Source organism: Corapipo altera, unplaced genomic scaffold (assembly GCF_003945725.1).
Source record: "Corapipo altera isolate COAL_440 unplaced genomic scaffold, ASM394572v1 75, whole genome shotgun sequence".
NCBI lineage: Eukaryota > Metazoa > Chordata > Aves > Passeriformes > Pipridae > Corapipo > Corapipo altera.
The window spans coordinates 13846052-13908706 of NW_020884887.1; the positions used below are offsets into that span (position 1 = coordinate 13846052).

At 44.0% G+C, this 62655-nt stretch overlaps 3 protein-coding genes across 5 annotated transcripts in view; 2 read left to right on the top strand and 1 right to left on the bottom strand.

The window, feature by feature from the left end:
* Positions 1-24323: 24323 nt before the first annotated feature.
* Positions 24324-42063, top strand: PPP2CA (protein phosphatase 2 catalytic subunit alpha). The gene is made up of 8 exons (XM_027643328.1): positions 24324-24659; positions 35135-35344; positions 35835-36008; positions 36188-36277; positions 36572-36733; positions 37465-37583; positions 38323-38391; positions 41911-42063. The coding sequence occupies exons 1-8, from the start codon at positions 24558-24560 to the stop codon at positions 41948-41950; spliced, it is 966 nt and encodes a 321-aa protein (XP_027499129.1). The 5' UTR covers positions 24324-24557; the 3' UTR covers positions 41951-42063.
* Positions 42064-47773: 5710 nt separating this feature from the next.
* On the top strand, positions 47774-57107 carry SKP1 (S-phase kinase associated protein 1). Of its 2 annotated transcripts, XM_027643251.1 has the most exons (7): positions 47824-47904; positions 49915-49962; positions 50362-50458; positions 52834-52907; positions 54130-54273; positions 54941-55081; positions 55832-57107. In XM_027643251.1, exons 3-7 carry the CDS (start codon positions 50362-50364, stop codon positions 55865-55867), a joined length of 492 nt encoding a protein of 163 aa, XP_027499052.1. In that variant the 5' UTR covers positions 47824-47904; positions 49915-49962; the 3' UTR covers positions 55868-57107. The 2 variants fall into 2 exon arrangements, with proteins under 2 accessions (XP_027499051.1, XP_027499052.1); XM_027643250.1 differs by lacking the exon at positions 49915-49962 and having other exon boundaries at positions 47774-47904.
* Positions 57108-62219: 5112 nt separating this feature from the next.
* The window catches only part of TCF7 (transcription factor 7), a 68510-nt gene continuing 68074 nt past the window's right edge, over positions 62220-62655 (bottom strand). For both annotated transcript variants that reach the window (XM_027643253.1, XM_027643252.1), the window contains one exon: positions 62220-62413. In XM_027643253.1, coding sequence (XP_027499054.1) covers positions 62334-62413 — 80 coding nt within the window. In that variant the 3' untranslated portion in view covers positions 62220-62333. The remainder of the gene's footprint in view (positions 62414-62655) is intronic.

Consider the following 62655-nt stretch of genomic DNA (forward strand, 5'->3'; position numbering starts at 1 on the left):
GGGGGGGGGGGGGGGGGGGGGGGGGGGGGGCGCGTGCGCAGCTCCGCGCCGGGAGGAGTTCGGGAAGAGCGACCGGGAAAAGGGTCCGGGAAACGAGCCCAAGGTGTGCGGCCGGGCTGTGCTGCGCTGAAAACATCCCCGGCTGGGCGTTGGTCGGGTTGCGGTTTCTCCGCGCCACGCACGCTCGCCCAGCCTGGTTTAACGGCGCCTCTGCAAAGCACAGCAGCCGTAACCTGCGGTCAGGTTACGGGGTTGTAAAGTTCGGTTCTTCTGTGCTGCGTGCTCAGCCCACTTCCACCCCTTGCAGTAACAGGGTGGTTTAAAAATTCAAGTTTTTATCAATTTTTAATTAGGGGTAATGGCGCACTTTGCCATATGGGTCCCCCAGCTTCTCTCCAGGTCCCCTCTAAAGGCAGACTGGTGTCCTGGCTCCCAGAGCCCTTCTTTTAATCCCATTACTCCAGCAGACGGAGCAGGTCTCTTTGGATTCGTGACCCAGTTCTTCCGTGGAGCCTTGGAAGTTATCCCTGAACTGGGGTCAGTGTGGTTCATGTGCCTCTGCTTTGCTTCCAGACGATTTTTAGGAGGTCAAATCATCATGGGACTCATAAGGAAGTGACAGGAAAAAACACTGCATCCTCTGCCCATTCCCTTCGCCTCCAGCCATCCAGGTGCTTGAGCAGCATCAATCCAGGGTTTAACAGAGCACAAAGCTCAGTTCTGATTGTTGAGAAAGCTTCTGCCAGGCCCACACTGCAGCACCCACTGACTGGGGGATTTAGGAGAGGCTGATCAGACGCTGCTTGGAGTTGGTACCTCATACAGGGTGGGATTTAACTCTGCAAGGCTTTACCTCTGGACACTTCAACCCAACACCCACCCCAGTGGAAACATTCAGCTGCCAGCAGTGAGACAGAAGTGTAGGGATTCGTGTAAAGCCTGGTACTGCAGGGAGAAAGCTTTCCCAAGAGGTTTGGTAATAGGAAACTACCATTCCCCAGGCACTAAAACATTACTCTCCACACTAGTGAAGAATGGTCCCTGCCAAGCAATCCCCCCCTCTGGACTTTTCCTCCTCCTCCCATCACACAGACATTTTCACTTCACATTCCACTGCTGCTCCTCTGCCTTTCTACAGCTTATATTTAGCTCCTGCTAAAGCAGACTGTAAAAAAACAAGTGCAAGCTTGGACCTGTACACATAATTAGTGTCATTTAAGAACATTAATTAATTCGTCATTAACAGGCACAGCTGCAGTGCCCAGACAGGGCATCCCCTGCCCCAAGGGCAGCTCTCTGTCCTTTGAAGCTCAAGTCACCCTCAACCTGCCCAGCAAAATAAACAAAACCCAAACACCAGCAACAAACTGGAGTTAAACCTGAAATCCCTTGTTGTTGCCACCTGGCTTGGGAACCTTGTCAGCCATATTTCATCAGTGACAATATTTCTTCTTCTCTGGCACCACTGGGGAACAGTGTGTTGACATTATCTAATGGAACATTTTCTTTTTAATCCCACCTGGCAGTAACATGTGTAGCTTGCAGTTTTGTTAATAAATTGAAAGCTTTTTCTTTTTAACTCTGAAGAACCACCTGCAATTTCTGCTCTGTTGATTGCATGGCACATGTATGTTTTAAAATTAATATATATTGTCAGTCCCAGCTAACAATTAGAGAGAGGCTCTGGCCTTGCAGAGGTGGTTTAAAATGCCTCAACATGAAATCTGCACTAAATAAGCACTTTAGATTTAAAGCTGCTGATAATTATTTCCAGTACTACCTTGCTTAATGACTTTAAATGCATCACTGCAATTATAATGTCACTGAATCTCAGTTCAAATCCTTTCTGGGGGGTGTGTGGGCTGTGTGGAGTTGCTGGTTATCCTGCCTGGGTGTTGCTGTGGCTGTTTCCATATCAGCTCTCCCCTGTCCTCAGCTCCATCAGGCCGTGGCAGAGGGAAAGCAGAGCTGGCTGAGAGGCTTCTCCTGGTTCTGCAGTTCCAAGGTCGGGGCTGGAGCTCACACTGCCCTGCCCCAGCCTCCCCAGGTGCCCTTTTTGTCAGCTGGGGATTACATCACTGTGCTCTGGCTCCCTTCCCAGCATCCCCAGTGCACATTGGCCACCCGAGGGCTGGTGTATTTGTTACACCAGTTCTGTGCCATCCCCCAACACAACAAGGATCATCGACAAGTATTTCCTTGCAAAGATATTTCAGCATTGTGGTTTACTTTTTTCCCTTCCTTTGTTATAGGCCACGATCTCATCCGAGAATATTTTGTTAACACAAAGTGGAATTACTAAACTTTCTGATTTAGGTTTTGCTTGAACATGAGCTACCCCTGGTGATGTTTATACAGATGATGTGGTTACATGATGGTACAGGGCTCCTGAACTGGTTTCAAAAGACGTGGCAGTGGGGAAATCTCCTCTAAGAGTTTGGTTTGAGTTCAGACCTCTGTCCATGAAAGGTCTGCAGGAATTTTAATCTGGACATAAGGGAGGTTGGATTTTTCTCCTTGCCAGACACAGCAGCTCACTCTGATTTAACTGAACTTCTGCAAAGTACAGGAACAATAACTTGCAGTCAGATTATAAAGGTATAAATTTGGGCTCTTGCTTTTTGCTGTATGTTCAGCCCACTTGCACTCTTTGCAGTAACTGGATGTTTTAAAAATTTAGTTCTTATCAATTTTTAATTAGGCATAATGGCACATTTTGCCATATGGGTCCCTCAGCTTCTCTCGAGGTTCCCTCTAAATGCAGACTGATGTCCTGGCTCTTGGTGGCATGAAGGAGACGTGGCACCATGGAGAGTGGAGCCCTCAATTAAAATAATAAAAAAAGGGTAATTAAAATGGCAGATACTTTTATATTGGGTTAAAACTAGCTTTGGTTTTAACCTAAAGCTGCTTCAAAATATCAACAGAAAGTAATGTAAAAATGAAGCGGTAAATGGGCCTCAATCTGAAAAAGTACATTTTTACTGTGATTCTTTTAGTGCAGGAGTTCCTATCTATGATTTATTAGTGTAAATAAAACACAGTCAAGAGAGCATTTTAAGCTAATGAAAGGAGCTGCTCCCTTCTTTGCTCTATTCCTGGCATAGCTGTGTTAGTTCAGAGACTGGAGATGCACTGTGAAAAATAATGTGGTAAATGTGTGTGAATATTGGAGGAAGGCTGAGGGAGCAGAGACAAAGACTTTTAGCATGTTTTCAAATTAACAACAATCTTTAATTAAGCAAATTATAGTTCCTGTTATCAGCCTTTTAAAGAGGAAGTCCCTATGAATTGAAATACAAAGCCATGGTAAAACTGTTTTTCTTCTTTTTACCAACAAGGATTTCATCATAAGAATATTGTCACCCTGATTCGAGTATTTAGGCAGGAAAAAAAGACTTCACTTAGTGTTGGAATTTATCCATCATACAATTCCAGAGGAACTTCAACATTATTTCCATGGATTGGATAACAAAGGGCTTAAAAATACCTTTTCCAGTCGGAAAAAGCATTTGAGTACCTTCACAACAATAAAGTAAGAACTCAGGGAAAGACGGATCATAAATAAAATGTTATTGCTTCTAGATCACACCTTTTCTTTATTGTAGTGATTTGTCATACAGATATCAAAAGTGATAATTCTTTATTAAGAACAAGGGTTTGTTTCACAGTTTAAGGCTTCCAACTGGTGTGAAATGACCTGCAGAATTGGAACAACCCAGTAAAGAGACCTTGGATGGATGATGGGAGGAGGACTTGGGGTAGCAGTGGTGCCACTGCAGAGAATTTGGACCCTCCTCTGAAATTTGGAAGAGTTAAAAGTGTTCAGTACTTTACCTCCCCATCTTGTCCTTCTCCTTGGTGCTGTCTCATCTCTTCTAATCACTTCTGGTTTGTCCTGTTGGTAGGTTGGGTACTGTGCCAAAGCCCTGCTCTCTTTTGCTCATCACCTACATTAGCAGTTGCTAATTGCAGCAGGATCAGGACAGTGATGACTTTGGGAAATGAGGGCACTGTGTGCCTCAGAGCCAGTTCTGATGGAGCAGGAGGGTTTTTTTCAGCCCATACTTTCATGCCTTGAGAACTTTTAAAACAAACAGAAGCTGATTCTTATTAAACTGTTTTGGGGTTATTTTAGTGGTTTATTTTTTTTTCCTTCCTTTGTTATACGCCACGATCTCATCCAAGAATATTTTGTTAACACGAAGTGGAATTACTGAACTTTCTGATTTAGGTTTTGCTTAAACATGAGCTACCCCTGGTGATGTTTATACAGATGATGTGGTTACATGATGGTACAGGGCTCCTGAACTGGTTTCAAAAGACATGGAAAATATATATGAGGGGTTTTTTTGGAGGGGGAGGGCACCTCTAATTCAGCTGGTACAGAAGAAGCTGTCTCCTGCACATGAACTTCTGGATACAATGGCAGATTAGCAAAAGGAAAATAATCATCTAAAAGCTAAATTAAAATGGTGACATACAATATGCCTACATATGAGGTCAGAGCTACCATTATGCTTTCGTTCCAAATTCAGAGCAGTGCAAGGTTTATCTCTAAATACAGCACTGTTATTGCACCAACCAAACAGCAGAGTTGTTTTATGAATATCTAGAAGATGATAATCTGTGTTATTCCCAGGTACCCTGGGCCTGTTTGCCCTGCAGATGATTTTCCATATTGTCCATATCAAAAACATCCAGCAGTGCTGGCACTGAGCCCCTCTGATGATCAGTGACAAGAGCCCTGTGGAGCAATGCCAGAGAAAATGCTGGAAAAGTGAGGGAACAGCAGTGGGGAACTTTGGAGACACAGCACACATGGGTAACAACATGGTAGCTTGGAAGTTTTTCCAAGTGTGTACATAATTCCCACTGAAGATTTTATTCTGCATTTTATAAAATTCTGTTATTGCTCTCCTATTCTTATGGGATTCTGTAGAGGTTTGGAATTGTGGAGAGGAGTGATAACTCCTGTTATAAGCCATGCTCTCATCCATGCTGTTAGATATTGATTACTATTATTCTTAGTAATAATCATAACAACAACAACAGTGCCCTGCTGTAGTTATTCTGGCAGTGCTGAACTATAAATATTGAGGTAAATAGCTCCTTAACAAGCCAGGATAATTCCCTTAGTCTCAAACCTTGGATAGGGTTTATGGAGCAGAGTGAGTCAGCGGGAAGGATCTGCTCTTACACATCCCTCTTCTCCAAGGGGAAGCACAGGCAGGAACACAGCAGGGCAGTTGGATTCATCTCAGTTTGGAAGACAGCAAGCTTTTTGGGGAGAGGTTTGGAATGTGTTTTACCAATCCCCACGTGGGTACAAGAAGAAAATGGTATTCAATCTTTATATCTCTTTTAACCAGCCAATTTATTATCTGATCACAATGTCCTGTTTGTCAAGCAACTGAACACTTCTGCAGAGATTTTTTTTATAGAGCGCAGGATTTTCAGGGATGTTACTTCCTGGAGCCCAGCATCCTAAAAATGCAGGGAAAAGGTTTTCCCAGCTCACTGCCTTACTGGAGATGCTATTTCTTATCAGAAACCCCATTTCCTGTTAGAAACCCTGTTCAGTTCCAGTCTGTTGCCCTAACTCATATGGGGAGTTCAGGGGGTTTAATTGGGGTGTCCACACAGGAGGAATGTGGCACATCAGAAACTTTTAATTGGAGAAGTTGGGATTTTCAGAAATGCCAAGGAGACTCAGAAGTGTAAGTGCCATCCACGGTTTTCTAAGCATTTCATTTAATTTAAATTCACTGATGTTATAATTACTATATTCACTGAGATGCAGTTGCAGACACTAATGGTTTTAAAAAAATGTGTTCTGTTCAGACATTGAATCTCGTTTCCCCTGATGTCAGTGGGAATGGGAATGGATTTAAGTTTTGCCATTTCCATTAGGCAAAATCAAAAATCCAATAGGCAATTTCCTGCCATAAAAAGATCTGAGAGAGCAGATGGAGGAAGAATAATCTAATTGAGATGCATTTTCTTTTTTACTAGCTTGCTCTATTTCATTTTTAAGAGCATACCTAAAATGTCTCCTTCCCCAAAGAGAGCTTGTTCATTAAGTCTTAAAATAAATGGCAAGCGAAAAAAGCTCTTTTACAAATTCAGGATGCTCGTGGCGATACCAGGCATTTCTCATAACTGATTAACACCACGAAAACTCAAACAAAAAAATGATGAAGCACTCTCCTGATGACAGACCAGCAAAGCTTTCACCAGCAGCAGGCTCTTCTGACTCATTCTTTGTGTTGCAATCGAAAATGCAGTCGCTGCAGAGGAATGAAGGATCTCATTCATCCGTGGGGGGACGGGGAAAAGGAAGGACCAGAGGCTGAGTTTTCCTCCCGTGGCTGAATTACAGCTTTGAGAGGGGCTACTCCTTCCTCCTCTGCTTCTGTTCTGCCCCTCCAGACCTCTGATAGTTGTAGAGGGAAATCTCTACAAGGGAAATCGTTGAAACCTCCAGAGCCACTGAATTTGTTGGTGGTGGGTTGACTCTGTGTTACAGATGTATTTTCAGAAGGTTTCGAATTGTAACAGCTAAGTTTAACACTTAAAATGAAAAAGAGCTTTGAAGTGCATGAAAAGGGAAAGCAATTTATCCATTAGGCTTCTCGGGTTCCTCAGAGGGCTTTGTAACCCTTCAAAATCCTTCCACGTTTTGAGAAACATCTCTCAAACGTTTTGAGAGATTCCAGGAGGATTTGTTTTATTTTGTCTTAGTATGTTTATTTGGGTTTTCTTTTAGGTTTTCCACATAATTGAATCCCACAGAGACAGCATAAAGGGACAATATAAAGTGCCCCACTTTGGAAATGGCCACAACCACCCAGCTGTGGTAGCTGGAAGATAAATGGAAGTGGAGGGATTGAGGATGTTTTTTCAGAATGAGGACATGATACAGGAAGTTGGTCTTTTCCTCTGCATTTAGAGGGGTATCAGTCCGTCCATTTCAGACATCTGATTTATTTGTTTAGGTTGGAAGCATCTGTTTTTCATCCCAACAGCCAAGGAAGAGAAGCAGAAATCCTCAGAAAATGCTTCATATGACCCCAGTTAGGCAATAATTAAACTATTAAATCAGATGTTCCAAACTGTTTATGGAAGAATACCTCTGTTTATTGGAATAGGGATCCCACCTCTCTTACCTGGGCCCTTCAGTTTAGGAAGCTCCAGGCTGGCAGTCGTAAAGTTGGGTAGTATCCCTGAGACATGCAGAAGAGGATGTGGATGAGCTCTGGAAACTGCTGGCAGGAGCCTGAACCCTCCTGGGCTGGGCTGCAAACCTGCTGCATCTTCTGACACATTCAGAGATGCTGCTGCACACTGGGGGAAGACTCTGCAGGCAGAGCTGCTGCATGTCCTGGCTGCCCAGAAGATCCACGTTGATGATCTTATGGTGCCTGCCTCATTTCCTATTCTGTGCTCAAAAACTGCATGACTGTAAGGACTTCAGGCTCTGTTCATGCTGTGAATTGTGTCCACAGAAACATAAAGGGTAGGGCAGTACATGTAAATGCCATTTGGGAATAAAGATACAGGGACAGATCCTTGTTTATAGAGAGAAAGAGAGGTGAGATGGCTTTCAGTCGATGTACAGTTGCCACAGCCACCCTGACAGTCCATTCATAACCCCTAGCTAACAAATTAGAGGAGTATTTTGGGACACTCCTCAGCCAGAAGAGTGCCCTGGAGGGAACATTTTCTCCAGTATAATTTAGATAAAACTCTGGGGCCCTTACCTACCCTAGAACTGGGAGCTAAAATAATAACTCACCTTCCACCCACCCGCTGTACCAATTCAGAATGATGAGCCAAAAACCATGAACTAGGTTACACAGCAGCAGAACAAGGCCCAGACACCCCAGATGTTACTGAAGGAGCTGCAATGACAAAAAAATTATGGGATAATTTAAGTAGAGAAGAGACACTGAATAGCACCAGATGAGAAGATTCTTAATAGCCTAATGATATGAATTTATGGATTATCTAATTATATGAGCAGTTATCAGTTCATAGCTATGTACACAATGGTAAACTGCTCCTGTAGAACAAATTATCCTTGGTTTGTGTGTGTGTGTGCAGCAGAGATGATCAGAGGAGCCCAGGAATGTCCCAAAGGGTCCCCAAAAGCCTGAAGTATTTCCCTAAAGTTCTATAGGGTCTTCCACAAATCATTAATTATATGTTCTCCTACACAAGAGTAGACTCAGAGACACTGGCCACATCTTCAGTGTGCTGAGCCTGCTCCTTCAAAGGCATAACTGTATCCTGGAAAAGTGTCAGATCCATCCCTTTGCAGAGTGAAGAGAAATCACACAGTGAAACAAAGAAAAACCATTTTGTTGCCACCCAGACAGAGGGTGAGTAAAGGAAACCCCCCACCTGAAATAGCAGATACCTTTTCACATGTAAAGAAAGGCCAACGAGTTGTGGGAGCTCAGGAAACATGATTTCTGCTTTTTACCTTGTCGTGGCTCGGCTTGGCCACAAAGAGAAGTTTTTACGGGACACTTCTTTAAAACGCTGACCCTTTTTCTTTGTGGCACACCGGGGGCACCACACCCCGCTGTGACACGGCCTGAAGCATCGTTTTGAAGTGATTTCTCCCCAAATCTCCCAGCACAGCCCGTGCTGTGCCGAGCTCTCCAGCCAGCAGGTGTGGCTGTGGAGCCTTTCGAAATCCAGGGATTCCTCCCGTCCGTCCGGAGCCTGCGGGGAGGTGGCATCACCCTGCCCACTTCCATCGAGGGTATCCCTTCACCCTGGGAAATCCCAGGGGAACAGCAAACACGCGTCTTTTGCACTGATGTAGCCCCGGGATTTGTCGCTGCAAAGGAAAACTGTCTGTTGTGTCCTTTGCTGACAAACTCCATTTTTAGTGTACAAAATTGCCTTTATCCTTGGAGCTACTTGTGAGGGATTTGGCTCTCCAAGTTGTTAAATAGCAGGTTTAGTTTTAAGAGAAAATATTCTTTAATATAACTTAAGAGATCATTTCACCCTTTGCTGTCAGATTCTTACCAGAGCTGAAAGCCAAGTTCTTACAAGAAACAAAATTAAATTCTCCTTCAAAGCAAAGAGGGAACTACAAAGATGTAGAACTACTAGAAGGTGAGAAATGCTGGTTTTAGAGCCTGTCAGAATGGTCAAGGATTTGGGAAGGTGAGAACTGCCCTTCTTCAAATATTTATTGCTGCATAAAATCCTTATTGTAATTACAACCCGCTGGTGATTTTAAACACCAGCATCAGAAACGTCCTCACTTGTTAAAGCATCTTCCAGGCAGGGATTTGAGACATCCTTTAGGGTTACATTGCATTGTTACAGAGTGTTTCTCTTGCAGATGATCATCTGCTGTGTTATTCCAGGTGAGTTAAGAAAACACTGGACTGAGTGTTCCAGCTGATGTCTTGTCATAGTTTCCAAAAATAAAAGAAAGTAAATGAAGATTGTACAAAAGCAGTTGTGATTGTGGAGTCAGCAATCGCTGAGCTGACTTAACTTGGAATAACAGCCAGGGAAAAAAACAACAAAACTTGGCTCATAGAAATTTCCTGAACTGGAACAGTCAACAGGATTATTTTTAGTTCAGGTTTTAATGTTTTATCATTTAAAGGGAAAACAGTTGTCAGATGAAAAACATTACATATAGACTGAACAAAAGGTATTTTCTTACACGCTAAATAACACATTTTTACAGGTATGGTTTCTCAACTACAGCTGTTTCTTAAGTTTTCCAGCCTCAGCATCATTAACAAAAATAAAGCTGATGTGAAAAAGTGAGAAGGGACATTTTAGCCAAAAGCTGTTTTTTGTATACTTTTACAGTGATGTGAGGAAATGCTTGAGTGAGGGGTCCAGCATTGCCCAGGAACCTCCTTTACTCCTAAACACTGATTAGAGGCTCTAGTTTGGGGAGGAGGATGACAAGCATGGGGGATTTAAAATATTAATTTTTTTTTGTTGTTAAATAGCCAGTATTTAAATATGCACAGCGAAATTACCTATTTAGGCTCCACAGTCCAATTTTGTATCTGTTTATTCTGTATAATCAGGAGCCAGATTTAGCTTTGGCTGTAGCCTTTTATCCCAGCTAAACACACTTCATCTACAAGTGTTCTGAAACTATATTTCTAAATTGTTTCAAAACAAATATTTGGTACAGCTTGATCAGTGTTTCTTTTGGCAGCAGCTCTGGCTGATGGAGCCCAAAAAGTCGTGCTGTTTGTTTGCAGTCCCAACTCTTTCCCTAAGCTCTTCTGGCCTGATTGCACGGGGGGTTGTGCAGTGAACCCGGTCAAGGGGCTGATCTGGACTAAAATACCCTGACCAAAGATGGGTATTTTGAACTTGGATCCTTTTCCTGCAAAAGAGCCTCCCAGAGATGCTGTGGCACCGCTCAGGCAGTGGCCTGGGGAGGGACACAGGGAAAAGAGGGGCAGCTTCACCCAGGACATGGAGCCACAGGCTTGGCTTCACAGACTGAAACCCCTACAGTGACTTTGACCCCTTCAATATCTGAAGAAAAGAAGAAAACAAAAAGAAATTGTGTAGCTCTGGCACTGCAGTCTTCTTTTAATTATGTTTCTCCAATATCCACGCCTAAAACAACTGAGTGTACTGTGAATTAATGGCATGTTACAGGGATTAATACACACAGATAACACATGAGGAATCTGCACAGTAATGTAAGATGAGGGAAAACATGCATTTCTGGGAGGAAGATCGACTTACAGAACATAAATTGCAAACAAACAAACAAAAAACCTAACAGAATTAATAGGTATTTTATAGTTATCTTTGTGTTTTCTGTTAGCAGCCTCAATTGATGGTGGGTCTGAGCAAGATGAGCAGTTACCCATCAACAGCCAAGTAACCAGAGCGTGATTCAGGGTTGTAACTGAGGATAATTTACCTGCAGAGGCGGCAAAAGAAGATGGGACTAAAAAAAATACTTAGTGGAGGTGAGTTAAACTGCTGTTCCCACATGTTGAACTGAAGTTGGAAGGAGTTTGGGTGACACAGAAGATGTGTTATTGGGGCTGCATGGGAAGCATTGTTGGGGCTCTCTTGTCCATCCTGGATTTTTTGGGAGAAGCAATTTCTGCTCCATCAAGACATAATCTGGTGTCAGGAGGTGTCTGTGAAATATTTAAAGAATGTTGCTGAGCAGCAAAGCTTGTGCAATAAGGAAACTGGAAGAGTTAATGAGTTGTGAAGTCTACAAGCCCTTGTTGATCACAGCAATTAGGATGCAAATTCCAATTCTTATTGAAATCACGTTTCCTATTTATTGTCACATATTTAAAATTTTTCATTAGCTTTCCCCCCTGCATTTTCCAGGTGGTCACTGATGTTGCTAGGGAAAAAAAGCACAAACACCCTCATAGCAGGACACAGCAAAAAGCCTGGAATGTGACAAAAATAAACAATGTGAAAAAATAAAGAGCCCTATTATTATGTTTAAAATAAATATTTCCTTTATTTGGGGGTTTTATAGTACTTAAATTCAGCAATTACAATATAAAATCTTGAAATGTGAACAGTTTTGTACAACGTCTCATGGCAACTAAAAGTCACACTATCACAATTAGGACAATTTGGGCACATCCTAATTTCTTCCTCTTTATCCTTGCACTGTTGATTAAACTTAAGCACTAGGATTGTGCTGCCCTTTCCTTTTTGCTCTCTGGCCTGTGGTTTGCTGCCAGCTGTTACTATTTGTGAAGTGTATGTCCTGCACATGGCTCAAATTTACCAACACCAGGCTAGTCCAGCCCCATGCCCTGTGCTCAGATACTGGGGGAATTAGAGGAGATTACACCCACATTTAGCTGCTAGGCTATTTTTAAAACCTCTTCCTCTCTTAATGCGTTTTCCCACATAATCCTATCTAAAAGTTTATTTTGAGGGCTTGGGGTAAGTAGGGAACTGGGGGCTTAAAGTCACCAAATCCAGAAAAAGCTTGCGTGGGCTCGGGGTGAGAGCTCAGAAAAGCAGATTTCATCCACTGCATCCCAGCTGAGGAGAAGGAAGAGCACACCTTGAAGGTCTCAGAAAGAATAAGAGTAGCTGTGATGTTTAAAAAAAAAAAAGGTGTGAAAGGGAGGCTGAGCTGGCAAATCCTCCCAGAATAAATAATGAAATATTTTCCATTTTAAATGGCCAGCTGGATCTGACACTATCCTGGCTGTCTGGATCATGTTCCTTCCTTGTTGTGCTGCTGGCTGAGATGGTTTGGGGTGAATAAACTCATTGCTGAACAGGGCAGATTCCCCATCTGTGAATTGGTACTGACTTTGCAAAGCCCACTGAGAGCTACTGATGGAAAATGCTATTCTGGAGTTGGTAATAACATGTGGCACTTTCACTATAAAAGATCAGTATTTAAATTATTGTAGAAATGTGCTCAGTGTGTTCAGGTAAAAGCAATTGTCAGGTTTAAAAGGGTGGTCAAAGGAGACTAGATAATCAGTTCCTCTCTGCTGTTAAATGCTTTGGCCCTGGGAAATCAGTAATTCTCTGCCTATGTGCTGTGTGCCTCCAGCCACTCTGCTGAGGTAGCAAGGAGAACACCATGGAAAGAGGAAATCCTAACACAAGCAGGAGCCTTCTTGCTGGAAGAAAACTGGGGGGGAAAAGGTGGAAATAACTACTCAGTGCAGGGACATCTGTTTTACTCAGTGATTCTGTGAAGGCACTGCCAGGTCCCAGCATGGCCCACCACGGGCTGTGCAAGAGGCTTTACACAGTCACACCAACCCAGCAGCTCTGGGACTTCTGCTCTTTGCCACCACCTTCTATCTGTTTGGGATTAATTATTTTCTGCGGAGGAACTAATATCAAAATTGTTAAGTATTTTCTTGCGCCTGTGGATAAATGTTTAAGAACCACGTCGCAGTTGCTTGACTGCAGAAGGGCATTTTCCAAGGGAAAAGCCTGATTTTCAGGGAGTGTGTCAGACAGAGTACCTTATTTACACTTTGAAGGGCTTCAAACAGATTTCCTTTCTAGCTGGTTGTGGGGTGTTACTGATGGTAAGAGCTGTACTTCTTACACCTCTGATGAACAGCACTCTTTAGATCTAATGGAGGAACAGTTGCTCCAGCTGTTGGAAAGAAAATAGTCATTTTCCTAGTGTATTTTGGACTCGTTGGATAATTCTTTCCTTTGTTCTGTTGCAGAGGGAGCTTACACAGGCTGTGATGAGACAAAATTACCTCAGATATACAGACATCCTCTCAAAATTCAGCACTCTGAATCTTCCCTGGAGTCCCCTGAATACAGCTGCTAATTACCTCATGGAACGTGTTCTGCTGCAGTGTGAATCCACAGGAGAGGCTGCTCAGTAAAACCAGAGGCTTTACTTCAATGGCGTGAACGTTTCTCCAAACCAGAAGTCCTCTGCCTTTTGAAGGGAAGGAAGGACAAGCTAATAGTTAAAGTAGAAAAGTGAGAAACGGGCAGTGCAGGAGCCATTCCTCAGCTGAGAGCTACAGGGGAAGTACAGGGAAGACAAAGGAAAACAGGGAAAAGGGAGTGACACATCTCATGCAGGGGTGGGCGAAGACTTGAGCACCACATATCAGGTTCCCTGGCAAAACCTGCTGCCATTACAGCAATGTTCTGCCTTGCTCTGAGGGAGGTGGGATGTGTTATGCTCTGAAACCATTAACCATCTTGTTTTTCATTTCCTTACCCCAGGTAGAGAAACTTCAGTGTGTTCAGTAGTTGAACATTTGAAAACCTGAGATCTCTGTGACAGATAAATATGTGCAGTTAATAAATGTATTGTTCTTTCAAGGTCTAGAAGCAAATGCAGCATTACTGAAGACGGAAACAATTTGGTTGATATCACTTAAGCCAGAATGAAACATAAATGCTCACATAATCCCCTGTGACCTCTCAATTATTCCCACGCAGTGTGACAATGATTTCACACTGAGGGGAAGTGCAATTTAAACTTTCTGTGCTGTGTGTGCTCGTCCCTTTAACTTTCTTGCTCAATAGTCACCGAGGCAAGTTAATCTGCAGTGTATTTTAGCTGGGATAAGGGTTGCAGCAGAGACACTTGGGCCCATTGTGAGCCTTTGTGTTCTTTCTAGTACTATTTTCCCTGATGATTTCATCCCTGTCCCAGTGTCTAATTATCAGAGGAATAGCCTTTGTATGCAGGAGACAATGTATTGATTGCAGGCCATGGTGGAGCTGTGTGGGAGACGGGTATTATGTATCTACAGCTGGAGCTTGCTGAGTAAAGAATCACTAATACAAGACATTTGCTGTAGCTTTTCATAGATAAAAACATTTCAGTAATAAAACAGAGGATTTCCCAAGTGTAGCTTAGACAGATCTCGCTCAAATATTTACAGTTAAGTATAAATATTTTCTGAGATTTAAGAAAATCTAGCAGTGTCCACTGCTGTTTATAAAAATTCATTCATCTACTTTTGGATTTTATTTTTCTGTCTTAGCTCTAGCAGTTAAAAACCCTGTCTCAACAGAAGTAAGACAGTTTGCTCTCTGAACTTCTGAAATCTCGAGAGTAGCATCTTGATTCCTGGGATTAGCAAAACACTCACTGATTTTTACCAGTATCAACGTTTGGTTTGGATTGTCTGCCTTAAACCTACCTCTGAAAACCATGTCAAACCCAACCCCTCTTGTTACACCAGTCTTCATACTGGACAGGCAAGCTTGTGCTTCTGAATATCTACTCCTTTTTTAAACACAGGCAGAATACATTGTCCCCCTTTCATGTCACATAAAATCCACAGGTGAACAGTCAAAAAAAGATTCACTGTCGGGTGGCATGTGAACCATACTGGCATGAAGAAACACCCTTTTCTAGCTGGGTTGGTCATATGATTGGTATTTGGCAGAGAGTCATAGCATGACTCAGTGAAATCTTTTCAACAGTGAAGCTTCTCATATAGTAAACATTCCCAAGCACTAGACTGGAGTTTTATTTCGCTCAAGTAAAATCCCATTATATTAAATTATAATGTGGGGACATTCTCTACATTACTTTAATGGATGCAGCTCTTCAGGTTCTCACCATCTGTTCTACCCTTTAATTACAACCCCAAAAAAAGCACAATTCACAATTCCATGATAAAAAAAGGGAAGTAGAAGTGATTTGGATGCACTACTAGCATCTGCTGCATGCTTGACAATAAGATGTACTTTGCTGGTAACACCTCTGCTTTAAAAATACATATTAGTAGTTTCAAGTGGATAAATTTAGTCATTCCCTCACCTGGAAATCTTATTGTCCAGTGCTGTGGTTCTGACTTTACCTTAGACAGAGCTGCTTTTCAGGACAAGTGAAAATACCTTTGTGTCTGCAAGCCATTGAACACTGCAGAATCTTTTGGGGCAAGTGAAAAGCAACACATACCCTCTGTCAGTATTTTTTTAGAGAGGTTGCCCTCTCTAAAAGGGATGTATGTATTTATATATATGTATTCCTTCTGGATGATATGTAGAGAGCATTAACATTTAAAACAGATGAACAAAATGCAAGTATTTGCACTCAGTGACACTGCCCAGAAGCTTTCTCACAGGTATAATAATGAGTTTGTTCTCCTAATAGTTATGACTTTTCTGCTAAAGACACCTCATACTTTGAAGAAAGTGTATTTCAGTTTAAAAAAATCTGCTCATATAAGTAGCAAAAGTAATAGTAGCTGTAACATTTCACAGAAGGGGAAGTGGGAGTTGGAATGGCCCTGAAGATTTTAAACAGATATAAGAGACATCTCCTGTCTCCTGATCTGTTCACCAGCCCGTGGTACCTCCTGCTATACTGGTTTCATAGTACAGAGTGAGAACAGGAGTTATTTTCTTCAACACAGAAGTGCATTAAATAGTCACATAAAACCAGAAGAACTTGTTTTGGAAGAAGTCAGCCCTATCTCAAGGCTACTGCAACGTACACACCTTTATTATGGAAATTCTTTCACTTGGTGTATTATCTACACATGAGTAATTCTTGACAGATTTTGGTGCATTTCCTGACTCTCCAGTTGGACACTGTCAAAAAAATGGAGCTGTAGTAGCGATACCAGTGAAGGTTTTTCTGACTACTAAAAGAATAAATATGAATGATTTTCTGGTGTAAGAGAGAAAATTTGTTAAGGGAAATGTAAATATAGAGAGGGAAATTTATGAAAAGGTGCATTGAAGGACTTCATGTAGGAAACAGCTGCATCACAAGAATGGTTGGTTTAACACTTATGCTGTTGAGAATAAATTGTGTTATAGCTCTGATGCCTGGAAGGTGATGTTTCTGAAATAAACATTCTTCTGAGGAAGTTCAAATAGATTTTTTAAAGATTTTTTTTGGTAGTAAAGTGTGAATCAAAATTAAACTTGTTGGGCAGTGCCCCCCAGCATGAGACCAGTGATTCTGTTCCCTTGTGAAGCTGGAACTCCTCCCTCTCATTCTGCATGGCTGAGATCAAGCACTGCTGTGATAGACCCTGTGCTGCCTCTCACTCACTCGGTCCTGATAAGTATGCATTCATTATGGAATTGAAAAATTCTGATTGCTCAAGTTAATGACAGTTTTCTGAAACCAGTTCTTCTCCCTGATAATATACCTGATAACAATATTTGACTATGGAGGAATTATTCACCCAATGAAAACAACAGTCCTAATTTCACTGATCTTTTCAGTTTCTAATCTGAGGGCGAAAACCACACTGCTGAACTGTACAAATCAACATCATGCTTGTGCTGGATATGTGCACCTGGGAGTAAATCTCTGTGTACCTGGGCAGCAAGGTCAGTACGAGCTCCTGCCTTTGAGCAGAGGGACTGAGCTTTTGGATGCCCTCAGTGCCTGTGAGTGACACTCAGGGGGTTACTCAGCTCAGGGTCAGTGTGCACTTGTGCAGCCCAGCACAAACCCAGCTTTTCACCTGCAAACCTTAAGGATTTGTTGGTTTGGGCTTCCAACAGCTGGGGGGGGTGACATATGCATGACAGACAAACAGTACAATGCAGTGGAGTTGTGCACTCTGGGGCCAACACAAGGAGTGTTACTTTGCCAGGGAAAGTGCTCAAGAGTTCTCACTGCTGCCATACACATCACTGAGGAAGTCAGATGCTCTGGCAGTAAGATCCCAGTCCCAGCTGAAATGCCAGGAATTTTGGCATTACCACCTTCCAGTGAGATTAACGTGTCACCCTTTGTGGCCATTTCTCATTCTTTTGCTTAGTGTGAGATTTTCATTAGTCAAATTCATAACAGTGTATTTTTAACTTTCAGGATATTTGCCTTATGCACAACTCCAGGGAGAAAAGCCAGTTTAGAATGACATTTCCAGAGCTCATGAGGTGTTGTGGATCATTTGGCCAAATCCAGTTCTGTGAGACTGAAAAGGGGAAAAAAGGAAGTTATGGGCAGAGAAAGGGATAGAGGAGAAGAATGGTAATCAGGAAGAATGGGTGCTAGCTTTGATGTGAAAAAGGCATTGATCAAGGAGGGAGGTCACAGCATGCAACGAAATAGGACATGAAAAAATAAAATCTACTCTTCAAATAGAAGAGATCAGGGCTTGTTATTGTGATCACAGGGAGAGCAGGGAAGCTTGTTACTGCTGAATATTACATCTAATAGATCTAACACATCTAATTGTAATATTAATGTACTGTAATCTTACATCTATTACATCTAATCTTTGCAGGATTGATCACTACCTCTTCCCAACATTTTTCATCCTTCCCAAGTCACGTGTGTTTGGTGGATGTGATGAGGAAAGGTGGGGAAAGGTGACACAGCTCAGGGCTGGAAGGGTGAATAGTCTCAGCTACTAAAAATGGAGACAGTACTTTGTGTATGAACACAGTGTTACTAATGAGGAAACTCAGGTTTATCAAGTGCAGCTCTATCCACCTGGGGGTTATTCTAAGTAATTTACCATTGTTATTCCATTTTGCATGTTTATATATTTACTATTCTTACACTCACAAATATTTTGACTGTCACTGAGTTGGAATGACTGGTAGTTTCTGCTTAGGCAAGGTAGGATTTCCAAGGATGCTCATGCTCATGACTGAGGTGTGCTGACAACACAGGACTTTGTAACTCCAAAGCTGAGGCAGTCCACACATTTTGACTTTAATTAATATCTTTATTTTGATTAATATTAGAATGACATCTCAAAAAAAGAGGAGACAGTTCTATCTAGACTCTATATAATAGTGCAAATAATTTCAGGTTGCTACAGTATGTTCTTCTGCTCCATCCTTAAAATAAAGCTTTTGGTGGGAATGCTGTTATGTAAGGCTGCAAATGAGATTTGGAACAATAAAAATAATTATACAACTTGCCACCTATTTGTAATACCTAAGATGGAAGGCACTGAAATTCTGAATGAGAATATTCAAAGAGCAAAGCACAGCAGTGAACCCTCCTGTTACAATGAGATCTGATTCAGTATTAGGTTAAAAATAAGGTCAGGTTCTTATTTGTAACTAGCTATTACTAATAATACACTTGTTAACCACAGTGAAGCAAAATCAGTACCTAAGAATAAGTGTGCCTGTGCAGTGCATTTCTCCTTTGTCCTTTAGCACACACACAAAGAGATTGCAAAAGAAAATACCCCTCCCCAGGCTCTCTATTCAGGGGAAGCATTTAAGCAGCAGCCAGGACACAGCACTGCTTGGAACTGAGCTTGAGAGCTGGATGGTGAGGCAGCAGTTTAGCCAAGACATCTTTAGCAGGTCATGTGCACCTGTTTTGTCACACAAGACACCTGTGACATCTCCAAACCAACGTGGATATTATATTAACATGCACCAGAGGTCATGGGTTCTCCCCAACTGGGTTCATGCTTCCTTCACTTCAAGATGGTGGCAGGAAAGTGAGGGAGGAATAATTCACATTTTCTTGCTGCAATTCTTTTTTGCACTGTTTCTGTAGCTTAGCTGCTTGGCCCAGATCAAGGTCATTAAGACAGGAACTGTGATGTAATATGAACTGATGAGTAAATATCTGAAAAAAAAAGAGAAAAGCAGTAATATGCCGAGAATGTTTTGCATTCACCCAAATAAACAGGGTACAAAATTGCTCCAGCAGTTGCCTGGTTGAAGCGTAACAGGATCTCCAGGTCCAGACAAGAGGCACAGAATAAAGGTAAGAATGGTTAAGTGCACAGGGAACCACTTTGCAGGGGCACAGTTAAAGAGCAGAAATGTTATGATAATCACAGGCAAAACGTCACCTGGATTTATAGACATTTAATGGGATAGCAGTCTCATTCCAAAGAAAACGATCCTCATTATGGCCCTGAAGCCTCCCCAGCTACATTAGCCAGCTGCCTTCTTTTGGATTAATTCCTGCATTTTGGCCTAAGTCTGTGTACCAAGAGGAAGAGAGAAAATGAATCCTGCAGAGGTTTTAGCCAGAATTCGGCTGCCTCATTGTGTCTGAGATTTCACAGGAGTGAGCAGAGCAGCCCCTTGCTAAGATGTTGCAACTTAAAAAACCCCACCTCTTACAAGTCCTGCGTTTTTCAGATTCCTCAAGCCCACCATCTGAAAGCCAGAAACTGGTTTCTCCATAGGGTGCTGGCACAAAAAGCAAAGATATAATATATCTATCCCATATCTGACACGGGAAGCTTTACGCAGGAATTGTCTGTACAAGGCATGTGGGATGCGCCGAGTTCGTACCACTCATAAAAAACCCACTTTGGATCATATTATCTCCATGACAACTGCTTGTGTGTATTAATAATTTGTTGTGTGCTTAAACAGAGCCTATGGGAAGGACTGAATAATAGGAGTTCTTCCAAAGCAAGCACTTGTAACACAAGCTATGCTGACGAGAGTCACATCAGTGATCAGCGAGCCTAAAGCCTCCCAGCACGAGCTTAGAAGGACATTTCACAGATGCTTATCTGTTTAAGAGGAAGGAATTTAAGGATGGGCCTAAGTATCTATTGAACTGGGGTCTCTAATCCCGACTCTAAATGCTTCTGTCACGTTTGGAAAGTGAATTAACTTCAGGATCTGTTTCCTCGCGGGGCTGAAGCCACGTGTTTGTCCACCTGGCCACAAAGTGACAGTATTTGTCCCGGCAGAGGCAGCATTGTCGAGTGCTCTATGGATTAGAACTGTTAGGTGGTGGATGGGAAGGACCATGTGCTCAGCTGCACAGGGATGTACCCACTGCCCCCAAGGCTCCTTCCAGCCAGCCAGGCTGGACACAAAGGTGAAAGTACCACACTCTGGGGAGAGAGCAGGGCATAAAATATTAGCAAAATATTAAACCCCTAACATTTGAGAATGAGCACTCTGTTCTCAGCCTTTTAAAGATTCTTGACTACGAAATATCTGTAACCATAGTGATTTGAAAATGTGATTTTCATGGTTACTTTGTAATTTCTTCTTTCAGTAAGACACTGCTCTTCCAGCTTTATCTGCAGCACCAGGGAGGATGAACTAGCAGATCTCAGTAATATGTTTTATAGTATATGATGTGATTAATAATGAGATTCCATCCTTTACAGGAGCTGTTCAGATGAAGTGAGTGGGCCTCTGTTGATAGTGGTACTACTGATGTCACTGATTCTGTCATGTACGATCTGGACTCTGACATGAGTCACACAGAAATAGTATTTGTTAATGGTCATGTAACAAATATCTGATATAAATTGTGTTCTTCTTCCAATCTTTTGCAATCATTCTACTAAAGATGACAGGATTTTTCTGACTTAATGGGACTATTAAGACACCAAACTTGTATTTTGTCTCAGTAAGTGGCCAGTATCTGAATATGCAAGAGATTACATGATATATACTTCTGACTTCATTTGACCAGGAAGAGTCCCTTTCCCCACAGAGGCAGTTCACTCCCATACTGATGGATGACTGGCTATACTCTTTGCTTGCAAAAATACCCATATTAATCAAAGAAGGCAGCCCTACATCAAAAGGTGGCAGCTCATTATTACAACATTGTATAGCCTTTTAATTGTATAGTATAGTCTTTGTACTGTATGGCCTTTTAATTCTGCATTTAGTATTAAAACACCATAGCAACAGACACTTGGGACATGCATTGACGGATAATTTAGAATCAGTAAAATATTCAGAGAGAGACAAGTGTGAAGAAAACTGATTTACGTGTTCCTTACTCTACAATGCTTAATTGACACTACATTGCATAGTTGGACAATGTGATATAAATCTGCATAGTTTAAACACTGATGTCTCATAGTACAATGGAAATGTTGGTGTTACTGCATTAACTGATAGGATTATTGCAGTTGCTAACACGCTCATCAATGACTTTGGGATTAATTTCAGACTGTTACAGAATTAGTTGGCACTATAGGTGGCTTTGCAAAAAGCTGAATAACCTACAGCTGGATGTGTATAAACACCAGTGCAGTGAGTGCCCAGTTCACCTCTCTCAGGAATGCCACACGTGTGACACACAGGTTTGACTCAGATGTCAGCACAGCACTGTGGCCTCACTACCCCTGAGTCATCAGGGCAGCCACACCCAGCAGCTCCCTGGTTACAAACCACACACACACAAGCCTGGCATATATTCACATACTAAATATGACTTATTACTGCCATCTCACAGTTCACAATTTAATCTTCCCGTGCATCTGAAGCACTGACAAACCTCCACCTTACGCAACAGAGCAGGTATTCTTTCATTATTGTGTTCTCCTTTGAAGGCTCAGATAACTATCTAAGAAGAGAAAAGCAACTGTGATTCTCTAAACTATTGATTATCACTCTCAAGCACGAGGGAGGAAAGAGATCTGATTTCTGATCTATTCAAAACAGTATGAGGAGAAAATACAGAACTAATGCTTGGGGTGGAGATGGAAACCAAAGTTTTCCCCTTCTCTGTGACTGTCCAGATAAATGAATCCCAAATTTCCTTTGCTGAGTCCCGAGTTCTCCCCTAGTCAGTGGCTTCAGCCGCAAGCAGGGAGTGCTGAATCACCTTCCCCTTCCCAAGTGGCATTTGTCACTGTGACTGTGCCACTGAGTCTTTTGATTATGACTGAGCCTTTTCAAACAGAAAGTGTTCCTTTCTCTAACACTGTGCTCCCGGGAACCAGCACAATTGCTCTGAAGGCAGCAGTGATTGTTACTCGGTCTGTGAGGAGCCCTGGTTAATCCACACTGGCTGTGCTTTCCCCACACCTACCAGATAAAACATCGCAGGACTTCAGGCGCAGTTTCATCAGCAAACACGCCAGGTTAACAGTTTCCTGCTGCTGAGAAGGTTCTGTGTCTCCTCTCTCACTCAATCTTTCCTTTTCCAGAAACCCATATGGGTGCAGGGAATGCAATCCTGCCCCGTTCTGAGCTCTAGGATTGGTACCCAGCACCCTCCTTCTCAGCTGGATGGAGCCACAGAGAGCCCCAGAGTTACAGCTGATGACCCAAGCTGGACCATCCCCACAGCTCCTGACTGACACCACAAGAAGTTCAAAGATGTAATCGCCTCAAGTTTCATCAAGAATTTCACTATCTGTATGGAAAATACAGAGCTAAATGTGCTCTTCAAACATCTGACTATGTCAGAAGGTCAGCAGTTATTAAAGAAAATGAACTTTTGCTTGGCAAGTTACACAAGAGTTGATGTTATTGCTTCATATTATTTGCTCAAGATTATTTTGGGACTACTAAGGAAGATGTGAATTCTTGAAACCTATCACTTCTCAGTGAATAACATTTTTCCTTCTACAAATTTAAGCACAAACTAAGAACATCTGAAGATGGGAACCTATCTAAAAAGAGCAACAACATTCTGGAAGGAAGACAAAGCACCTGAGTCAGGTCATTCAAACAAACTGATGTCTACCAGGAGAGTATGACACCAAGAAACCAAGACTGACCTACGAAAGCAAACATTCCTTACCCCTTGCTCACTATGGAATCCTTAATTTGCTTCAATAGTAGGCAAAGAATTTAATAAGTCAGACTCTGTATTAGGCAAATGATGACCAAGACAATTAGCGCAAATTAACGAGGAAAAGTCCCTGTACCCTCTTGAAATGAACAAATCAACATTTTGTCTAAATTTTGACCCATTAAGTGAAAAAATACTTTTTTTTTTTTATTGATCGTTTCATGCCTTTTGGAAATTATTTAAGGGAAATCTTGCATTGACTGATTTCTCTCCCATTTGAGATGCAAACTGCAATAAGACACATAATCTATTACAAATCGGTGATGCCTATTTTCTTCCATTCCTATTTATTGCATCTTATCCCTGTCTTACTGACATATTTCCCCTTAGGAAGAAAGGAAGCGTCTGAGTGCACTAAGGTAGCTGAAGACCACCACTGGTTTCCTGAAAGGACCTGAAAAACATCCACCTTCCTGAAAGGTTCCTGAAAGGACCACCGCTAGTCTCTTTTACTGAAAGCTTACACTGCACATCATGCATTACTCCTGTCCAAAAAGGTCAGAATAAACCCTGGTCTCCCAAGAACTCTTTCAGTATAAATTGTTTTTTAAAGAAACGCCACACAGCCTTTCTAAACTAAGCACTACATGGTGGTACAAGCCAGCTGATACTTAACACTCATGATTTAATTCCGAAAAGCTTTATTTCTAAGTACCAACACCAGCAAGCGCCCTCCCCTTTCCTGTTCCCTGTGGGACATGGTAACGGTGCTCAGGACTATGGAATCATGGAATTGCTGGGGTTGGAGGGCACCTCTGGAGACCATCCACCCCAGGCAGGGTCACCTGGAGCAGGTGACACGGGGACGTGTCCAGGTGGGTCTGGAAGGTCTCCTGAGGGAGGGAGACTCCACGCCTTCCCTGGGCAGCTGTTCCACCCTCAGCCTAAAGAAGTTCTTCCTCATGCTGAGGTGGGACTTCTTGTGTTTTAGTTTATGGCTATTTCTCCCTGTCGTGTCGCTGAAGAGAGCCTGGCATCGTCTCACTGGAGATATTTATGTGCATTAATTACAGGGAGAACGACAAACACTGCGGAGCTGCACAAAGCCATTGGAGACCCGCGTCCCGCCTTGTGCCCCGCAAGGAGCCGGCGCTGGGCACACGGGGACAGGAGGGGCATGCACGGCCACGGCAGCGACCCTGTCGCGGCGGTCCCGCCGCTCCCGCCTCAGGGATGGGAGCAGCCCCGGCAGCCGCCTCCCCTCAACCCCTCACGGGCTCCAGCCCCTCGACCCGCGCGGCCCCTCAGCGCGCACGCGCGGCCCCGCCCGGGCGCTGCGCAGGCGCCGTGCGCTCCCGCGGCGTCCCCCTCCCCGCGGCGGGGCGGGCGGTGACGTCAGCAGCGGCGGCCATTACACGGTGCGGAGCGAGGAGCGGCAGCGCTGCCGCAGCCGGAGCGCCCCGGGCCGGCCCCGTCCCTGAGCCCCGCGCCCGCCGCCCGCCCGCCCTGACGCGTCGCGGCCGCCGCCGCTGTGGGGAGCGCGGATCGCAGGGGCCCGCGGGGCGGTGCGGCAGCAGCAGCCGGTGAGGAGGAGGAGGGAGAAGAAGAAGAGGAGGAGGAGGAGGGGGAGAGCGGGATGGAGGAGAAGGTCTTCACCAAGGAGCTCGACCAGTGGGTGGAGCAGCTCAACGAGTGCAAGCAGCTCTCCGAGGGGCAGGTGAAGAGCCTCTGCGAGAAGGTGAGGGGCTGCGGGGCCGGGCGGGGAGCTGGGGCGGGGGAGGCGGCCGGGCGGGGGGTGCCCGGGCGGGCCGGGGGCGATGCGGGGGCCGGTCCGGTCCGGGAGGGGAGCGGGGCCGGGAGCGATCCGGGAGCCGCTCCGGGCTCGCGGCGGCCGCTCGGCGCTGCCGGAGCCGCGGCCCCGCCTCCCGCCCGCTCAGCGCCTCCTAAAATGGCGCCGCGGCCGCGATGGATCCTCGGGAGAGACCCCCGAGAGACCCCCGGGTAAAACGGTGAATCACCCCCGGAGAGAGAGGGGGCACAATGGGAGTAAAAGCTTGCGGTGATCGGGTGGAAATCACACGCCTTAAAGAGCTGCTGCTTTGATTTTTTTTTTTCTTTTTGTGTTTTTCATGGTATGAATAAGCACCGATACGTTTATAGCTCATTGAAAAATAAACTGGCATCAGGGCTTTGGTTTCTCTGAATGAGGTTCTGGATTTCATGGAATTCACAGAATAAACGTTGGAGATCCTGTTTAAGTAGATGTGGTTTTAAGGTGATGGATGGGAAACATTGGAACTCGGATGTTACAGAGCGCTGTGTTGATTCAGGCATTTGTGGCATAGAAAGGTTGTGAAGCCAGCCCAGGATAGATTGGTTGCCTTTTGGAAATTCAAGAAAAATTTTGTTCTGGTAGCATCCATATGAATTTTCCAATTGGATTCTAGTTCTGGATGTAACTTAATAGCTGAGTGGGGGTTTTTTTGGGTTTTTTTTGTTTTTTTTTTAAATGAGGGTTTTGTGTATTCTTACATTCTTAGACTGAAGGATGGAATATTTGTGAATTGTATGGGAACTGGACATTAAGGAATATGAGGAGTTATCAATGTACTGGGTTCTAAAGAAACCTCCATACTTGCCACAGAAAGTAGTTAAAATATTTTAAATTTGGAATCATGCCTTCAAATACTACACCATGTTGTTTTTGAAGCAAATTGTTTCCAGAGGACTGTCTATGAACCTAATAAAGAACTTTTGGCCAGACGGGTTCTTGCTCCAGTACAGATTTTAGTTCACTTGTATTCCAGCAACTCAACATTTTTTCCATTTGATCCAGGCTGTGTATTTTAAACGGTGCTGCAAGCAAGTGGCAATGTCACTGCCTGGATGTTTCCATGTGCTTCTCCAATGACAGCGGTCCAGCTTCTTCCTTGTATTGCTTTGTTTGAGAGGCGAGTGTTTCACCTGCCATCATCTATAAACTGAAGGGTGCAGAGTCCTGAATCCTGCAGGGGTGGGTGTGTTTTGTGGGGCTGGATGGTGACTTGCAGGACCATGAGGGATATACAAGAAGCTTTCAGTTCGTGGGGGTTTTGGTTCAGTGAGGAGCAGGCATGCCACTAGAAATTCCTTACAGAGGACACAGTAGTCCCAGTCATCATTGTTGCACAAGATGACGTTTTCATTTTTTCCCAGTGAAGAATGGAAATGAGCTTTATTTGTGGATAAATGTGTAATGCTCATCACCAAGATAATGGTAAAGGAGAAAAGAAAGTTGTGTGTCTGCCTGCTGGGTGTTGACATGAGAGACCAGGAGAATGTTTGAGAGAAATCTACCTGAAAAATATCATTTAGTAGCAACGTTCAGGTTGTCTCAGGTTGGGTGTCTGTGAGCAGCTCCAGACCAGAGGTGGCTGTTCTCTGGGTAGTGGGATGGAATTCCCTGTGTGTGCCAGGTGTGGGCTCAGCACTGTGCAGAGATCAGCCACAGCCTGGGGGTGTTACAGAAAGATGACTTGTTACTGGTAACTACAGATGGATTTACTGGGACTCTCTGCCCAGAGTAGTTTAGTTTCTACATGGTTGCTGATGCAGGGAATTGGAAGCAGACCCTTGACATCTGAGTTTTCCATCAGGTTGTCTCTGCCCCTCAAGTGAGAAGCTGTGATTGTGGAAGCAGGGCATGAGCTGAGTTCTGCACCTTCCTGCTGAGGGACAGCACCTGCTTTAAAGTGCTTCCATGTCTCCAGCACTGACTCTCAGAAACCTCAATGAGTTGTGCTTCGTTTGGACTATTGAAGTAGTTTCATGGATGTAATCACACCAAAAGGTGGTGTTTCCACGAATAGCTTAAGTGTCTTAAGGGCAATGCCAAATACAGCTCGTGTTCCAAAGGACAGTAAAGACCCTGCTGGGTATGAACTGTTGTTCTTCACCATGTTTCATTGTAGCTAGGGCTAGTTAAAATAAACAAATAAAATATATCTTTGTGAGAGCTTTTCCCCTGTAACACCGTTGGATGGGCTGATCTCCCTGACTAGTATTTCTTGATCTGCTGGGGCTTCATGTGTGCAGTGTGGTGCCTTTATAATGAGAACAAGCCTAAGGGCTCTCTTGTATTTCAGTATTGATACCTGAAGAACATAACAGCATTTTATGAACATGATAATTAAGTGTGGCCTTTTGTGCATCCCAGTTACTGTCTTGGTGCATCTTACCTCAGCCATGGTTACCTGGGTGATGGTGGTAACTGGGCAGAAATGTCTTTGAAATCTGGGAGTAATTTGTAACCATGAATAATACATAATACATTCACAGATGATTTGAAATAATATCAAGCTCTGAGTGGCAGCTAAATTATTCTGGGCTTAATACATGCTGTGTGTTTAGTGTTAGATCAGTTGAGTGACCGACTGTGTGTGCTTTGCTTCAGCATTTAAGTGTAAGTTCTGAAAAAGTGGTCAAAATATGCCCAGTATAGTTCACTGTTACATGTCAGCAGTGTTTGTCCTGTTAACACTGAGTTGTTTATTGACAGAGGAGAAAGGAAGTCCTTTATTGCCAGGTGAAGGTTTTTCCACTGGCCATTTTGAATGAAAGGATGCTGGTTTGGAATTTCTTTTCCATACATTGTGAGGGCAGAGGGAAATGGTGTTGCCTCCTCACTGGTGCATAGATGGCCTTTATGAGAGGAGGTGGGGGTGTGGTGCATTGCTCAGGAAGGTGGGATGACCGTCTAAAAATGCACAAAGGAATGAGTTGAATTTGTGGATAGTTTCCTTTGGTTATTGCAGAAGGGATCTAGTGCAGGTGGAGGCAGAGGTGTCAGTGTCTCCCCTGGAAACACTAGTTTGTGATTAACTGGGTTTGAGCACAGCATCAGGTTTTTAGAGAGAGGACAGTTTGGTCATACAGCTGTGTAAAGTGTTCAGGGCTCTTGAATTACTGGTGAAATGCCTCTGAATGAGCATTTCTGTGCTGCTAGCCAAAATATTTTTAAACTAAACAAAGGGCTGATACTGGGAAAGGCATTCAAGAAACCTTGATTCAGGCTTTGTCTCCTGCAGTTTTTGATCTGTAACAATGATCTTGGTTACATATGCTTTTTGATTTGTCATCAGTGCTAATTTTCATAGAATAGATATGTTTCTGTGCCATACTGTTCTCTGGTATGTACCTTGTTCATGGTGTATTTTTCTTATTTTTTTTTTCCCTGTTGCAGAATTTTGAATTTGTTTAACACCTGATATTCCAAGTTAGATTTTCTCTAACCAAACAGGCTTGTACCTACTGCAGCTGTGTGAGCTGCTCCAACTTGTGTAGCTTGAGTGCCTTAGTTCTGAGAGGGCAAGTATGTTACTGGTGAAGCTTTATTTTGGGTCAAGAGAAGCCTCTGCAATCAAAGTTCAGTTCCTCCAGTGCATAGGACTGGCATGTTTTGTGGATCTCACTGCTGTGTTTTAAGCTGAGTTGTCTGCCCAACTTCTTTTTCAGACAGAGGCACTTACTCCCTTCTGCCTCCTCTGCTGTTCAGGAGTTACCTTTCTTAGCTGATTATTTTTGACCAGAAGTGAATGTTTTAAACTGTCTCCAGCTGCATTTGCAAGGGCTTTTCCATTAGCTAGCTTCCCATATCCATCATGTATAACTATTCTTCAGACTGATTGTGAAAATTATTATTCCTGTCTGAACTTGCTTTAGATCAGCCAAAAAACCTGCCCCAGCAGAATTCCCTGGTAGTGAGAGTGTCTGTGTGGTGGGCTGTGCAGTGGGCAAGGTGTGTGTCCCTCCACCCTGGCACAAGAGGGAGGTGCAGCACTGCACTTCTGCCTTGCCCCTGCACTGGCTTCTGGATTCTTTACCGAGGGAACCCTTGACCTGCTGCCAGTGGCAGGAGGGCCCCTCTGGAGCTGTTCCAGGGGCTCTGGGAGACCAGAGGTTGGTTTAGAGCTCCTTTGCTGCTGGGATCAAGTCATTGATGGGGGTATGTAGTTACACCTTCCATCTCTGAAGAGTTACAAGTGTAGTGTACAGAGCCTCTTGTAACATTTTAATAACTCTGGTTTCGATTATTCCAGAACATTTTCACCAAAAAAGTCAATCCTTTTATTCTCAGTGTTCTGGTTTGTTGTTGATTTTTTTTTTTCCTTTGTGGTGTTTGATAATATAAAATGGAAATTCTTTAAACAGAAGGCATTTGAAGTGTCAGCCTTCCAGTCTTCTCACCTAGTCCTGATTATACTCACAACACCTTGATGTGCATATGAGAGCTTAGTCCTGTGTGTGCCAGTGATTGTAGCATCAGCAGCTTTCTGCTTTTTTTCAGTTCTAGTAAATTCTGTAAAAATTGAATTGTGCTGGTGGTGAGGTGTTTTGGTTTTGGCTTTTTGGTTTTTAATTACAGCATTAGTTGTGATCAAATAGGAGTGAAAGATATTTGGGTTGTTTTGGGGATAGCTTAAGCTAACAGAAGTAAGCACTCCTAAGTCAGAGCAGGTTTCTATTTGAAAATACCTTCCAGTGCTGGTTAGCTCTGCAGTACCTCTCTTGGGTTTTGACACACGTGCCTGCCCCATCCTCCATCTGGTGTTCTGACTGCACCTCCACCATCACTGTGCCAAGCTGTGGTTGGAGTTGTTGGAGCAAAAGGGTTGAAAACCTTTGGAGTTCATTGCATGAAGCTGGACTTGTGGATATCAGGCACAACTAGTTTGGGAATGGCTTTAGCCTGTTTCTTTTTTTACAACTGGAATGATTCAAAATGAATACAGCTTGTTCTACAGATGGGACTGAAAACAGTGTAAGTGGTCAGCTTCTGCATTACTGCCCTGGCTGTGTTTCTTGGAAGTCCCGTGAGGGGAGGAAGGCATCTGGATTTCCCGAGCTATGTGGCCTCCTATGTTTTGAAAAAGCTTTTCTAGACTTTTTTTAAAATTTAAAATTAAACACGCTAAGATCTTTTATATGAAGCAAAATAACGACATTGAATTTTTTCAGAGAAGCTTCTTCCTTCAACTGCTGATTGTTAAATAGCAATTCCCCTTTCCTTCTCTTATATCTGCATCTGAGGGAAAGAATATTCCATCAGTTAACACTGAGTTTGTAAGACTGCTACCGATTTTTCCAAATGGAAGTGTTGAGGGGACTGTCAGGGCTACGAGTGGTGTCAGTCATTACTTCATAATACAAAGGAATACAGGGTTATTTGGCAGAAGTTCAGTGCTTGCATGCTTTCTTGTAGACCTTCTAGAATTGACAGGAGATAAAGGAAGGTGGCTGTCTCAATCTTAGCTGCAGTACTGGCATTGGGATTGCTCTTCTAGCTGGCTTACATCTTGTATTTAAACTGGTCTCTCTTTGAACCAAACAGAAGAGATGAGAACTGAATGTTTGGATGCTCGTCAGAACCAGAGAGAAAGCAGATCTGTCATCTTCTGTTTCAGTCCTGGCAAAAGAGTATTTTGCTGCTGTGACTTCTCTGTGGATGGAAATCCTGGTTTTACTTACTTTGGAATACTAAATAATTAAATGTCAGCGGGGAGCTTTGTATTTTAATTTTGTTCCTACTTCTACATTCACATTGAACTCCTTAGTGGATTGCCAAGTTCAGCAGAAATCAGTTCCCCATTTGTGTCGTGTGTAATCTGGCTGCTGCCATGGCTTCTTCACAGAAGGGTGATATTGGAGGCTTCATTTACCTAGTTTTGTTTAAAATGTCAGACAGTGAATGAAAATACCTTTTGTTTTAAAAAGGAGTCCACTTTTTGTTGGAACACGTTCTCTTTCCTCCTCAGGTAGAGGGGTGATGGGGGGAAACCTTTACATTGAAAAGCATGGACTCTGCAGAAGAACTTGCTGACTGTAATGGATGACTTTGCTTGGGACTGGAATCTCTTCCAGGTCCTGATGTTTGGCCAGCTAAGACCAGTATTCACCCCAATTAGCTGATCACTGTGCCTTTAGTCACATCCTGTGCACCTTGGCCACAGGAAATCATGGGTGTGGTCGAAGGCTTCGATCTCATCAAAATGTCTTCGTGGTAACTCCCAATAACTATTTCTCTGGGTTACTGTGGGTGCCTCTCATCACACACTTTACTAGACAACGTGGTGGGCTGCAGGTGTGAATTCTGGTCTGCCAAGGGTGACACTTGACCATCTGCAGCCATGGCTTTGGAGCTGTGTTGTCTAATTAAAATAATGGTTGTATTTCCTTTACTGAGTTAGTGGTGATCTTTGGTAAGTGCTTCATAGGGCTGCTTCAAGCATTGATTTACAATTCTACACAGACACGCTGGTGTTCACTGTTTGATTTGGGTCGTGTTATTTTTATTTTATGTGCCCCAGAGTTTTTCAGGGTAGGTGATTGGGCTGAGTTGTCAGAGCTCCTGCTGCAATGTAGGGACCTAAGAAGGGGTTGGAGTAATAAGAAGTATCTGGTATGTTCTGGAAACACAGAGGAATTTGGTTGCAGATTAATTCAGAGGATTTTGCAGAAATGGATCACTTGAAATTAATTCTCTGAGACAAGGTTGAGGTACTCTGCTCAAGAGGGAAACTCGCTTATCCCCAGTGTAGTGAGAGTTGAGAAAGAAAGAAAAGGATGGATTATGGCTTTTGTGGCACTTACAACTCTGAGCCTTAATTTGTGGCACAGAGGATAAAATTATATAGGGAACAGGGGAAATAAGAGAGATGTCTGCATACACACAACGCCTGCATCTCATGAAGTATGTTGTGAGGCTCTGAAAATCATACTGTAGTAACTTTAGTAGTCATAAGGTTTTTTAAATTCTCATCCATGGCTGTTCATTCACTTGGATCTTGCATTGTCTTAAAACATGAAGCTGATCTTTGTGTTTTAAGAACAGTGCTTTGCATAGATGTGCTTTGTAAACAGAGGCACCCAAACAGTGTGGTACTGTTCCACTGGCCCTTTAGATGCTGTGCAGCAGGCCAGGAACAGTTTAATTCTAAACCACTAGGTTTTAGGTATTTTTATGCAGTGCTACTTGCTTTACAGTAAAGTGAAAATGCGCTGTTTTCTTGTGTGTTTAAACCAATATTGGTTTTAATCCTGTTGTGCTTTGTGATCATACAAGTTGTCTTTTTACAATGTCAGCAAAATGACTGAGCAAGTCAGAATGAACTCCAGTTACTGTGACTAAGCTGAAGTGTATTTGATGTGTGCTTATTGTGTGAACTTTGAAATTGTTCTAAGTAAAATACGTGACTTTCCACCTCATCAGTAGTGTTGTGACAGCATTGCCCTTGGTTCTTATGCTCTCCTTGTGCAACTGTGCTGCACAGCTGCATGGTTTTTTGCATTAGACTTTATTGATGCTTGGATGTAAAATCAGCATTTACCAGCTTGAAGTAATGTGTTCTCTTCATCTTACTCTGTATCTGTTTGCACTTGATTTTGAAATCTGAGAAAAAATAGTTGGACTGATTTGGAGTTTAGGGTCTTACAACTGTAATGTAGTAGATTGTTGGTAACAAGTTTTTGCTTAAGTTAATTAATCTCTAAGTTGTAGGATATCACCACAAGTCAAACTTCTGTGGTGTGGGGTACTCACAAGGGTTGAAGGTGTACAGATTATAAATAATGCTAAGAGTTGCTAAGAACTGAAAAAAGGCTGAAATACAAAAGAATAAATGTCCAAGAAAAATCTGTTTCAAAATTTCAGTTTGTGCTGGTGATAGACAATGAAACCTGGACATTTCAAAATGTTGATGTCAAAATACTGCAGTGTGTTGCACTGTTATCCTTTGTGGCAATAAGTCACTGAGTTTTTGAAGTTCAAGGGGTTGTGGGTGTGCTTCTTTCTTAGTTCACTTTTGTGAGATGATTGGATCAGTTGTTTTTTGCCTTGTGCTGAAGGATGCTGAAGATTGCTCTGCTGCTTCCTTTCCATGAGGAAGTGCAGGAGAACTGCTGGTGGGAAGTCCATCTGTTGGAGGGGAGGATGGGCAGGGAGGGAGTTGTGTGATGTGGCTGAGTAAGTAGCATCATCATGGATCTGGCAAAAGGATCAATAGAGGGAGTGGAACTGGGTGAGGTTGCACAGGGTGGTGTGTGATCCAGTACAGGGTCAGGGGCACAGAGAGTGCAGTAGTGATGTTAGTGAGCACTTCCCTCTGTGAAACTGGAGTCTTCCATGTGCTGCTGTCTTACCAACTTGGGTTCCTTCCATAGGAACGAATGTGGAAGTTTGGGGTCAGGTTGATGGACTGCTTGTTGGTGGCTTGTTTTCAGGATGTTACTTTTCCCATGTTCAGCTCTGCCAAAGCTCTTTTCTGGAGTGCTTAAACACTTTAGTGTGTGCCACTGTTAATGTTATGGGACATAAAGCTGTAAATGGACTAAGCAGTTGGTAACACAGTATTGCATGAAACTGGGTTTAGAACATGGAGATGTTGGAATCCCTGCACCAGCATTCCTCCACTGCAGGATTTTAAATAGAGATTGCTGTTCTGCAAGTTGACCTGGAACAGTCTTTTTCCATCAGAGTAGCTGTCTGAGTTATCTACGTGTTTGGTCACGTGAGTATCTGAGTGATTTAATATTTCAGAAACCAAGGAAGCAACAACTCCATGGCTGAGAAGTTCTGCCATTCTCATCTCAGTCAGCACAAACCCTGCATACCTTTGATGAAAAATGAATGCTGCATTCTTTGTGCAGTGCTTCAAGTGTGTTAAGAAAATACAGTGGGAGAAGCAGTCTAATTAAAGAGTAGGGTTTTTTATTGGGGTGCTATAAGCATCTGTAAGATTCTCTGTCAGAAGGATAAAGCTAAAGCTTCTGAATGTAAGAGCGTATTAGAAGAGGCTAAAGCTGTTAAAACACCTTCAAAACATCCGGTGAGTGTCACTGCATTAAAATGAACTTAAGTCAGGCTATCTTAAAATAAATCTACACTTTTAGCATCTACCACAAGCCAGCAATGACCTATCTTTAGTAGGAGGCACAGCACGAGTGGAAACTGTCACAGGGGGGTTGACTTCTGTTGTAAATATGTCTGTAAATGAGTCTGCAGAGTGGTTCCAGCCTGGGCTGCTGCTGGAGCATCTAAAGCTCTGTGCTGTGCAGGGGGCTGAACCACGCTGCACTCTTCCATTTCTCTGCAGTGTTCAGGGAAACATTTCATGTTCCATCTCATGAACCTCCACCATTAAACTGTGTGGTGCTTCTGTCTGAAGTGGTGACCGTGGTGGTCAGCCAGGATGATGTGAGGGGACAGTGAGACCGCTTTTGGGTGGCAGAGTCAGCCACTGTCTTGGGTTATAGACCAGAATACAGTTTTTTGTCATTCTGAATAGGAGCACTGAGGGTTGAAAAGCAGGGAAATCTTTTTGTAGATGGTAACTTGTAAACTTGTTACTATTTATATTTCTAATACCTTCTTGATTTAGAAAATTATTGTGGCATGTGTCTGGTGACTGTTCTGAGAACAAACTGTAACAACTGTCTTTGGCTATTTTAAAATTACCTTTCTGATGCTATATTTAGCCTGTGCTGCTTCATACAGATTGCCTTTGTCTGCAACTTCTATGTACAAAATTCTGTGGGGAAAAAATGGTGATGACAAAGATGTTTCCCAGTTTTGGTTTATAAGGACACAACTTGATGTTACTAGTCTGTGTTTAAACACAAAACTTGTTGAGAGAGCTTGTGCAGGTAATTACCTGCTCTGTAATTGCTGGTACCAGTGAGGGCTTATGTTCTCATTCTGCTTCATGTAGGACTCACTGCCTTTGTGAGTGAGCTGGTGTCTGTGCAGATGGATGTCAAGATGTTGGTAGTGTTTTGGCCATGTCTTAAGTTTGGGCTTTTGGAGGACGTTGGCAGGATTTTTAGATTTAATTTTTCCAAATACTTACAAACTTTTTTAAGTTCCAGCAGTGATGATAATTTTTTTATGTTTTTGTAGACAGTCTGAAGTTTCACTGAAGTTGGAAATCACCTCTGAAATACTATCCTCAAGGAGAGAAAACCCCCACCAAACTAAATTTCTGTTGCTAATACAGGGCTGCATAAAGCAAAATATTATTTTAAGTAAAGGGGAACTCTTATCTCAAATGCCTCAGACAAGGAAGGGACAAGAGTTCCTAAAGAGAGCAGGTAGTAGAGAGCAGGAAGTGGTAGAGTGTGCTTTGAATGAAACAACTGTTCATAGACAAACTCACAATGAATGTGGTTTTTGTTTTGTAGGCTAAAGAAATTTTGACAAAAGAATCTAATGTACAAGAAGTGCGATGTCCAGTCACAGTCTGTGGAGATGTCCACGGACAGTTTCACGACCTCATGGAACTTTTCAGAATTGGAGGCAAATCACCAGACACAAACTATTTGTTTATGGGGGACTATGTTGACAGAGGCTATTATTCAGTGGAAACAGTCACATTGCTTGTAGCTCTTAAGGTAACTTTTCTTCTCAGCTGCACAGTTCTGTATAAACATATGTAATTACTCTGCTGACTGCACGTAATATTTATTATGATTTTCACTACGCTGGTATTAGAGGTACACAAACTGACCTGTTGGCTGTCTTTAGTTTTCTAAGTCACTCCTTAAAATAAATTAATGTTCAATGCAAGCCTGAGCTTTATCTAAAATGAGTACTTTTTACTTGCCTAAGTAGCAGTCTTTAAGAATTTGCTGGGAGAGATCAGCTTAATGCCCAGTTATACTGAAGTCCACTAGTAATAGTAAATATAATTTGCAATTAATCCCAGAAGTATTTGGCAGTTAAAAATTATTCCTTTTTTTTCCCCTCAAAGGCTAAAGGTGAACCTTAATCTTAAGAAGGGCTTGGGTTTAATTGCTTTATTGATGGGGATTGAGGGCTGCAGATTGTGGTTTTGGGAGGACACAGGTGTTTGATGCCTCTCACATGCACTGTTGTGTTTAGGTCCGTTACCGTGAACGCATCACAATCCTCCGAGGGAACCACGAAAGCAGGCAAATCACACAAGTATATGGGTTCTATGATGAATGTTTAAGAAAATACGGAAATGCAAACGTTTGGAAATACTTCACAGACCTTTTTGATTACCTGCCTCTAACTGCCTTGGTGGATGGCCAGGTATGTTGACATCTGACAGAGTTAAATGTTGTTGGTCGTAAAGGGAGCTCCTAACACTGCGTTCTGTCAGCTCTCAGTTGCAAAGGAATCTTGTGCAGATTTTCTCCTGATCATTTATTCTAAACCATTATAATTGCGCTCATTAAATAAATAAACTTCATATGTCTGAACTCTTGCAGATTTTCTGTCTACATGGTGGCCTCTCTCCATCGATAGATACACTGGATCACATCAGAGCACTTGATCGCTTGCAGGAAGTTCCCCACGAGGTACTGAAAAATCATTTTCTAAACCAATGAGTTTCATGATTCAGCATGTGTTGGGTGGTTGGGTTCACAGGCTGAAAATGAAATTCAGATCAGCTTAGCAATGAGAAAGTGCCTGTCTTCCTGTTCTGGGTTTTTGAAGGAAAGGTGAGGGACACCTGCCTAAAGAAAGAAACATATTAAGTCTCAAAACGTTGCTGCAACAAGTTGCGTGGGAGGGGAGTGTGTGCAAGTTTTTTGTGGGTTTTTTTGGTATTTTGTACTTCACCTCTGAAACATCATCTGCATCTCTTACAGGGTCCGATGTGTGACTTGCTATGGTCAGATCCAGATGATCGTGGTGGCTGGGGAATTTCTCCTCGAGGTGCAGGTTATACATTTGGACAGGATATTTCAGAAACCTTTAACCATGCCAATGGCCTTACGTTGGTTTCAAGAGCTCATCAGTTGGTAATGGAGGTGAGCAGGACATCCTGTGTGCTCTAACCCTGAATTCTGTGCCTGGTCCATTAATTCTCTGTGTGCCAGAGGTGTGCATGTGCTGCTGTCACAACTGGTGGTCCAGCTGAGAGTCTTCTAGAAACTTGACCTTGACAGTCTTGATGTGCTACTGAAAGAGCTTCTCAGTTTGACAGTGGGATAACCTTTATTTTGGCCTTTTCTTCTGAAAATTTACAGTAATGTCCCAAACCAGGCTTCAGTACTAGATGTGGCATTGCTTTCTGTGTAGATAAAAAGGTTCTTGAATATGTGTTCCTTGAAAAAAGATGGTTTTTTTCTTTTTATCCTACATGTGTGCTTTTGCTGTCAGTCTGTAGTTATCTCTGGCAGTTCAGATCCTTAAATGTATGTCTGGATTCTGGTTTTGGTGATCACAGCTGAAGGTTCAGAGTAGATTGTGTGCTTCAGAATTGCTGTTTTAACTTTCTAACACTAATGCAATGGCAAATTCTTGCTGCTTTGTTTTGTTTTGTTTAACTCACATCTACTAGTAAGAAGCAACCTGTGAAGGCCAAAATTCCTTTTTCTCTCCAGAAGTGAAATAAAGACATGGCCTTACCCTTATTTAAAATGACCCTACAAGTGCCACTTAGGGCTTTGCACATGAAAAATTCGATGAGTAGTCAGGTGGTTACATGGGGTACAACAAGTGAACTTGACTGTCATAATTCTTTTTTCTCCCTCTGCAGGGGTATAACTGGTGCCATGATCGGAATGTAGTAACAATTTTCAGTGCTCCAAACTATTGTTACCGTTGTGGCAACCAGGCTGCAATTATGGAACTTGATGATACTCTAAAATACTCCTTGTAAGTATGTTTAAAAATGAGAATTATATTGCCTGTGGTTTTAAGATAGTTGTTGTAGCAAGTTATTTAATTATTGTGTTAAGGTATGGGGGTTTTTTTTCCTCCTCTGTGCTCTTTGGAGGTGCAGTGAGTGTGGAATTGTTGGGTTAGTAACATTTAAAGTCTTGGAGTCAAATGTCTGGGACAATTGTTGAGATCTTCTCTGTCAGAATAAAGTGAGACTCCTCATTTTTGTTTTGTATAACTAATTGGAGTTTAATGAATTACTATGGAGGTATGTGATTTGAGAGTAGGAGTAGTCTGTCACATCTGAGGTAATGCCCTCCTGTAGGTCTAGGCCAAGAGACTTCTGGAATCTTTGAATTCTTCAGATGTTGGGATATCAGCTTTTCAAGTGAGGTTTCTAATTAACTACCACACCAACAACTTTACTAGTAAAGTCTTCAGTAATTGTCAAAGAGCTTTTTACCCCATTTAACTTTCTAATATATGTTAATGTTTAACCAGCTTGAGTCTTAAAGCTAAAATTAATCTCTCTCCAGACCTTTTAGTAAGCGGAGTTTTAAATGTGGAGGTGATAAGTACATACTGATAGGAGGGGTGGAAGAGGTTGAACGCTTGGTCTGGAGGACTTCAGTTGGGTGGTAAAACTTGGAAAGACTCACCTGGGGTAAGCTCAGGGATGGAAGGTACCTGAGTGGAGGCTGAGCCCTCTTGTCTCACTGCTGTGTGCTCTCAGTTTGCAGTTCGACCCGGCGCCGCGCAGAGGGGAACCGCATGTGACCCGCCGCACCCCAGACTACTTCCTGTAAAGAGATTTTAGACCTGTACAGTATTGCCATGAACCATATGTTGACCTAAAGAAAATGGGAAGAGCAACAGTAACTCCAAAGTGTCAGAAAATATTTAACATTCAAACTTTGTTTTCACATGGACCAAAAGACGTGCCATATTCAAATACAAAGCCTCTTGTCGTCAACAACTGTGACCACTTTAGAATGAACCAGTTCATTGCATGCTGAAGCAACATTGTTGGTCAAGAAACCAGTTTCTGGCATAGCGCTATTTGTAGTTACTTTTGCTTTCTCTGAGAGACTGCAAATAATAAGATGTAGACATTAACACCTCGTGAATACATTTAACTTTCCATTTAGCTATAGCTTTATTCAGCATGACTGTAGATAAGGGTAGCAGCAAACAATCATTGAAGCTTAAAGAACATTTTTAAAATAAGTACCAAGGCCTCATATTTGTTCTGAAACTGTTTGTTTGTTTTATTTTCAGGGAATACTGTTTAATTTAATTGTATTGATTTTTTTTTTGTCTGCACTCAGTTCCCTTTTCCACTCTGCCCTACCATATTGTCCCTTGTAATTGTCCAAGGATAGTGAATTACTTTGAACAGAACTGTTTTTTTCTGTAAAACAATTGTTACTGCAGGACAGAGCTGCAGTGTTTTTCATAATAAACTTGTGAACTAAGTATGGAAAAATGTCAAAATCCTAATTGCATCTCAGGTCAACTGTGGTTTAATAAACTAACATGGAGCTGGATGGGTTTTATAAACTTGCATAGAAATTTCCACCTGAAGTAACTAAAACTGAGGTGATCTGGAGTGTGCTGGAAAACTCTGACCTTTTGAATCCTGGGCCTGTGTCTTGCAGCTGAGAACAGCTCACTGGTTACTCACATGTTGCTCTTTCCCTCTTGGTGCTCTACTGAAATACTCAAAAATGGAAGAATATAGGATCATTTAATTGATTGTGTGGCTTATTTTCAAGTGTAAATCTAAGTTTGAGTCATTTACAATGTAGGTGCTAATACTTAAAATCATTTTTCTGAAAAACTTAAGAATAAAACCAGTTTTCTAAATATTAAAGGAAACAATGTGAAGTTTAGTGCTACGTGTATTGCCCAAATAGTGGTATGTGGGTTATGTTAACTTCTGTTCAAATATTTCCTTTCTACTGACTTCTTTCAGAATTAGAATCCCAATTTGATAATTTTGTTCAAAACAGAATTTCAAATTTTATGCCTTCTTAAAGCTTGTGCTTGAAACTTCTTGGACATGTCGAAAAGACACACTGGGCTGTTGGCTTTATAGAGAACTCTTCATATTGTTTGAACCTTTAAATTTTTTGGGCACAATGTAGATTCTGCAATAACATGGAGGTTTGTTTTGTACTGCTTGTTTCTAAGGGAATGCACTGAAATTTTGCAGATTTCCAGCTCACCTGGAGGCCTGGTCCTAGACATGCTTTTGGGGGCTTTCTTGCTTTTCTGAAAAGCTGAAGGCCCACTTTAATTCTTTACCTTGCAAAAAAGGTGCTGCATTTCACAGTGTTCCTTCATCCCCTTTCAGAAAGGCTCAAGGGGTTGCTTTTCCTTCAGCAGAATCTCAGCCTCGTGTCATAGGTTGGGTTCCAAATGGCTGCTGGGGAGCTCAGTCTGCTGCAGTTTCATCTCTTACTGGAAGAAGTGCATGCTAAAAATAAGTGCATTTGAAGTGGCTTTTTTTAGTGTATTGGGAGCTTTTGCTTTGATTGCTTTTGAAAACCAGTCCTTTGCTGTGGAGAGCGGTTCATGCTCCATTCCTGTCGCTTGCCATCCGTGTGTAGATGGGACTGTGCTTTCATTGACACCATTCCTTCAAGAGGAATGTCTTTGCCCTATTTTCTGTTTTCCTTGTTGCTTTAATTGGTGTGACTCATCTGCTCTGAGCCCCTTCCTTGCTTCAGTTTCTGTACACAAATCCAAGTGCTTGTTAGTAAAGTCCATGGACAATGTTGGAGTCACTCCAGTTTTTGTGCTTTCCCCAAATTACGCTGTGAGGGTCTGTGTGAAGATTCCTTTGAGAAAACCACATTGTGAGCGAAAACTGGTTACCCTGCTGGAGTACTAACCAGCTAAAAGCATGTTGGGAAGATTCAAGAGGAGAAAGAAAACTTCAAATGTCAGTAATTGGTGTTTGATTTCTTGGTAGCTGATCCATTAGTTCACCTGAGCAAGGCTTCCTTCACTTCAGCCTGTGAGGACAGTGGCTGCAGAGAAACGAGCATTATTGGGGTTTGTCCTTGTTCTGGAGATCAGTGGTGATTCCTGTGTCACTACAAAGACTGATGGATTCCAAGAAATGCACAATAGTAGCTGAGAATCCCAGATTGTGGTAGTTCAGTGTTCAAGCAGGAATGTTACAACCAGGGCTGACACTGGGGTTTGGATTTGAGAATGAAATTACTTTTCTATGAACCACTTTAAAGACTTTCTCCTCCTTCTTTCTCAGAACTTGGCCAGAGGCAGGAGAATCCTGGTGGACAGAGGGGGGTGGGTTTGGGGTTTTCCCTGTTGTGTTTTGCTTTAGACGTTTGGCCATATCAGCTGGAAGTGAGCACTCTGCACTGGTGGAGACCTGTCCTGAACTAGGAGGCCATTAAATCAATAGCCAAATCACGTTCCTGCGTAGGAAAACATTTAAGTAACTTTGTTTTTGAAAGGAAGAATGAGACAGATTTGGACAGATTTGAAGTGTATAGATTTGCCAGGGTTTTTTCTTCCTTCACCCTCTTTCTGCCCTTTCTTCTGCCTCTTCCCACCCTGTGCTTTGTTCCCTCTTGCTCGTGGCCTCCCTGGGGATCAGGGCTGGCTGCTGCCACAGCCCCTGCTGGTCTGTGACTGAGCTGCCTCTGGAGATGGATGTTTCTCCAGGGTAACCAGTGTCTGTGACTGTCACCTCCTGCTCATGTATGATTGTTTCTAGCTGCTGACGCTTCCATACACACTCAGTATCCCAAGTGCTTGGGCAGTGTTACCTGGTTTAGATCTGATAATACCTTGGAAAGATACTGGATACATGGGAGAGGGAAGACAGAGCATTACCTCCTCCTTCCCACGTGTCTGGGTGGTAACAGAACAAATTCTGCCCTGGGGAAAAGGTGGTGAGGGGACACCCCTCTGCTGAAAGCTGAGACATTTCACCTGCCTGTATCTTAGTCTGGTTACTGTCAAAATCCATCTGGAAATAGAGAAAAAACTGCTGAGAGCTGCCAAGGCCTGCCAATCCATGTTCCAGGGGAGGGGAGTTTTGTTTTTGTAGTAGTCAACTGAAATACTGAAAGGCATTTTCATAAAGCAGTTGTGGGTTAAGAGCCTGGGACAAAGTCTTGGACAATTTAAAAATTCAGCCTCAGTCTTAAAGGTAAAGAATTTCCTCCTATACAAGACAAAACCAACCTTGTTACGCAAGGGCTGGGTTTATTTTGGGCCTTTTTTTCATAGTTCAATAAACACATTCATCTGTTTTTCCCCTCTCACCCCTTTGTTTCCTTAGTAATACTGGAGTGCAGTTCCTGCTGTTGGAGAAGCTGTGACCTCAGGAGGGGGCTGAAGGATAAATGTTCATTCAGGAAAAATGGTCTGTAAGAAGAGGCAAGTGTGATCACAGCTTTGAATTTCAGATTAAATACTTCTCCAAGTTCAGTGAGTTGAAGGTGTGGCCCCACTCCCCACCTCCTTATGCACCTGTCACATACTCATTTATCACTTGAGTTGCTGCCTGTTTTCTCTGAATGCAGAGCACTCACTGAAACTCGAGTGTGTTTTAGGAGTTGTTGCATAAGTTAAAGCAAGTTTTACCCAAGAGGAGTGGCTTTTTAGTGTTCCATGGTTTTTGGCAGCCATGTGTGTGGTTTCCACGAGATTGGATTTTGGAGCCAAATGCAAGCAACGATTTTTGAAGCCCTGTGGAAGGCATTGGGTGCCTTCTGTGTGCTACAGCAGTCTCAACATGGAGTATTGGTGCTCTGCAAGTTCAGAAGGTTGGAAACAGGTAGAGAGCCAAGTAAAAGTCACACTGAGCTGTATAGAAATCTTTCAGTACCCATGAACACACCAGCAAAGCCCTGCAGAGTCAGCAGTTCATGAGTCAGCCTTCTGTGGTTTTACAAAAAGTTATTTCAGTGCTCTAATTCATTTGGCTGTGTTCCTTTTTGGATGGGAGTAAAGGCAGGCTGCTCTCTTGAGCAAGGGACCAGAGTGCTTTGGCATATGGACAGGAAAAAAAGGCTGAAACAACACTTTAGGTTTGAAATTAAGCAGTGCTGCATGCTTTAGCCTTTTAAAACCTGTGCTGCAGCTTAAAAGCTTTATTCTCTTAAGATGGGTTGAACTACTGATCTCTTAATTAATCTCTGGTGAACAGAACTGTTTTGGGGTGGGAATTAAACTGATTGCTGCTGGTGTATAAAACATTAGTTGGTAATAGTACCTGGGACTGGTGATGGAGCATCCTGGATGAAAACTTGCAGGAAAATGATTGTGAGGAGAAAACTTTCCTTTTTGCAGTTCCTCATATCATTGCACAAGGTTGTATAAATTGAACTAAACCTTTGCTATCTGGTTGTCTTGACTTCTGTGTTCATTGTCAGATTTCTCCCCAACCACATCTGGATTTTTGGAGGTTGGGTGCTTGGGGCTTTTTTAATTATTTGTTTCATTAAATCTATAACCGGTTTTCTGGATTATGCATTTAAAACCGAGAGCGCTGAACTGTCAAAGAGGAATGTGACTTGTTTACATTGCTAATTGCATGATCGATTGGGCTGAAAGGCTTTAGGCTGGCTCCCAACTGCCTCTATTTTTCAGGAGTTTAAAAAAACACCCCCCCCCACACACCCCCAGCCTAACCATAAACCTTGTGGGAAACCCTTTATCGCGGCAGTCGGTGCGGGAGTGGGCAGTGACTGCTGCTCTCTTCCTTGTTTTATAAGGAAAAAGGGGGGGCCCTGGAGAAGCCCTGTCTGGGAGGATCCTGTGGTGGTTCATTCCACGCTTGACCCACTTTCCAGGCAGCTCTGCTCCTTTTCCAGCGCCGTATTGTCCTCGGGGAAGAGGAGCACAGCCGGCTGCTGCTGGAGCTGGGACCGTGCCCGGGGGAGGGAGGGGGTGCCACAGCTTCCCGGGAGAGAGAGAGAGGCTGGGGATGGGTTCTCTGACTGTCTGGTCATGAGTTTATCCAGCTTTAGCTCAGCCGTGTCAAAATGTTACAGGACGGCCCCTTTTCCCCTGGAATCTCTTTTAAAAATGCTTTGAATTAGCCTGACTTCTGAAACACACTATCTTTATTCCCATGGACTTTGAAACCTCAAAGCAACTGCTCGTTATCATCCGTGGCGTCAGAGCCAGCCTGGAATCTGCTTTTTGGACTTTGAACAGCTCCAGGGTTGGACACTAGTGCCAGGCAGCCCTGTAGAGCCAGCACCGTTCCCTTCCCCTCGTGCTTATATCAAGGATATATCAAGGATATTCACAGTTCTATGCGTTACCACTTAACGTCGTTCTTAAGGCCACATACAGCGAGCCTGCGCTTCTCCCGGAGTTCTTGGAATGCTCGGGAGCGCATCTCCCGGGGCTGACTGAGCTCCCTCGGAGCGAGCCCCGGCGCCACCGCGTGGCACTGCCCGGCCTGCCCTGACCCTCTGCTCAGGCGAGGCTCTCACAAGCGCTGTCTCCGGGCTGGGCTCCTCTGGAACGGTCCAGATGATTTCAGAGGATGCCAAGGCACAACTGGTACAAAAATCACTTTAAAGTGTGCGGAGGTGGAGGGAGGATGAGGTTAGGAAGTAGATGCTGCAAATAGGTTTGAGGTAGGTGTTTCTATTTTTAGTCTTCCCCCTTCCCCCTTCATCTTTAGTTTTTTAAACTATCTTGAATCCCTGCAGTTATGTAAGGGGAATGTGAGCAGAGTTAGAGGAAGAAACAGAAGCTGATAATGAAAAAAAGCCAGTTGCTGTCTGCATGGCAGAATTTGGTTGTTGGGTTTGGTCAGTCCATTGGTGTCTATTTTGCTCTCATGAGACCCCACCTGCATTGCTGGGTCCAGCTCTGGGACCCCCAACAGCAGGAGGATGTGGAGCTGCAGAGGAGGCCACTGAGATGCTCCGAGGGCTGGAACCCCTGTGCTCTGGAGCCAGGCTGGGAGAGCTGGGGGTGCTCACGTGGAGAAGGCTCCAGAGAGACCTGAGAGCCCCTGCCAGGGCCTAAAGGGGCTCCAGGAGAGCTGGAGAGGGACTTGGGACAAGGGGGAATGGCATCCCAGTGACAAAGGGCAGGGTTAGATGGGATATTGGGAAGAAATTCTTCCCTGTGAGGGTGGTTAGGCCCTGGTACAGGTTGCCCAGAGAAGCTGTGGCTGCCCCTGGATCCCTGGGAGTGTCCAAGGCCAGGTTGGACAGAGGTTGGAGCAGCCTGGGCTAGTGGAAGGTGTCCCTGCCCCTGGCAGGGGGTGGAACTGGATGGGCTTTAGGGTACCTCCCAACCCAAACCTTTCTGTGACTGATTCTATGGCCTGGACTCTCACCCAAGTGCTGGGCTCTGCCACCCACCATCTCATGCTGCTGGGATACAACGGGAATGAAAAGTGACTCCTTCTCAAGGATGCTGCTGCAACACAAGTTTTAATGAAGTGGAAATGCAATAATTAGCTTTTCATATAATTAGCTTTTTCAGATTTGTACTGAGAACAAGAATTTTCCTCTTCTGCCACTGCATTGTTGCAAGGCTGCTTTAAGCAACAGTGGCACAGGCCTTTGAGCTCAGTGGTGTCTTCCTGCCATCTCTCTCACATGAATAATTCTGATGTTTTCTGGTTTTACAGTGAACCAGTCACTTCAATTCTTTTCAAACTTGTTGATGTGGCTGCTTGTTTTAAAAAAAAAAGTTCCTTATCTTTTGTATTCCTGGGGGGAGGGGAGGAAGAGGATTTTTGCAGCATTCTCCCCTAGATGTAGATGAGGTTCTGGTTCAGATTCCATGGTTGTACCTGGCTCAGGGAACCTCTCTCTGGTTCAGAGAATCCAGGCTGAGTTCTGTGCAGTTTCATGGAGCAAAGCTGAGCCCTTTCAAGCCTGATTGTCATTAGACCTTGACAATCCCATGTCACGCTTGCGGTATTGAAAAATAATCAGTGTGTTATCTCCATAGTCTCTAAATCACCAGCAGCAGCAGCAAAAAAAAAAAAAAAAAAAGAAAAAAGGTAGTTTCTCAGTCAAAGTGGAATGTGAGGTGTTCTGAGGGGCGGGAGGCTCTGTGATTTTTGCCTGAGAGAAGCAGCCAGGAAGGGAATCCGGGGCTGTGGAGCCGGGGCAGGGCTGCGTTCGGGAGCTGCTCCCCCCGCCCGGCGCGTTCAAACCCCTTCCCCCGCTCAGCCGGCTGAGCCCCAGCCCGGGGATGCTGCCAGTATGTAGGTCAGAGCTCTTCTGGATCTGATTAAGCGTTAAACCAAGCTCAGTTGCTCCAATCTTTTCAGGTATTTGCTTTAGTGTTAAGCTTCCCCCTCCCTCGCCTGCGTTCGCAGCGGTTTTTACCTCAGTTGCGGCGTCCCCGTGGCCGACACACGGCGCGATTCTCTGCGCTCAGGGGGGCGATGCTCGGATTGAGGATTATTTTGCGTTACAGTCGTTACCTACAATTGAAATCGGGCCGGCCCTTTGCGGAACAATCATGTTCTCTGCCTCGCAGCTTTAGCCAAGGACGGGTTTTTTGTGCCATTAACGCTGCCGTGCAGGCAGCACTCGGGCTATCGGCGCCGCAGCAGCTGCTCTTGCAGGGCAGATAACGGGAGGCATCTGGAGCGCCGGGGAGGTTCTTTGTACGATATGTGGGGCACAGCGGGAGGTGCCGTCCCGGCATTTGGCATATCTGTGCCAGCCGGCTGCCTCTTCTTGGGCCGTGCGGTGTTTATGCTGCTTTGACTTTCCCAGACTTCGAATTCAACAGCGAAATCCCCCGAGGACGGAATTCTCTCCTTTGGAAAGCTGCAGAGAGCTGTACCGAGTACAAAACTCATCAGGAGTATAATTTTTAATTTAATTCACCCACAGCTATAAGCGAGCAGAGAACTTCGCTCTCAGCCTGTTCCGAGATTCCATGAGGTTTGTCTCGTGGTGAGAGCAAACCCCATCCCCCCTTGGCCGAGCCTGATTTGCAGTCTGAGAGCTTCTGCTCCCTGGTCAGGAGCCAAATCAGAAACCTTGGGCTTTGGCAACATCGGGAAAGGGGATTGAGGATTTGCAGATATGTCCTCCACAGACCACCTTCTGTCATTCTCTGATCCTCCAAACCAAGGAGTATTAATATAAATAAATTAAAAAAACAAATGAACAAACAACAGCAACAAAAAAAACAAACAGGAAAAAAGGGAAATAAAGGAATAAAAGGAAAATAAAGGAATAAAATAAATAAAAGGAAAATAAAGGCAGTGTTGTTTATATGCAGTGAATGTGGTTCTCAGCACTGGAGATGGAGTGATTGAGGGGGAAAGAGGTAAATGTGATGAAGGTACAATCACAAGGTCTCAGTAGACATAGTTTGGAGGCTTCACGCTCTATGTATGTGATATAGGGTTGTCACTGTGTAAATATCTTTCCTACTTAAAGGCCACTTTGCCACAAAGGGCTCAGCACCAGAGTGTGGAGCAAGTGCTGTGACAGCACAACACAGTGCCCTGGACACCTCATGGAACCACAGAGTGGGTCAGGCTGGAAGCGACCAAAGAGGGCCACCTGGTCCCACCTCCCTGCTCCAGCAGGGCCGTCCAAGAGCACATGGCATTGTGTCCAGAAGGTTCTGGAATATCCCCACTGAGAAGACTCCACACCCTCCCAGGGCACCCTGTTCAGTGCTGGGTTCACTGCACAGCAAAGAAGTTCTTCCTCGTGTCCAGGTGGAACCTCCTTGGCATCAGTTCCTGCCCGTTCCTCTTGTGCCATTACCGGGCCCCCCACTCCGAGCAGAACCTGGTCTATCCTCTGCCCTCTCTCTGCAGACACTGACAGATGTTTCCTGCACCCTCACGACGGGGTTTCACTGCACGCGCTGCCGGACGGGTCCCGGCACGGACCATCAGGGGGATTGGGGCCCGCGGGGATCCCGTCCGGGCGCCGATCACTCTCACGGCCCGTCCCGGGACCCCCGCGGCGGCGCCTGAGCGCTCATGGAGGCCCCCTGCCCGCCGCTCACTGCCTGACAAACTCAGCACCCTTCGCTCCGCTCCCCGCCCTCCCCCCGGCTCCTCTCCCCACTCTGCACCCCGCGGGAGGCAGCACGGGCCCGCGTTTTCACCGTTCTGCCGCCCTCGGCGCCGTTCGGAGCTCGGCGGCGGGGCGTTCCGCTCAGGCGTTCGCGGCGGGCAGCCCGTCGGTTGCGAGGCGGCGGGTCCTTGCCCTTCCCCCGCCCGCTATAAAAGGCGCAGCCGCAGTCGGGCCCGAGCGCCGCCGCCACCGCCTCCTCACGGTGCGAACGGAGCTGCCGTCGCCTCCTCCTCAAGGTGAGGCCCGAGCGGGGCCTGGGGTGTGCCCAGGGGAGCGACGGGGGCACTGTGAGGGGGCGGTGGGAGCGGCCTGGCGCGGGCAGAGCCCGTGGGGTCGTTGCGGGGGCCGCGGCGGAGCGTTGGGCGCTCCTGGGCCCTGCGGGGCTGAGCCCGCCCGCGCTCGGAGGGGATGAAGCTCTCGGGGTTCCCGTGTTGGAGCCCTCGGGGGTCGGTGTGGGGAGCGCTACCCACGGGAGCGGCCGGAGGAGCCCCCGGGACCCTCCGGTGTGTCCGGGGCGGCCGCGCCTCGGGGGCGAGTTGGTCACCTGGTTACCGCGCCGGGATCCACCCGGGATGGGGCTGAGCGCGGCGTCCCGGGATTATCCGTGTCGGTGATCGCCGTGGTTCAGGTCGGGCTCTGACCGCCCCCCCGCCTGTTCTGCTGCTGTCGAATAAAGCTTTTAGGACTCTCCTGCTTAGTCACCCAGCGGTGCTGCTGCCCAGGGACCGGCACCTGCCACAGCTCTGCTGCAGCTGCTGAAAATGACTCTTTTAAATATATTTTCCAGGCAACTGAGCTCTGTGGTGTAAAATAACGAAACGTGGGTGAAACCCCGATTTGTTATCAGTGACAAGGCAGTAGATTAACTTCGTTCTCACGGTTTCAGACCCTCAGCAGTAGCTGAAGGGCTTGTTTAGAAGCGGGTTTGGGTGACACGAGGGTCTCGCTGGAAATCCCCGGGCAGCATCTCCCCCCTGGCCGGCTCTGCTGAGCAGGATTATGTAAGCCGGGCTCAGGAGGCTGGGTTTGTTCTGGAGAGCTCCCAGGCAGCCACTGCAAGAACAGATGCATCAAATTTGAAATGTGTGCCTGCAGCACTTTTTCCCGGAGCATCACTCAGGCTCCTAACCCAAGATTTTATTTTATTTATAATCCAGGTTTTATTTCTGTGCACGTGGGTGTATTTATATGTTTGTACCTTTGGAACAATCATGACTGTGCCCCTCCAGAACACCCATCTTAATTAGAAGTAGCACTGTCATATAGGGTTTCACTGCTGTGTAAACATTAACTGGCTGCTCGCTGCCAAATGGAAATTAAAGCAATGAGGGCTCCAGGCTGGTGTGAGCTGCTTAATAACGTGTGTTGGCCGAGCCTCCCTTGGCCTGGCTTTGCAGCAGCTCTGTCAGGCTGAGCCACACTGATGAGCTTTCAAAAAGGGGTAATGCAAGTTTGCTGCAAGTGGCCCAGCTAATTCACTGTTGGTAGCTCAAGTACTGCTGCCAGGAACTGGTGTGCAAGGCTCCTAAGTTTGGTAGGGGAAAAGGACATTGGGAAATTGAGATTGATTTGAAATTCTTTGTTCCTAGAGCTGTTGAATACCTTGCAGGCTGTACAAACACATGCTTCAGTGATCTTGAAGCAGGTAACTCCAGGGAAAAAAAATGAAACCGTTGCAATAGTTTGCTGCTAACAAAGGAGCTTATGACACATCCTGCTAGCTGGTTGAGAATCAGTTTATGGAATTTATACAGGCAGACAGTCGTGTTTGTCCTGTCCTTCAGCTGGTTCCAGTGCAGTGATACCCCCACACTCTGCATGTGCTGGCAAGACTCTTGGCTGCTGTGTCATGTGCTTTACTTCTGGGTTTGAGTTGTTAAACATCCAGAAAGATGTTTTCTTGTAAAATTTGTGTTTCTGCTGATGACATCTTCGAAGCCTGCTGGTTTTTATTGTAGCTATGATCACAGTTTGTTTGAGAAACTTTGTTAAAGTGCATGGTCATGTCAGGTACTAACAAAGTGCTGATCTAACTTCCTGCTTTGCAAGAGCAGCAGTGAGTGCTGAAACCTTCCTCCTAGGGGTGTATTGCTTTTTAATCTCTTGAGAAAACCAAACACTGTTCTGAAGGGAAAGCCTTTGATCCTGAGTAACCTGGTTTGTTTGACTCTGTTTGGAGCAGGGGAGGCTGGATTAGGTTGTCTAGAGTAATTCCTTCCAACCTCAATGTTGTCATTCTGTTCCAGAGGCTATCATTTGAAACTGCTTTTGAGATCTGACATCATTTGAGCAAAGTGAGTAGCAGTTGTTTGGATTTGGAGATAAGTAGTGTTTGGGAAGTGTTGAAAATTAATTCAAGAGAAAATAGCTCCAGTGTTGCACTGTAAAAACCAATAAAAATACAAGCACTATTGACTGTTGAATTCTATGTATTTTATGCTTTCACATTAAGAAAAAAAGCTCTTAAACCAGTGTTAGGCTTTGATCAATCCGTGTTTCTTAATCACGAGGATTAATGAGTTTAGGGCTGTTGATTCAAGCACTGAACAATCCGAGTGTGCTCTAAGTGGCTCCAGGCTCTGCTGTTGAGAAGGAGCAATATGAACACTAAAGGTGATGCACATCTTTGGGTCGGCTAAACTTGTAACATCTGCTGAATGTTGGGTGGAAATAACTGTCAAATTCTCTTGTAGATGCCTTCAATTAAACTGCAGAGTTCAGATGGAGAGATCTTCGAAGTTGATGTTGAGATTGCAAAACAGTCTGTGACCATAAAGACTATGCTGGAAGGTAAGTGTGAGACCCTGGGGGTCACAGTGTGTTCAAGGAGGCCTCTTGAGCAGGAACTGTGACCAGAGGAGACAAACTGGCACTGTGCTGGAAAAGGATTCCCAGCCCTCTGGAGCAGCTTGCTGTGTCCTGACAGAACAGCTGGAACAGTTGCTGCTGTAGCTGAAGCTGTTCTGGGTGGATGTGCTCTTGCAAAAAGCTCTTGTTAAGAGTACTTACAGGGATGCCAGTAAAATATAAGCACCCCACTGCCCTGCCTAGGGTTTTGTGAAAGCTGAGCAAACAGAACGTTAATAATATTAACAACTTCGGTTTATTTAATCACCCAAACCAATCTTAGAATGTAAATATCACTTAAAGGGAGTGGGAGGTCATAAATAATGCAATAAAGAGCTGAAGTGAAACCTATATTGCGAGCTGGTAGAAGCAGTTAAATTATTTGGGATAAATACTTAGTTCTGATCTCCTGCTGACATAAATTTGAAACAAAAGAACTCGTGGCGGGGGAGGGGAAATGTGCCAGATGGCTGAGATACAGAGCAAACTGTGTCTAATCCCTCCAGTGCAAATCCTCATTGTTTACTGGGGTTTTTTTTTCAAGTTTTTTGATGTATTCTTGAATTAACTTAGGAAAAAAATATTTCTGTAGAAGTAGTTAAAACGATGCTCTTGGGTATAAATTTTTGGTTGTGACACCTTAAAAGAACAGTAAAAATAGGGTTGAGATACATCAGGCATTGAAGTCTTTTTCTGTTAATAAGATGCTGTGGAACATGACTGGCAGCAGGAGCAGGAGATGGAATGCATTAGGGAGCACAATTCCTCTCAGTTTTCTCCTGCAGGAGCTGTGTTGCTGCTGGTGTCCAGTGACACTCAGGTGGGGATGGAGGGGGAGATAAACACGGGGAGTGTGTGAGCTGGGCACCATAAACTTGCCTCTGCTAAACTGGGGGAGAACCAGTCTCCCAGTACAGGTGAAATGCATTTTCAGGTTATGTTTTGGGTGCTGCAGCTGAGAGGGGAAGAGCTGAAAGGTTGGGTTGTGTTGGGTGTCAGGGGACCACCAATAAAGTACCAATTTTCTGATAATGGGTGACAGTGCTGGTTTGGAGGTGATGGTGACAAGTTGAGCAGAGTTGACTGAACTTGAGATATTGCTTGAATTATTTCCATGTACCAACAATTTTGGACTGGTCATTTCTTACACTGGATCCCCCACCATGCTCAGAGTCTGCTTTTGAAGTCTCCATTAGCTGGGGACACGAGCAGTACCTTTTAGTGGCAGGGTTTTAGTTCTGAGTTGAGGAAGCTGGTTATTTCAAACAAAAAGTAGTGTTAATGTCCCACTGGTAACAACAACTGACTTGTCTAAATACAGAAAAAATACATGGGTTTTTTTATAATGTTCAAATTTGATCAGTCACAAGTGTTCAAATTTGATCAGTGACAATGGTCATATGGTCTTAAAAATGAAGTTCCTTGGTGATGTAGAATTGGCTCATCTGTGCATGTTGAAGGTCTGTATAGTTCATTACATAACTAATTACAAGATGTCTTTGACAGCCAGGGTGTCATCCAGCTGTTGGCATTTGGATAATAAAAAAGCATATTCTCTAACCAAAGATGGATAATGTGCTATTTGTTCTGCGTATCAAATCCAAATTTTAATTATGTTTTTCTCTCAATTTTTACTTTGATTCTTTAATTATATCAAGAGGGTAGAGTGACAAACTTTATCCAAAACTGTCTGGAGCATGCTGACAAGCTTTTAAAACAAGGAGTGTCAGAAGTGTGCTGTATAAATGCTTTTTTGATGAAAGGGTTTGTGCTCATGTGAACTTTTTCAGCTGGAAAGGATCAGTGCAAGGCTTCAGAGCCAGAGGATGGCATCTCTGTGGCTCCAGTATTTACTGCTCATACAGAGCACAAGGCACTGTCTCTACTTACCACAGTAGATCTGAATTCTTATTTAACAATCACTGGAATGGGAGCTCTCAGTTTGAATTTGTGGATTGACCCCTGTAAGTGGTAAAAATATGTCAATATTTGTCAGATTGCTGAACATTCCCTATTCCCAGAATACTGAACTAGCAAGTTCTGCTCTAACAAGACTGCTTATAGGTGATGGTTTGTTGATGCTCTGTGTGATGAGGCAGCTTTGTTAGCCACTTGCCCTGATCTTGGTATAACCTGGGATGTACAATGCAACCATAGCTCCACAAAGCTTTCTAAAAGCTCCTGACTTCACCATTTGGGGATCCTTTTCTACCAATCATTGAGCCTCAGTGTTGTTAAAACAGTGGGTAACTGGTGAAGCATCCCAGTTCAGTAAATGGTCTTGTCTGCCAATTGCTTAGTCATCTTTCCATTTTTAGATTTGGGAATGGATGATGAAGGTGATGATGACCCAGTCCCTCTTCCAAATGTTAATGCAGCTATCTTAAAAAAGGTAAGATGCTGGAAGTGGTTGTGCTGTATGGCAGTAATGAAATGTGAACTTCATCTTGGGAGTTGGGTATTGTGAACTGTTGGGTAAAAAATGCTTTTCATGTGCTGGCTACAAGGTTAACCAAATCCAGGTGCATGAACATGGGATCTGGGTTGTCTGGGAAGTGGGGTGAGGCTGGCAGGAGTTAATGGCAGAGGACACAAAGGGGTGACCTGGAAGAGCAGCTGGAGGCCAGCCAGGCTTCCTGAAGTGCTGGGGTGGTGCTGGACATGTGTGCACATGGGCATTTCATGGTGTTAAAGCACTGATTTTAACTGCATTCTGTGCACTGAGGTGGCTGTTCATGAGATGCAAGTGTTCAGAGAAAGGATTCAGGACAGGCAGTGGCAGTGCCAGGTGGCAGTGACAGAGCTCAAGGGACACTGTGTGCACTTGGTGGCATTAAATTCACTGCCAGGCCATGGAACTGAGTCACGTGAGAAAAGTGGGGCAGTGTGTGTTTGTCTGAGATGCTTTTTGCTTTGAAATAGGAAGTGCAGTGCCAAAATAAGCACTGGTCTGTTGTGCCTGTTTTGGGGTAAATACAGGGTTGGGAATTCTTTCCTAGAGAACAGACACAAATATCTTCACACTTGTGGAGTCTCTTGGGTTGGTGAAATGGAGCAGGATTTTGCTTGCTGTAGATCCATTCTCCTTTTAATTGTCTGGTGATGAGATTGCATGTTCCCAGGCTTGTGTTGTTTGGTTGTTTTTTAAAGGCAAACATGCCAGGTGAACTTTGTTCTGGGGTGAGCATGACCTGCTGGTAGCTGTTACCACTCTGCACTCTTCCCCTGTGCAGTATCCTGCTTAATAATAATTATGTTTCTGCAAACAGATTGAACACTGCAAAATGAGGTTTAGTTTTCTTGGTACGGTCCTGTGTGTGTTATAACAGGGTGTAATAACTTTACAGCACCAGCAGCTGGCTTTTAAGATTAAGTAATTAATATGCTACTGACTCATTGAGATTCCTGAAGGCTTGTTGTACTCTGGGATTGGGGATCAGTTCTTCTAAAATTAAAATATTGTTGATTTGAGCATGTTCATGCAGGATTCTAACATTAATCTAAAAAAAAAATGTCCATTTCTTCCTAAATGAAGTTAAGTTTTATAGTTGGGGCCTAATGGGAGAATCACTTGGATAAAACTCTAATATAAAAACTCTGATATCAAAAATTAGGTGATTCAGTGGTGCACCCATCACAAGGATGATCCACCTCCTCCTGAGGATGATGAGAACAAAGAAAAAAGAACAGATGACATCCCTGTGTGGGATCAAGAGTTTCTGAAAGTAGACCAAGGAACCCTCTTTGAACTTATCCTGGTGAGTATGTTCGGAAAGTGCAAAGGCTGTGCCTGTGAAGTGATCTCTGTTAGTGCACTTGAGAAACAGCCTTTGTGCTTCTTGAGTAACTTCTTCATTGGGAGGGGGATGTGGGGAGGGGAAGTGGTTCTGGTAACTACTGGCTGGAATGAGGATGTTAGAATGCTTGTCTGTGTAATGCTGGCATTAATTATACTCATCAGTCAGTTTTCTGAATATTGCTGCCTTTTATTCTTGTGGCTCTTGAGTCTGAGCTGAGGCTTTATTTCTAGTAATGGAGTTCTGGAGATCTGCACACAAATTAAAATACAGCTTGGACTTACAAATTTGTACCTTGTATGGTCCTGTGAGCCCACATTACCTGCCTTGGTTAGTTAACAGGACTGCAGCCCTGAAGATCTTGGATGTTTGCAGACTCCTGAAAGCCCTTTGCAGAGGGAGCAGCAGGAGTGTGTACTTTTCATGGTACAAATGACTTTCCCTTTTGTTTGGCAAACAAGTTGTAGGTAGTGTCACTTGAAGGTTGTAGCTAGAAGCTTCTCAAAGTGGAGATGATCTGTTTGCAGTTACAGTGTTCTACAATTGCAGTGTAAGCATGACTCTGGTAGTACATCTGCAGAGGCAGAATATTGATATGGAGGCTTTACATTTGGCAACTCTTCTACAGGCTGCAAATTACTTGGACATCAAAGGTTTGCTTGATGTCACATGCAAGACAGTTGCAAACATGATCAAGGGGAAAACTCCAGAAGAAATTCGCAAGACATTCAATATTAAGAATGACTTCACTGAAGAGGAAGAAGCACAGGTACTGGATCTGGGTTTAATTATAATTGAGCTGGCTTTTTGTGCTGGATTAGTGTGTGGTGCTTCAGAATTTAATTGTTAATAAATGTAAACTAATACATAAAATCCTCATAACTGGGTTGCTACTGGTAGAAAACTTTTTGGTGTCTACTGCACTTGCAGCCCATTGCCTGAAAGGGTCAAAACAGTTGATTTTTCTAGCTCCAACATGTACCTGGTAAGAAAGTGTGTAGGATTGTTTGTGGCAGCCCTAGGGGGCTGTTTGGGAGCTGTACTTGGAGTGCTGGAGATGCACTGCTCTGTGTGACTGGAAAGGTAAGATGTTTGGGTTCTCATCTTTAATGAACTCATTGATCTTAAAACTAGAGCAGCAAACCAACTGCAAAATGGCAGAGCTGGGAAAGAGCAGAATAAGAAGCCTTGGTTAAATACACAGGCAGTGACTGGACACTTGGATTTGTCTTCAGTGCTGTGTCATGAAATGAGCAATTTAGACTTAAACTAATCCACTTGCTTTACTTGGTGGAAAATTTCCCAGTTTTGCTCAAATCTAGGCATAAGTTTCCTGGCTTACATTGATAAAAAGGTCAGTTTGGAAGACTGACTTTCTAATTGCAACCCCTGCATGAAGAGTTAAAGCTGCTCCAAGTTGATGCCTCCTTGCAGGAAATAATCCTGAATGTTTATGGGAATTGACAGCCAACTCTTAGGAGTTCACTGCAACATATTAACATTTAAACTGTTGTTTCAGGTACGTAAAGAGAACCAGTGGTGTGAAGAGAAGTGAAGTATTTGTGCCTGATACTCGAACACTGTAAGGATTGTTCCAAATACTAGTTGCACTGCCCTGTTCATAATTGTTAATATTAGACAAATGCAGCAGCAAATGAAGTTGTGTTAGCAGGATATTGTTCCCTTTGCATGTGTAGTGGTTTTTTGAGTACAAATCTAAATCTTCTGAGTTTTTACTAGCGTAATTGGATGTCTTTTTACTTTGCAAAGAATAAAATTGAATTAAGTGTGGATTCTTTATGGGAAGTAGCACTTAAGGTTATCATTTTCATTACACTTTTAAACTATTCAAGTCCAGTTACAGTGCTGAGGATTGACTCTGTTGTAAATAAAAACATCTATGATTTCTTCCTCAAGAAGAGCAAAACACTTGTATTTACAGGGTATTGATAGTTTCAGAAAGAAAAACAAACTAGAGTGTGTCTTGGGGAACTAGGTAATGTGAAAAAAAGTTACTGGATTTCTTCCAAAAGCATGGTGGAAAAAATTAGCGTTACTTAAAACTGTATGATTTTCAAGATGGTTCTTGTCCTGCATTTAAAAAAAAAAAAAAATTAAATATTTGACCACTTGCTTGTCCTGTTAGTCTTACCTTATAGACTAGTGAAAATGTGATCTAGAACTAAGCAAGCTCCTGACAGCTAAATTTGAATATTTCAGCCATGTCTTGAAGACCTGCCTCTAGCTGGTAGCAAATAAAGTGTGTTGCTTTATGCACAGGATGGGTGTGTTTTTATACATGTTACTGTTAAAAGTGGAACCCAGATTTGACCAAAAATGACTGACATTACCAAAGTTAATATTATTGACCTGTGCATGCCATTAGTGGCTGGTTTTTAGGCAGTTTTAAAGAACCCTTGTGATGTAGCTCTTGAAAACATGGTTTCATGTGTCCACAGGAAATCTTATGCCTCTGTATGTGATACTTCAGCTTGTAGAGACTTAATTATTGCATACAAAGCTAATGAAATATCAAGCTTAACTTCTTTGGACAAAGCCACTTGCAACTAGTTAAACAGTAACTGGTTTTCTGATTTTTATTTTTTTTTTTTTACAGTTCCCTTATAGGGAGTAGGGGATGGTTGTGTGGTAGATCTTTGAGGTGTGCTCTTAGCTTGTATTGCATTCCATTCTCTGTATAAACCTTAGAGTAGAATGAACCTTAATAAACATACTTATCTCACTTTAAATATCGGTGTTTCACTTCTGAATTAATAAAGGGCTTTTAAACTTTCGTTTGCAAATGGTTCTAGTTATTTGGAACTAGACAATCTTGCTGTCACTTCTTTCTGAGTGCACAAATAACAGCACTGAGGCAGTGGGTGACTGGAACAAAGCAGATGTAAAGATTCTGTTAAATGACTAATGCAGGACAGTGGGCAACTTTCAGATGAATTTGGGTGATGGTTAAATATCCAGGTGGATATGTTTTTTGATGCTTACTAACTTTTAGGTAGTCCTTGATGTAACCCTTCTGAAAGCATTAATAACTTTCTCTAAAGCAGCATTCAAACCCAAGCTTTGGATGCAGCTGCTGCTCACATCTGCTTGCTCCTGAGGTGCCTGGCCTGCCTTTGTGCTGCTGTGTATTGTGTGGGTGTCTTAGATATTTTCAGTGGGCAGAAAATACTCCAGTGCTGCTCCTGTACATGCTGAAGCCTTTCCAGCAGCCTGTGTTGCAGACAATACACCTCACTTTAAAAGTGCTCCCAGAGAAAAACCTTTGCGTGACGTTTCTGTGGCTGCAGTTGAATATTCAGTTTATCCTGGATTCTTACAAGAAATAAATCCATGTGTGTACAGCTCCAGAGTATTGCAGTTCACCCTCAGAGTGCTGTGTGGCTCATGCAGAAGCCTGTGCTATAATTGTGTTTGGCAGGAACCTGAGTGAATTCCTTCAGGTGCTTGTCATGGGACAGTGTCCGTGTGTGTCAGCAGCCGCCGCCTCGCACGAGGCCTCAGGGTGCTGCAGGATAAGGAAGAGGCAGTTTTCTTCCTCGTTGCATGGCTTGTACTTTGTTTGCCATGCCATGACCACACCTGGATAAAAGCTGGCAGTTCCTAGAGCAGCTGGCCTAAAGCCCAACTCGTGGTGGTCAAACGCTGCAGCCCAGGAGCCTCTGCTGAAGCTCCAGGCTGTCACATGTGGCTGTTGACCCTGAGGCAGCTGTGGAGGTGCAGGATAGGGCTGCTCTGTGCTCAAGGCATTCTGCAGCTTTGACAGATTTTTAATACTCTCAGTAGGTAGTTAGGATTCCATCCTGGTTATTTTCTCTAATTGAAATTCCCTTGTAGTAGTGACTCAGGCTTCAGCCAGATTCACATTCTGTAGCTGCCTGGCTGGGATGGCAGCAGGAGAACTTTGGGTTTTTTTAAATCTCTCATTTGTCTCACCCACTCTGGTGACATTATGCTGTGCTGTAGAGAAGGACTCTGGGGAGGTGTTGAGACAGCTTGGGCTGCCTTGTGTTTCCTGCTTCAGCTGAGCCTGTTCCCTGCCTGCTGCTCCAACAGACACTGCCTGGGAACTCTGACATTCTAGAGAGGGGAAGACACTGATTTCCCACTGTTAAACTTTCTGTTGCTGTTTAACTTGCATGGTGCTTCCTTAACTTTATTTTTTTTTTTTTTTTAAGTCATGGCATGATCAGGGATCAGGCTCCTTTTGGCTAAAGGGATTAATTGTGAGGGAAGGCTGGGTATCAATAGGGATTGTAGAAGAAGGTGCATTTCTTTTTACTCTTGCTTTACTATTGCAGTCTTACCCATTGAAGACTACTGGCAGTTATTCTAAAAACTATTCATACATGCAAATACTGAAGGGAAAAAAAAAAAGGCAAGCAGGAATCCTCTTGAATGCTAAGAAATAGTTATTTGAGAGTTTGAGAGGATTATAATTTCCAGTGGCCTCTTTTGAACAGCCAGTCTGGCAATTACTTTATTTATAAAGCTATAAACATGTTTTGAACATAAAAGCCAAAAAATACAAACTCAGTGAAGTAAAAAAATTACAACAAATGATGGATAGTCATTGGACAAATGAAAGTACAGCTGCAAAACATTTATCCCTGCTACATACATACAGTGGTTTTACTTGGTTTAATGAAGTGGTACTTCCATGACTTCTACATTCAAACTGATTTCAGGAATTCAAATGTGTATTTCGGGAAGAGTTAAAATTGCTGTAAAATAACTAAAATATTCTTGTTGAGATAAAAATGTAAGGGCAAAGTTTTCCTTCTATTAAAAAAGAATATTAACACAAAATAGCAACACTTCATATAGCAGTTCTAAAGACACTTTTTTTGGTATTAGTAAGAGTAACTTTGTTTTGGCATCAGTTATCAGCTGTGGGGCATGGAACAGAAGTCAGTTGTGCTGTTTTGTCTTGGAAAGGGGCAGCTTAAAAGATATCTCTTCTGTGTTTTGGGATAAAAATAAGTCAATTTTCTGTTACCCCAGTATGAACTGATTACAGCATATCACGAGGGGGTGTTCTGAGTTTATGCTGTGGGTCAGTGTGGCTATAACCTGTATGTACAGAGCAGAGCACGGGCAGGATGAGTCTGTGGTGGAGATGGGTGTGAGTGCTCCAGCTCTGGAAATGCTTCTGTGCCACCAGGGCACGAGGAAGGGCTCCTGGAGAGGGGAGTGGTCCTTCCACTAAGGAGATTTTGCAGCAGTGGGGTGGAATAACCATGAGAGGAGGCTGTAATGCAGACGGGCCTCCTGCTGGTCGGGGCAGGGACCACAACACCGAGGAGGGGCCAGAGGAGCCTTGAAATAATGGGAGAAAGTCCCAGAGTGTGAAATGAGTGAGGGCTGCTCTGGGTGCTCGCGCTGCCTCCTCCTCAGCCAGGTTAATACTGATCAGGGCCTTCCCCTCAGCTCCCTCTGCTCTTACTCACACCCATCTGCTTTTTCCTTTACACCTGCCTTTGCTTTGCTGCTAAGTTCCATCTTCCATCCCACCACCAAGTACCAGTGGGGTGTTGACCAGCTTTACACCCGGTGTGGGGCTGGTCTGTCATCTGTGGTGTTCCTTTGTACAGCACCTTACAGCAGAGGGGCTCACAGCAACAGATGCTGAGCTGAGATATGGTCTTTTTTTTAGAAAAAACGTTTTGTTTTGTTTCTTTTTTAAATCAAGTGATCGGAAGAGACCATGTCAGATCTGGCAAAAGTCTGCTGAGTTCCTCTGTTCAGCACTGGAACATACTGTTGGCTAAGCTTGCTAAAATAATTTAAAATGAGCAGATTGAATATTGATCTAGTGCTATGTAATTAACCCTGTGAGTACAGTCAGTACAGGTGGCATTGGGTCAGGTAATGCTACTTCTCCGAGGGTTAAAATGGTTCAAACTTTAAAATGATTCTTTGCAAACTTGTCAGGTTTGTGCACGTAGCTTTCAGTGCTTCTGAAGTTACATTTATACAGGAGAGGAATAAAGCAATAGGTTTAGATCTTCTAAACTAAAACCAGAAAAAAAAAAAATCTACACTGCTGTAAGCAAAACTACCTAAAATAAAGGGAATAAACCCAAAGCTGCTCTACAGACTAATCAGGTTTGGCTTTTTTTTTTTTTTTTTAATTTTAAATCTTTGAGGCGTAAACTTGTTTAAAAAGTTATGTTTAGTCCAATGTAAAAAATTAGGGTTTGTGTTTTTGCGTTAAGAAAAAAAATATAAAAATATTTTGTACATTATAAAGGTCATCTTAAATTTCTCGTAGTTCTACAATAATATTACTACATAATTTGTATTCAGTACTCCAGAACCTATCTATCAAATAGGAAAAAAATAGACCCCCCTCTTCCTTTGTGTGGTGTCATTTTTCTCTTCAGCAGTCTGGAATATATTTCTTTCAAGCAGGAAAAAAATTGCACTGGACTAGATTGTGATCTCTGTGAGAAGTCTGTAAACCTGAAGTAAATCCAGAACTTGGAATTATTTGGGATTTACACCAGTTCGGGGAGATCATAATCCGTCCACAGTGTTTTTTGTTTATCAAACTCAAAATATAAATACAACACCAGAAACCGGCAAACGTTTTCAAGCTGGAGAGAACACATCAACATTTGGCGTCGTCATGGGGGTGGGAGGGTGAACCTTTCAGAAAAAGCTAGAATAAGGTTTTTTAAAAAGTTACACACTGAATCATGAACAGGGTTCTGATCTCACCGAGGGTACGGACAGACGGACGCCTGCAGCCAAGGGCAGGGCAGTGCTGCTCTCCTGGGGCTGGCAGAGCTGTGCTGGGGCAGAGCTCACCCCTCTCCCCAGAGCCCCCACTCAGCAGGAGGGGGCCCCTGGGCCAGTGGGATCCTCAGGGCCTTGCCCACGGCCCACCCTGCCAGGGCCACCCCTGTGGAGGGGCACAGTCAGTCAGGGCCTACAGAGTCAACACAGGGATTTCTGAGGCTCTGCCCAGCCTGACTGGTGGGATTTCTGACCGTCCTCATCTGCAGAGGACAATCTCTAACAGCCAGGGAGACCCTGCCCCTGACTGGTGCCCCCAGTGACCATCAGCCCTTCCCGGGGTCAGTCCATGCTCCTTCCCCTGGCTGGTGCTGCACCACTGTGGAATGGGACACGTCTGTGTTGCCTGTAAACAACATCTTCCTGTTCTCAAACAAGAAGTGTAAAAAATTCCCTTGGTTGGTTGAAGTATTTCATTTCTCAATGACTCGGTCAGATCAGAGCGCTGGCACTGCTATGGTTACTTTTCAGACAGAAGGGCTTTTAAAAAACGCTCCTATTCCAGCTTTTCCAGCTCCGTGGTGGAATGGCTGTGAGAGATCCGTGAGTGACTACACTTTCAAGCAGCTCAGAGGGCAGGGGGTGGAAGCCAGGGTTAGATGGACAGCACCTACCACCTACAGCAGCAAGCTGGGGACTGGGCTCTGCTCTCCACCACGCTGCCAGATAATGCAGTAAAAAAACAAAACAAAACCCAAAACAAAAAAAGCAGCACAGGGCAGGGACAAAAGGCTTGTTTACTCATCAGCACTTTAAATTTCGGCAAGTACTTATTTTTGAATTTTTTTTTTTTTTTTTTGAAATCGCTTTTCTACCTTTATCACCCGTCCCCTCCAAAAACAACCAACCCCAAACCAGAGGAGTTTTTCCATCATCCTCAGGGTCATCCCGTTGCGTGTTTGACGGTGAGCTGGGGGTTCGGCCGGGCCCCTGGTCCTTGTCCGGAGGAGCCGGGCGGGCGGGCAGGGACTATGTCCCCGCGGGAGCTCGGCTGTGCGCGGGGGACGCGGCCGCGGAGCGCCGGGAGCCGGGTCTGGAGGGGCCGGAGGCGGGCGGGAGCTGCGCGGGCACCGGGCGGGGGTCGGGCACCGGGCGGGGGTCGGGCTGGTCGCGGTGCGCGGGGTCGGCGGGGGCTGCGAGCTGCTCTGACGGGAAGGCGGAGGGGAGGCATCGGAGTGCGTCCGGAGGGGATGGAGGCGAGTCTATAGCACTTCCATCGGAAGAAACTGGGCTGGCACAGCGTCCTTCTCCTTGTAGGTACCGAATGCACTTCTTTTTCCTCCTGGAACAGCGGGGAGAGAGGGCTCGGTCAGTGATGGGGGGGTCACCGGCAGCCCCGGTGCTGCAGCGCTGCGGGGACACCGCCAGGAGGCGCCGGGAAAGGATCCAAGGGAAAGGGTCCGAGGGAAAAGGCTGCAAGGGAAAGGGGTTCTAAGGGAAAGGGTTCATAGGGAAAGGGTTCGTAGGGAAAGGGTTTGAAGGGAGAGGGTTCGAAGGGAAAGGGCTCCAAAAGAAAGGGCTCCA

Coding starts and splice junctions, on each gene's coding strand:
- PPP2CA (XM_027643328.1), top strand. CDS start 24,558: ATGGAGGAGAAGGTCTTCACCAAGGAGCTCGACCAGTGGGTGGAGCAG. Junction 36,278..36,571: donor TGCAGGAAGTTCCCCACGAG/GTACTGAAAAAT, acceptor CATCTCTTACAG/GGTCCGATGTGTGACTTGCT. Junction 37,584..38,322: donor GATACTCTAAAATACTCCTT/GTAAGTATGTTT, acceptor GTGTGCTCTCAG/TTTGCAGTTCGACCCGGCGC.
- SKP1 (XM_027643250.1), top strand. CDS start 50,362: ATGCCTTCAATTAAACTGCAGAGTTCAGATGGAGAGATCTTCGAAGTT. Junction 52,908..54,129: donor ATGCAGCTATCTTAAAAAAG/GTAAGATGCTGG, acceptor ATCAAAAATTAG/GTGATTCAGTGGTGCACCCA. Junction 55,082..55,831: donor CTGAAGAGGAAGAAGCACAG/GTACTGGATCTG, acceptor CTGTTGTTTCAG/GTACGTAAAGAGAACCAGTG.